Here is a 72089-nt window from a genome sequence, read left to right on the forward strand (position 1 = left end):
GACTTTGACCCGACCAAGTTGACTTTTAATCAAACTTAACCAAATACTTGTGCAATCGTTCTAACATGTTTTTATACTTGTACCTTGCATGAAACATGACAACTTGACTCACATGCTACATTATTGAGTCGTAACGAGCCATAGGACTAATTGAACATCTTTGACCTATCGTGTTTACCGTTATTGATACGACCTATTGTTTAGGTCAAGACTAGCATTGTTCTTTGCACACATTTACTTGTCGAAGTACTTTACTACTCGTACACTCAAGGTGAGATCATAGTCCCACTTTTACTCTTTTTGAACTTACATTTGGGATGAGAAAACATAAACATTTCTTTTACTAAGTGAACACAAGTACAGGAAAACAAACATTCTACATACGAGTTTAGAACAAAATCCTCAATTCGATTATCATTAGTTACACTTGCCGGGTGTAAGCGAGAACTTATGTTGTATGGATCCATATGGGTTTGACAAACCCTCATTCAAACGGTTCGCTACCGTTTACGAATGAAATATATTTTCGAGAAACAGTGTATGTTCTAGCACTAAGTGATGGGGTTCAATGGAAGGAAATGTTAAGCATTGATAATTGGGTGCTCGTGAAACAAACTTTTGGAATGTATTACTATTATTTCATTGATGCAAATCTTGTGGTTCACTTGTACTTACTTACTTAAACCTATGATTTCACCAACGTTTTCGTTGACAAATTTCTATGTTTTTCTCAGGTCCTTGAACGATACATGATACATGCTTCCGCTCATTATTTGATACTTGCATTGGATGTCGAGTATATGTGCATTTCATGGAGCGTCTTTTGACTTTACTTTAAACCATGTCGCCTAGATTTCATTCGTATTATAACGTTGTAACTTAACTATTGGTTGAACAATTTTTGTAAACTTTGGGAACAATCTTTATTATGAAATGAAGGCGACATATTTTGGTCAAACTTTGTCTTAAAGACTTATGACCACGTAACGGGACCTAAGTAGACGGCGCCGTCAAACATGATTTGGTCGGGTCGCTACAACCCCTAAGTGAAACTGACCTTCATAGTTTTCAACTAATTTTCTTCATATGTTTTCGAAACTGAAAAATGTTATCAAACGAACATGTTTTCAGACGATTTCAGTAATTTCTAGATATAAAAAGTTCTCATATATACATTGATTGATGCAACTAACAATTAGTTAATTTGCAGCAAGATATAATAAGAACGCCTACAATTTATTTATATACAGTAATACACCAAACAATTTAAGAGAATTGTCTACAGCTGAACTGACCCTAAATGTTCAAATGTTGAATTAGGGTTAAGACCAATAGGTTGCAAATTAGTACTAACTAGTTGTGGAGCCCTCGCTTCGCGCCGGGGGCTCCGTTTTGAATGGGAGTTAAAAAAAAGTCTTGATCTATTTTGTAAAAAAGAATTTTTTTCGACATAACATTGAAGGGTTGTTCCTTTTGTGAAAGTTGCTTCTTTTAGCGTTCGGGTTTTATTTTAAAAAGAAAAAGTTAGTAAAGTGGGGGTTCGATTTGTATTTTAATAAAAGTTAGTGGGTTAAGTTTGTGAAATTTGAAAAAACTTTACGTATAAAGTGGGGGTTCGATTTGTATTTTAATAAAAGTTAGGGGGTTAAGTTTGTGAAAATTGAATATTAGTAAAAAAAAAAAGTTAGTAAAGTGGGGGTTCGATTTGTATTTTAATAAAAGGTGGGGGGTTAAGCTTGTGAAATTTGGGGAAAAATAAACGTATAAAGTGGGGGGTTCGATTTGTATTTTAATTAAAAGTTAAGGGGTTAAGTTTGTTGAAAGTGGGAAAATGAATAGGACTATTCATTTACACTATACCATTTAGATATAGGTATAATCGGGTTTTATTTTAAAAAGAAAAAGTTAGTAAAGTGGGGGTTCGATTTGTATTTTAATAAAAGTTAGTGGGTTAAGTTTGTGAAATTTGAAAAAACTTTACGTATAAAGTGGGGGTTCGATTTGTATTTTAATAAAAGTTAGGGGGTTAAGTTTGTGAAAATTGAATATTAGTAAAAAAAAAAAAAGTTAGTAAAGTGGGGGTTCGATTTGTATTTTAATAAAAGGTGGGGGGTTAAGCTTGTAAAATTTGGGGAAAAATAAACGTATAAAGTGGAGGGTTCGATTTGTATTTTAATTAAAAGTTAAGGGGTTAAGTTTGTTGAAAGTGGGAAAATGAGTAGGACTATTCATTTACACTATACCATTTAGATATAGGTATAATATATATACATAACCGTGACCAATGATATAATCCTTTTTTTTTTTTTTTTTGAAAGGCAACATATTCATTAATATCAACAAAATCACAGATACAAGTGTTTGAGGAACCACACGTTGGACCTCAAAATATACTCAATATACAACACAAATGGACTCACTAGGGACTACTAACTAAGATGCTAAGTCAGTAACTTTGTAAATAGCCCCATATATAGGCTTACACGATAAGAGATTGTGGATTATGGAGCCAAACATGCCACTCGATTTTCTTATCTTTGCATCGTCTTCCGATCAACTCGAAGCTTTTGACTTGAATTTCATTCACCGCTACCGGTGGATTCCAACATACTTTTTTGAAAACCGTTTGGTTACGATTTTTCCATATGAGGTATCCACAAACCCAAATCACCGCTTGCCAAATCTTCGCACATAAATCTGATGTTTGTATAGAGGTTTTCCCACTAAATAACTCCTCAAGGGATGGATGAGGTGTATTATTAAAACCCAACCATTTAAGAACCTTAACCCAAATTTCATACGCGTTTTTGCAAGATAATAAAGAATGGTCGACCGTCTCGATATCGTTGTTGCATAGAGGGCAAAGGACGGTATGGAGATCGATTCCCCGCTTGTCGAGTTCCGATAACACGGGTAGCCTCTTACGTTTCGCCCTCCATACAAACACTTCAATTTTCTTTGAGACCATCTTATTCCTTTGGGTTAAGACCAAATTCGAAAATGGAGGAAAAAGTTTACCTCTAATTAAGTTTGAAAGGACAGAAGTGGCAAAACTATTGTTGCAGTTACCATCAATCATCCAACGCCAAGAATCGTCTTTCCCAGGAGTAATGATCACCGTATTCAGGAGCCTGCTGAGGTCCTCGAATTCAGCCTTTGTTCTACCCCGAAGTGTACATTTCCAAGACCAAGCACCGACGCATTTTGAGCCATCCCAGCCTGCACGTTCACTGACCTTTGCACTCGGATTCTGATTGCACCTAAACAACCTGCTGTACATCAGTTTTAGAGGGTCAGAAGAGATCCATTTGTCCTCCCAAAATGAAGTCCCACAGCCGCTGCCAATCACTTTCTCAAAGGAGTGCACAAAGTCGACACCCACATTATTTATATCAAATCCTGTTCTAACAATGTCAAGCCAAGAAGAATTATGAAAACGAGAATGAACATGCCCGCCCGAATCAAGTAAACCCGAAGACCCGTAAATGCTTTTTATGACATTAACCCACAAAGCGGTGGTTTCGGTATGGAACTTCCACCACCATTTTGTAGCGACCCCGACAAATCGTCAAGTGACGGCGTCGGCTACGTGGGTCCCATTACCTGATTATAAGTCTTTAAGATAACGTTTGACCAAAATATGTCGCCTTCATTTCAAAATAAAGATTATTTCAAAGTTTACAAGAATTGTTCAACCAAAAGTTAAGTTACAACGTTATAGATACGATTGAAATCTAGGCGACACGGTTTAAAGTAAAGTCAAAAGACGCTCCATGAAATGCATGTATACTCGACATCGGATGCAAGTATCAATTAGTAAGCGGAAGCATGTTTCACATATCGTGCAAGACCTGAGAAAAACATAGAAATCTGTCAACGAAAACGTTGGTGAAATCATAGGTTTAAGTAAGTAAGTACAAGTGAACCACAAGATTTGCATCAATGAAATAATAGTAATACATTCCAAAAGTTTGTTTCACGAGCACCCAATTATCAAAGCTTAACATTCCTTCAATTGTATACCCCATCACTTAGTGCTAGAACAAACACTGATTCTCGAAAATATATTTCATCCGTAGACGGTAGCGAACCGTCAAAGATGAGGGTTGTCAACCCATATGGCCATATAACATAAGTTCTCGCTTACACCCGGCAAGTGTAACTAATGATAATCGAATTGAGGATTTTGTTCTAAACTCGTATGTAGAATGTTTGTTTTCCCGTTCTTGTGTTCACTTAGTTCAAAAGAATCGTTTATGTTTTCTCATCCCAATATAAGTTCAAAAAGAGTAAAAGTGGGACTATGATCTCACCTTGAGTGCACGAGTAGTAAAGTACTTCAACAAGTAAACGTGTGCAAAGAACAATGCTAGTCTTGACCTAAACATTAGGTTGTATCAATAACGGTAAACACGATAGGTCAAAGATGTTCAATTAGTCCTATGGCTCGTTAAGACTCGATCATAATAGCATGTGAATCAAATTGTCATGTTTCATGCAAGGTACAAGTATAAAAACATGTTAGAACGATTGCACAAATATTTGGTTAAGTTTGATTAAAAGTCAAACTTTGGTCGGTCAAAGTCAACGAAAGTCAACACGTTCGGGTCGGGTTCCGAACTATTTTTCTGAGGTTTTTATTCATATATAATCATGTTGGGACAAGTTGCATGTGAATTGGAGGTCTAGAACGTGCCAAACATTTTTCATAAAACGGACACCGGAGACAGAAGCTGGGCACGGCTTATGCCGCGCTGCGGCCAGGCCTGTCGCGCCGCGACAATGGCCGTGGCCTGGTCCCAGGCCTGTTTCACTTGTTCAAGGCTTGGCCAATTTTCAAACAAACGCAAAACTCAAACCGTAAACAACTAGAAGACGTATCTTATACCGTTGGAAAGCTCTTTTGAAAAGGAACACAACTAAACATGTTTCACCAAACAAAAACATCATTTATAATAGCCGAAAACTCATCAAGTGATCATTAAACGTTCATTTTTAAGGTTTCAAGTTCTTCAAATGCAATTTGAGTTTCGGGAAACTAATTCACACATATAATATGCCGTTTTGAAGGTAATGAAACATACATTACAACTAAACACTAATAATTAACATTCCATGGCATTCAAGCATCCAAAAATTCATGTCAAGAACTATCAAACCCTAGTCAAACATCTCAAAATCAATAATCATGTTTTTGAAGTTTTCTTAATCAACCTACGCATCAAAACGAAGCTAGTGATACTAGTAACACAATTAAAACATGAACTTTAACAATCAAACAACATTTAATCTTCCAAAATGCAAGATTAAGCAAACCCATTTCAAATGTTCAAACTAGTTACTCAAAACAACAAATCGAGCAAGTAAATCATATATTCATGTTATACACGAGCCATAGACACTAATTAACACTTTTATAATTCAAAAACATCAAGAACACAAAATCTAGTAATTTTAGAAAGTTACCCAAATGAGATGAAATTGGTATCAAGTCGAAGAGGATGAAGAGAGGATTCCAAATATGTAATTTGTTTTGATGTTAGCCTCCAAATCCGAAATTAGATGATGAATCTTGGTTGAGTTCTTGAGAGGAAATGGAAGTATGAAAAGAGAGAAAGAGAGAAAATGAGAGGAGGAGGTTGAAGGTTTGACTAGTTGACCTAGTCAAATCTTTGGCCTCTTTGCAAGTTTAGTCCCTCTAGTTCGGGTGCGGGTGCGTGAATTAACCAAACGAATTATTTTGAATTACACGAGAGTACGAGAGATGTTAAAATCCAATAACGAAAATATTTTAAGAATGTAGCTAATGGAGGATACGAATCGAGATACTGAGGATATTAAATAATAAAATATATAAAAAAAAGACGGCGTTAAAAATAATTTAACGGAAAAAATGCGGGATGTTACATTATCCACACCTCAAAAGAAATTTCGTCCCGAAATTTAGTTGGAAGTAACAGTCGATATCTCTTACTCGAGACTTTACGTTGTCAATGCTATGAATAAGTGAAAGTACGTTCTTGAGGGTTCTCATGAATTTGGATAGTCAGGGTTTTACGTTGCATTAAGGTTCGGTTTTTACGATCCCCGGTTTCAACTGGTTTTCCTATGAAGAGAAGTTTGTCATCGATAGTTGATGTATCCAGCAGGATTGCACGTTCCTGTTCCGCAGGACACGTTTCTAAGTTTGTTACACGAAATGTAGGGTAAACGGAAACTTAATTGAGTCGGAAGTTCTAAACGGTAGGGAGCGGTTCCAATACGCCCCAAGGTTTCAAAAGAGTTAACATGTCGCGGGTTTAACTTTCCCTGATTCCCGAAACGGATTACACCCTTCCAAGGTGCGGGTTCTCAATATTACGCGGTTACACACTGGGATTTGTGAGGTTCTCCTCTAAGTTTGGTATAACCCTTCTGGTGACAATGGGTTGTCTCGAGCCCTTCTCGGACTTGAACGATCTCAATTGTTGTTTCTTGATGGAGTTCAGATTTCGGTGGTTGATGCTTTGGTTAAATGAACAGGGGTATGACATTAGCGGTCATATAAGGTTTCGAAAAGTGCGCGTGAACACACGAGTGGTAACTACTGTTGTAAGAGTGATCTACTAAAGGTGACAATTCGAGTTTGTGAGATGTCTTTCCAAGACGTAAATCGTTCGTTTGCTCGGTTCGTCAGTTTGTGGGTGGTACGCGGTACTCATGTCTAAGCGGGTTCCCAAGGTTTCTTGTAAAACTAGAAGTGAAACGAGTATTTCGATACAGAATAATTGACAAAGATACACCGTGTTGGAATAGAATCTCTCAAGATATGTTTGAACAAGTCAGTTAGGGTTCGAAAAATGTTCGTTAGGACTATTCACCCTCGTGGCGAATACTAATGTAATATGAAGAGTTTCTCTATCCATTGGGAAATGTTACAAGAAGTTTTCTTATACGGAAGTGCGAGCGATAAAGATAGGAGTGAAATGAGAACTTAGAGTAGAGTGAGTTTACACATCGAGGTTGCCATATCGTGCCTCTAGTTGTCAAAAGTTGAGGTTTGAAAGAGAAACGAGATAGTACACGTAGTTGTATAGTTCGGGGTTGAATAGTGGTTGGCCGATTATCAGAAACACAAGGACGTTAAATCAAAGAAGAGTGAAGTATCGTTGGGTTGTGTGTTATCTTAAATTCCAGTAATATCAGACGGTGACGGTGAAATAACAGAGGTACGTAGTGTGGTACGTGATGACGAGAAGTTTGATCGGATCCACAATTTAGTATTCGAATTCTTCGTGTAAAATAACGAATTTTAGTTATGTCGATTTTTTTTTTTTTTTTTTTTTTTGAGACGAGAGAGTATGCCTTTCGGCGTTCAAGTAGAAATATTTCCATGTTTGAGTTCCATCTAGTGCTATACGAATTTAGCTAGGAAGGTTGGTGTGAAGAATCACGTTCAAGGTTCGATCGCGGAGAGATTAAAGTCGTGTAATACGAGAAAAGTCAGAAATGAATCTTCGGTAAAAAAAAAATAGACGAGATCTAAGATTTTACGAATACAAGTCTGAGTTGGGAGAGTTTCCTGATTACATGTGGCTCGATTTCGAGATTGATTGTAATGCCTTGACCATTAACATCATGGTCTAGAAAATTGGACTTCGTTCAACAGAAATTCTCACTTGGAGAATTTGGTATAGAATTGCTCTTTTCTCAAAAGTTCGAGCGTAAGATGGTGATGTTGTTCGTTTTCCTTCTTTACTTGAATAAGTTAAGATGTCATCTATAAATACGATAAATCAAACGGTACTAAGAGAGATTTACAACTAACGTTGCGAGTTCGGAAATGGCTTAGGAGACATCGTCTCACTTAACCCCCAATTGATGATAACCGGAACGGAGGTCGATTTGGAACATACGGGATTCGTGCAAATAATCATGAGGTCATGGATGCGAGGGAGAGGGTATCGGTTTCCAACCGAAAATTTCTTAGTTCACAATAATCTATACAAAAATGTAGGGCAACAATTTCTCCTTAATGAATAGGTTTTGAGTTCCTTAGTTCTATTGGTGTCGAGTTCAATTTCTTAACGTATATTCTCCGATAATATTTATAGGCACACAATATTTTTCCGTTGGTCGCTTAAATTGCCTAAGTAGTGTCTAGGGAAAAAGTGGAGTGCAAAGAGCACGAGTCAAAGACTTGGTTATAAAACGTCTAACGGTAATGAAATCGAATAAGTATGAAGTATACGGTTTGTTGTGAAGAAACGTACCCGTGACTAGTCCATCGTCGTCTAGGGCATCCTAGGCGTTGATGTTGAAAGTTCAACGGAGTGCGTTGGGGTTGATTTTCTTATTTGGGCATTCATTCCTAAAATGACCCAGTTGGCCACATTCGAAGCAAGCACCCGTTCTGTGTGCGTTGGGCATCTTTCGAGCGACGGGTCCTTGGCGCCGGTGGCGAAACCTGCCACATCCTTCAAAGTGATGCTTGTGGCATTCGTCACAAAAAGGCAGTTTTCCGGCATAGCCTTTCTTGTCGTTGGAGGAAAAAGGCTTCTTGGCGGGGTTGTTGTTATTGTTGTGGTTGCTTGATTGAGAGGTTTCCCATGTTCTTTTGTTGTTACTCGGGTGGTTCTCGACCATTGGTGCCGGTGCTTCCATTTCATTCACCGTTTCTAAGGCTTGGCGGGCCATTGTTAAAGCCCCTTGTAGGTTAGTGGGTTGAGATGTCCTTACCTTGTGTTGAATGCTCTTAGGGAGGCCATCCATGTAAAGTTCGACTCTTAGGGATTCGGGAGTCATGAGAATTGGACACATCGAGACTAGTTCGGTAAACCGTTGATTATAAGCCTTGAGGTCATTTCCGGCCGTTTTTAAATTCCTTAGACCCTGTTCGAGCCTTCGAGTCTCGTCGCGCGGGAAGTATTCGGTGATCATTCTTTCTCTTAATTCGGTCCAAGAGAGTGTGTGGGCTTCATCGCTTCCCACTAATTGTACATACATGTTCCACCATGAGAGAGCAATACCGGTGAAAGTGAGGGTGGAAAACTTGACCTTATCTTGGTCTCGACAACCGCTTGTGTTAAAAACGGTCTCCATTTGTTCAAACCATCGGGTGAGAGTAACCGGTCCCCCGGTTCCATTGAAAGTGGGAGGATTGTACTTCATGAAGTTCTTGTAGGAGCAACCTTCGATTGAATTACCGGCTCCATGATTGTTGTTGTTAGAAAAGTGATCGGCCACGGCCGTACCCACGGCGGTGGTTATCATTCGTTGAAGAGCTTGTTCTAGAGTTTCGAGAGGAGTATTGTGTTGACCTTGGTGAGCCATTGTTCCTTCATGAGACAAGAATATCGTTGGTTAGTATTTTCAACAATACTAACCGGAGTATGGAAATGGGATAGAGAGGAAATTTTTCCTTGACTCGCCTTAAATTCTTTACGTCATAATGTCGGAACGTCCATGTGAATCACCGTAATATAATCCCGGAAATTATATTACCCTGATTCTCATGTGCATTTAACATTACTTCATAAAGTCAAGGTGGCGCACCAACAAAATTTATCAACGTAAGATCAAGATCGAATACGAGTTAGATATGATAGAAGAGTTCGAGTATAAATGCACAATTAGTCAAATAATTCCTACTTCAGTCTATATGCCGGTTGTAGTCTAGATTCACCTATGTACCCTATGACTCGGGGTGAACACAAATGAACTCTAAATCCCTACAACCAAGGCTCTGATACCACCTGTAGCGACAGATGGGGTAGAAACCCACCCAGTGCCTTTCCAGCTAACCGCTTGGTGACCACTGAGTGTACCTCAGACACTGATTTTACGGCCCGCATTTCTGCCAAACTGCCAACCCTCAAATTCCAAGGGATCGCAAGGGGTAAGAGCCAATGCTTCGTCACAGGTAACACTGTGAGAACCCCCTCTACGATTAACCCGCTAAAAAGCATAGTCCGTATGAGTGCCCGGCCTGACAGCCGGCGCGCGTGACTACCTTTACGGCTAAGGTTAAACTAGCTCTGATACCACCTGTAGCGACCCCGACAAATCGTAAAGTGACGGCGTCGGCTACGTGGGTCCCATTACCTGATTATAAGTCTTTAAGATAACGTTTGACCAAAATATGTCGCCTTCATTTCAAAATAAAGATTATTTCAAAGTTTACAAGAATTGTTCAACCAAAAGTTAAGTTACAACGTTATAGATACGATTGAAATCTAGGCGACACGGTTTAAAGTAAAGTCAAAAGACGCTCCATGAAATGCATGTATACTCGACATCGGATGCAAGTATCAATTAGTAAGCGGAAGCATGTTTCACATATCGTGCAAGACCTGAGAAAAACATAGAAATCTGTCAACGAAAACGTTGGTGAAATCATAGGTTTAAGTAAGTAAGTACAAGTGAACCACAAGATTTGCATCAATGAAATAATAGTAATACATTCCAAAAGTTTGTTTCACGAGCACCCAATTATCAAAGCTTAACATTCCTTCCATTGTATACCCCATCACTTAGTGCTAGAACAAACACTGATTCTCGAAAATATATTTCATCCGTAGACGGTAGCGAACCGTCAAAGATGAGGGTTGTCAACCCATATGGCCATATAACATAAGTTCTCGCTTACACCCGGCAAGTGTAACTAATGATAATCGAATTGAGGATTTTGTTCTAAACTCGTATGTAGAATGTTTGTTTTCCCGTTCTTGTGTTCACTTAGTTCAAAAGAATCGTTTATGTTTTCTCATCCCAATATAAGTTCAAAAAGAGTAAAAGTGGGACTATGATCTCACCTTGAGTGCACGAGTAGTAAAGTACTTCAACAAGTAAACGTGTGCAAAGAACAATGCTAGTCTTGACCTAAACATTAGGTTGTATCAATAACGGTAAACACGATAGGTCAAAGATGTTCAATTAGTCCTATGGCTCGTTAAGACTCGATCATAATAGCATGTGAATCAAATTGTCATGTTTCATGCAAGGTACAAGTATAAAAACATGTTAGAACGATTGCACAAATATTTGGTTAAGTTTGATTAAAAGTCAAACTTTGGTCGGTCAAAGTCAACGAAAGTCAACACGTTCGGGTCGGGTTCCGAACTATTTTTCTGAGGTTTTTATTCATATATAATCATGTTGGGACAAGTTGCATGTGAATTGGAGGTCTAGAACGTGCCAAACATTTTTCATAAAACGGACACCGGAGACAGAAGCTGGGCACGGCTTATGCCGCGCCGCGGCCAGGCCTGTCACGCCGCGACAATGGCCGTGGCCTGGTCCCAGGCCTGTTTCACTTGTTCAAGGCTTGGTCAATTTTCAAACAAACGCAAAACTCAAACCGTAAACAACTAGAAGACGTATCTTATACCGTTGGAAAGCTCTTTTGAAAAGGAACACAACTAAACATGTTTCACCAAACAAAAACATCATTTATAATAGCCGAAAACTCATCAAGTGATCATTAAACGTTCATTTTTAAGGTTTCAAGTTCTTCAAATGCAATTTGAGTTTCGGGAAACTAATTCACACATATAATATGCCGTTTTGAAGGTAATGAAACATACATTACAACTAAACACTAATAATTAACATTCCATGGCATTCAAGCATCCAAAAATTCATGTCAAGAACTATCAAACCCTAGTCAAACATCTCAAAATCAATAATCATGTTTTTGAAGTTTTCTTAATCAACCTACGCATCAAAACGAAGCTAGTGATACTAGTAACACAATTAAAACATGAACTTTAACAATCAAACAACATTTAATCTTCCAAAATGCAAGATTAAGCAAACCCATTTCAAATGTTCAAACTAGTTACTCAAAACAACAAATCGAGCAAGTAAATCATATATTCATGTTATACACGAGCCATAGACACTAATTAACACTTTTATAATTCAAAAACATCAAGAACACAAAATCTAGTAATTTTAGAAAGTTACCCAAATGAGATGAAATTGGTATCAAGTCGAAGAGGATGAAGAGAGGATTCCAAATATGTAATTTGTTTTGATGTTAGCCTCCAAATCCGAAATTAGATGATGAATCTTGGTTGAGTTCTTGAGAGGAAATGGAAGTATGAAAAGAGAGAAAGAGAGAAAATGAGAGGAGGAGGTTGAAGGTTTGACTAGTTGACCTAGTCAAATCTTTGGCCTCTTTGCAAGTTTAGTCCCTCTAGTTCGGGTGCGGGTGCGTGAATTAACCAAACGAATTATTTTGAATTACACGAGAGTACGAGAGATGTTAAAATCCAATAACGAAAATATTTTAAGAATGTAGCTAATGGAGGATACGAATCGAGATACTGAGGATATTAAATAATAAAATATATAAAAAAAAGACGGCGTTAAAAATAATTTAACGGAAAAAATGCGGGATGTTACACATTTGCCGATTAATGCCATGTTAATGCTTTTAAGTGAACCCACATTAAGTCCACCATCCTCAAAAGGACGAAGGACTTCCTCCCATTTGACCCAAGGTATTTTGTAATCCCCACCTGTGACGATCGCTCCAAATCCATATGGACGAACACGTCATTCATTGATTTCATTGCGAGGTATTTGACCTCTATGTGATACATTTTGTAACATTGTATTCGTTTGAAAAGGTATTTCATAAATGAATATATAAATTCCAGGTTTTTAACATCTGATGATTTCTACGTATAGACAATCACCAATTAAATGGTTTACAATAATACATCTGTTGACAATACAGTCAAAATAAGATACATGGTAATGGTTTGGTGAATGCAAGTTTCTTGTATATAGCATGTATGACTCCAAGCACATATCTTGTATCACGTATAAGCAAACAGCGGAAGACTTCTAGAATCCTGAGAATAAACATGCTTCAAGTGTCAACACAAAGGTTGGTGAGTTCATAGTTTTAATATTACACATAATCCGTATATCAATGTGGATTACAAAAGTTCAGTTGTTTTATTCAAAATGTTTATCATTATGTTTTAAATAAAAGGTGGATCACAAGATTTCAGTTGTTTCATCCGAAACGTTTATCAATCGATTCTACAAAGTTGAGCACCCTGGTAACTAAACTTTAACGTTTATAATAAGTACCCCTCGTTTAACATGCAACCAACATGTACAATACACGCAATCCAACGTGTACTAACTTCAAATAGCATACGTCTGTTTTATAGTTCAGGCTAGAGTTTCTTTCTATACCTGGAACAGACGGGGATGTCAAGCCCTATGGATCCATATACAACTACTCACGCCCACCAGTTCTTATAACTGGCAGTTATTAGTTACCAAAGCTAAGGGATTTTCGGTTCAAACTCAGTGTAGAATTTAGTATGTACTTGTATCCATTGCGTTTAAAATAAAGTGCATGTATTCTCAGCCCAAAAATATATATTGCAAAAGCAATTAAAAAGGGATCAATGAAACTCACAGTTAAATATTGATATACAATATTGTAGGAGAGCACGTAGACGCATTGGATATAATAAGCACGAGGTTTGATTCACAAAAATACCCCCGAATATTACCCATAACCTCCTTGGCAATAACCCATATTTTCCTTAGCTCTAGCTTGCTCGAAAACTTATTTTGAAAATTACTTGGACAGCACTCCGTCGTAATATTTTATGTACATTATTATTTTTGTATCGCAAAAATAATAACACTAATAATAAAAAAAAATAATAAGATTAATAATAATCTTATTAATAATAATAATAATAATAATAATAATAATAATAATAATAATATAAATAATAAATAAAATAAATACGGAGTAATATGTATGTGTGTGTTTTTTTTTCTTTTCTTTACTCGGCAGAAAATGTTGCAATTTATAGAACCTGGCCTGAAATCTGGAGTCATGCGACTCGCATGGAAATGGCCTTCTGGCCATGCGACTCGCATGAGGACCAGGGACAGCTCACATTGTTTTGGCTCCTAGCTTGTCGACATAATATAAAATAAATATAAATATATAAATAATTAATATAATTATTTATATATTATATTTTATTCTTGTGCATAGTAGACTAGATATTTTTGGTCCGTTGCGTCGGGCGTTTCTTCTTGACTCGGGTCCCGGTTCCGGATTTTCGAACGTATTTTCGTACGTTTAGAAAACTTGCATTTTACGTTTCGTGACACGTACCTTTGTCAAAATATAGACTTAAACTATCCATAAACTATGTCACTCAAAGTGTATCTTATACGTTTGAGTGTTTTGGTCATTTACTTCTATAAATTATCGTTTCACTATTTGTTAAAATACATTTTTAAAATAGTGGTTTACTGTAGCAAAGTCAATTTTACTGTAGCAAATAGTGATTTTCGAAAACACTGTAGCATTTTGGGTACTGTAGAAATTTGAAAATACTTTAGCAAATTAGTGTTTTACTGGTTCATCTTAAACGTTTTAGTTAACTTATCTAAATATCATTTGAATCAATAATCGAATGTTATTATCATTTACTAAATAACTTGAGATCATATATAAACGTTTTAAGGTGTTTTTCGTGTTTCCAGGTTTTAAATCATTAAGTTAGCATATCATATAGACATAGAATATGTGTTTAGTTGATTTTAAAAGTCAAGTTAGAAGGATTAACTTTTGTTTGCGAACAAGTTTAGAATTAACTAAACGATGTTCTAGTGATTACAAGTTTAAACCTTCGAATAAGATAGCTTTATATGTATGAATCGAATGATGTTATGAACATCATTACTACCTTAAGTTCCTTGGATAAACCTACTGGAAAAGAGAAAAATGGATCTAGCTTCAACGGATCCTTGGATGGCTCGAAGTTCTTGAAGCAGAATCATGACACGAAAACAAGTTCAAGTAAGATCATCACTTGAAATAAGATTGTTATAGTTATAGAAATTGAACCAAAGTTTGAATATGATTATTACCTTGTATTAGAATGATAACCTACTATAAGAAACAAAGATTTCTTGAGGTTGGATGATCACCTTACAAGATTGGAAGTGAGCTAGCAAACTTGAAAGTATTCTTGATTTTATGTAACTAGAACTTGTAGAATATATGAAGAACACTTAGAACTTGAAGATAGAACTTGAGAGAGATCAATTAGATGAAGAAAATTGAAGAATGAAAGTGTTTGTAGGTGTTTTTGGTCGTTGGTATATGGATTAGATATAAAGGATATGTAATTTTGTTTTCATGTAAATAAGTCATGAATGATTACTCATATTTTTGTAATTTTATGAGATATTTCATGCTAGTTGCCAAATGATGGTTCTCACATGTGTTAGGTGACTCACATGGGCTGCTAAGAGCTGATCATTGGAGTGTATATACCAATAGTACATACATCTAAAAGCTGTGTATTGTACGAGTACGAATACGGGTTCATACGAGTAGAATTGTTGATGAAACTGAACGAGGATGTAATTGTAAGCATTTTTGTTAAGTAGAAGTATTTTGATAAGTGTATTGAAGTCTTTCAAAAGTGTATAAATACATATTAAAACACTACATGTATATACATTTTAACTGAGTCGTTAAGTCATCGTTAGTCGTTAGATGTAAGTGTTGTTTTGAAACCTTTAGGTTAACGATCTTGTTAAATGTTGTTAACCCAATATTTATAATATCAAATGAGATTTTAAATTATTATATTATCATGATATTATCATGTATGAATATCTCTTAATATGATATATATACATTAAATGTCTTTACAACGATAATCGTTACATATATGTCTCGTTTAAAAATCATTAAGTTAGTAGTCTTGTTTTTACATATGTAGTTCATTGTTAATATACTTAATGATATGTTTACTTATCATAGTATCATGTTAACTATATATATATATCCATATATATGTCATCATATAGTTTTTACAAGTTTTAACGTTCGTGAATCACCGGTCAACTTGGGTAGTCAATTGTCTATATGAAACATATTTCAATTAATCAAGTCTTAACAAGTTTGATTGCTTAACATGTTAGAAACATTTAATCATGTAAATATCAATCTCAATTAATATATATAAACATGGAAAAGTTCGGGTCACTACAGTACCTACCCGTTAAATAAATTTCGTCCCGAAATTTTAAGCTGTTGAAGGTGTTGACGAATCTTCTGGAAATAGATGCGGGTATTTCTTCTTCATCTGATCTTCACGCTCCCAGGTGAACTCGGGTCCTCTACGAGCATTCCATCGAACCTTAACAATTGGTATCTTGTTTTGCTTAAGTCTTTTAACCTCACGATCCATTATTTCGACGGGTTCTTCGATGAATTGGAGTTTTTTGTTGATTTGGATTTCATCTAACGGAATAGTGAGATCTTCTTTAGCAAAACATTTCTTCAAATTCGAGACGTGGAAAGTGTTATGTACAGCCGCGAGTTGTTGAGGTAACTCAAGTCGGTAAGCTACTGGTCCGACACGATCAATAATCTTGAATGGTCCAATATACATTGGATTTAATTTCCCTCGTTTACCAAATCGAACGACACCTTTCCAAGGTGCAACTTTAAGCATGACCATCTCTCCAATTTTAAATTCTATATCTTTTCTTTTAATGTCAGCGTAGCTCTTTTGTCGACTTTGGGCGATTTTCAACCGTTGTTGAATTTGAATGATCTTCTCGGTAGTTTCTTGTATAATCTCCGGACCCGTAATCTGTCTATCCCCCACTTCACTCCAACAAATTGGAGACCTGCACTTTCTACCATAAAGTGCTTCAAACGGCGCCGTCTCAATGCTTGAATGGTAGCTGTTGTTGTAGGAAAATTCTGCTAACGGTAGATGTCGATCCCAACTGTTTCCGAAATCAATAACACATGCTCGTAGCATGTCTTCAAGCGTTTGTATCGTCCTTTCACTCTGCCCATCAGTTTGTGGATGATAGGCAGTACTCATGTCTAGACGAGTTCCTAATGCTTGCTGTAATGTCTGCCAGCATCTTGAAATAAATCTGCCATCCCTATCAGAGATAATAGAGATTGGTATTCCATGTCTGGAGACGACTTCCTTCAAATACAGTCGTGCTAACTTCTCCATCTTGTCATCTTCTCTTATTGGCAGGAAGTGTGCTGATTTGGTGAGACGATCAACTATTACCCAAATAGTATCAAAACCACTTGCAGTCCTTGGCAATTTAGTGATGAAATCCATGGTAATGTTTTCCCATTTCCATTCCGGGATTTCGCGTTGTTGAAGTAGACCTGATGGTTTCTGATGCTCAACTTTAACCTTAGAACACGTCAAACATTCTCCTACGTATTTAGCAATATCGGCTTTCATACCCAGCCACCAAAAATGTTTCTTGAGATCCTTGTACATCTTCCCCGTTCCAGGATGTATTGAGTATCTAGTTTTATGAGCTTCTCTAAGTACCATTTCTCTCATATCTCCAAATTTTGGTACCCAAATCCTTTCAGCCCTATACCGGGTTCCGTCTTCCCGAATATTAAGATGCTTCTCTGATCCTTTGGGTATTTCATCCTTTAAATTTCCCTTTTTTTAAAACTCCTTGTTGTGCCTCCTTTATTTGAGTAGTAAGGTTATTATGAATCATTATATTCATAGATTTTACTCGAATGGGTTCTCTGTCCTTCCTGCTCAAGGCATCGGCTACCACATTTGCCTTCCCCGGGTGGTAACGAATCTCAAAGTCGTAATCATTCAATAATTCAATCCACCTACGCTGCCTCATATTCAGTTGTTTCTGATTAAATATGTGTTGAAGACTTTTGTGGTCAGTATATATAATACTTTTGACCCCATATAAGTAGTGCCTCCAAGTCTTTAATGCAAAAACAACCGCGCCTAATTCCAAATCATGCGTCGTATAATTTTGTTCGTGAATCTTCAATTGTCTAGACGCATAATCAATCACCTTCATTCGTTGCATTAATACACAACCGAGACCTTGCTTTGATGCGTCACAATAAATCACAAAATCATCATTCCCTTCAGGCAATGACAATATAGGTGCCGTAGTTAGCTTTTTCTTCAATAACTGAAACGCTTTCTCTTGTTCATCATTCCATTCAAATTTCTTCCCTTTATGCGTTAATGCAGTCAAGGGTTTTGCTATTTTGGAAAAGTCTTGGATGAACCTTCTGTAGTAACCAGCTAGTCCTAAAAACTGGCGTATGTGTTTCGGAGTTTTCGGGATTTCCCACTTTTCAACAGTTTCTATCTTTGCCGGATCCACCTTAATACCTTCTTTGTTCACTATGTGACCGAGGAATTGAACTTCTTCCAACCAAAATGCACACTTTGAAAACTTAGCGTACAATTCTTCCTTCCTCAATACTTCTAACACCTTTCTCAAATGTTCACCGTGTTCTTGGTCATTCTTTGAGTAAATAAGTATGTCATCAATGAAAACAATGACAAACTTGTCAAGGTATGGTCCACACACTCGGTTCATAAGGTCCATGAACACAGCTGGTGCATTAGTTAAACCAAACGGCATGACCATAAACTCGTAATGACAGTAACGTGTTCTGAAAGCAGTCTTTGGAATATCATCTTCTTTCACCCGCATTTGATGATACCCGGAACGTAAGTCAATCTTTGAATAAACAGACGAGCCTTGTAGTTGATCAAATAAGTCGTCGATTCTCGGTAGTAGGTAGCGGTTCTTGATGGTAAGTTTGTTCAACTCTCGGTAGTCGATACACAACCTGAATGTACCATCTTTCTTCTTGACAAACAAAACAGGAGCTCCCCACGGTGATGTGCTTGGTCGAATGAAACCACGCTCTAAAAGTTCTTGTAATTGGCTTTGCAGCTCTTTCATCTCGCTGGGTGCGAGTCTGTAAGGAGCACGAGCTATTGGTGCAGCTCCTGGTATAAGATCTATTTGAAATTCAACGGATCGATGTGGGGGTAATCCCGGTAATTCTTTCGGAAATACATCGGGAAATTCTTTTGCAATGGGAACATCATTGATGCTCTTTTCTTCAGTTTGTACTTTCTCGACGTGTGCTAGAACAGCATAGCAACCTTTTCTTATTAGTTTTTGTGCCTTCAAATTAGTAATAAGATGTAGCTTCGTGTTGCCCTTTTCTCCGTACACCATTAAGAGTTTTCCTTTTTCTCGTATAATGCGAATTGCATTTTTGTAACAAACGATCTCTGATTTCACTTCTTTCAACCAGTCCATACCGATTATCACATCAAAACTCCCTAACTCTACTGGTATCAAATCAATCTTAAATGTTTCGCTAACCAGTTTAATTTCTCGATTCCGACATATATTATCTGCTGAAATTAATTTACCATTTGCTAATTCGAGTAAAAATTTACTATCCAAAGGCGTCAATGGACAACTTAATTTAGCACAAAAATCTCTACTCATATAGCTTCTATCCGCACCCGAATCAAATAAAACGTAAGCAGATTTATTGTCAATAAGAAACGTACCCGTAACAAGCTCCGGGTCTTCCTGTGCCTCTGCCGCATTAATATTGAAAACTCTTTCGCGGCCTTGTCCATTCGTGTTCTCCTGGTTTGGGCAATTTCTAATAATGTGGCCCGGTTTTCCACATTTATAACAAACTATATTGGCATAACTTGCTCCGACACTACTTGCTCCACCATTACTCGTTCCGACACCATTTGTTCCTTTCGTTCTATTAACCCCTGGTCCGTAGACCTCACACTTCGCCGCGCTATGACCATTTCTTTTACACTTGTTGCAAAATTTGGTGCAGAACCCCGAGTGATACTTTTCACACCTTTGGCATAGCTGCTTCTGATTGTTGTTGTTGTTGCGGTTATTATTGTTGTTGGGATGATTGTTGTAGTTGCTGTTGTTGTTGTTGTTGTTGTTGTTGTTGTTGTTGTTGTTGTTGTTGGGCCGTTTGTTGTAGTTGCGATTGATGTTGCGATTGTTGGGATAATTGTTACGATTATTGTTGTAATTGCTGTTGTTGTTGTATTGGTGATTCTTATCACCGTTTTCCTCCCACTTTCTTTTGACTTGCTTCACATTGGCCTCTTCAGCAGTCTGTTCTTTAATTCTTTCTTCAATCTGGTTCACTAGTTTGTGAGCCATTCTACATGCCTGTTGTATGGAGGCGGGCTCGTGTGAACTTATATCTTCTTGGATTCTTTCCGGTAATCCTTTCACAAACGCGTCGATCTTCTCTTCCTCATCTTCGAATGCTCCCGGACACAATAGGCACAATTCTGTGAATCGTCTTTCGTACGTGGTAATATCAAATCCTTGGGTTCGTAACCCTATAAGTTCTGTCTTGAGCTTATTGACCTCGGTTCTGGGACGGTACTTCTAGTTCATCAAGTGCTTGAATGCTGACCATGGTAGTGCGTACGCATCGTCTTGTCCCACTTGCTCTAGATAGGTATTCCACCATGTTAACGCAGAACCTGTGAAGGTATGCGTAGCGTACTTCACTTTGTACTCTTCAGTACACTTACTTATGGCAAACACCGATTCGACCTTCTCGGTCCACCGTTTCAATCCGATCGGTCCTTCGGTTCCATCAAATTCCAAAGGTTTGCAGGCAGTGAATTCTTTGTAGGTGCATCCTACACGATTTCCTGTACTGCTAGATCCAAGGTTATTGTTGGTATGTAGCGCAGCCTGTACTGCGGCTATGTTTGAAGCTAGAAAAGTACGGAATTCCTCTTCATTCATATTCACGGTGTGTCGAGTAGTCGGTGCCATTTCCTTCAAAATAGTCAAATGGAACAAGTTAATCATACATAATATTAAGAGTAGTTAATAGTATTTCGTAGCATAATATGAACTCATTTATAAAAGCTTTTTCTTCATATTAGCGTTTTATAAGTTTAAATTCGGGTAGTACCTACCCGTTAAGTTCATACTTAGTAGCTAATATACAATTCAACTACTACAATTCTATATGAAAAACTGATTATAATAATATTTCGCGTTCAAACTTTTACACAATATTTTACAAACTTACAATACCAATTATTTTACATATAGCATGAAATATAGCACACAATAAATTTGATACAAGATGGTTGTGAAAATAATTCTAGCTAGTACACAAGTCGTTCAGCAAAGGCAATAAAGACACGTAATTCATACGTCCAGAAACAAGTCATGCATTCTGGTTTTACTAGGATTACTTCCCATCCTTGGTCTTGTGGAACATAACCGTTATGGCCGTTGATAAGACAGCGTGTTGTAACGTCGTCAAAGGGACGAGGGTTACGTAATGTCCAACAGTCCCGTAACAATCTAAAAACCTCATTTCTTACCCCAATTACCGACTCCGTCACTTGTGGGAACGTTTTGTTTAATAGTTGTAGCCCGATGTTCTTGTTCTCACTTTGGTGAGAAGCGAACATTACTAATCTATAAGCATAACATGCTTCTTTATGTTGCATGTTAGCCGCTTTTTCTAAATCACGAAGTCCAATATTCGGATATATTGGGTCAAAATAATTTCTTAACCCATTGCGTAAAATAGCATTTGGGTTCCCCGCAATATATGCGTCAAAGTAAACACATCGTAACTTATGGATTTCCCAATGTGATATCCCCCATCTTTCGAACGAAAGCCTTTTATAAACCAAGGCATTCTTGGAACGTTCTTCGAATGTCTTACAAACTGATCTCGCCTTAAATAGTTGTGCCGAAGAATTCTGACCGACTCTAGACAAGATTTCATCAATCATGTCTCCGGGTAGGTCTCTTAAAATATTGGGTTGTCTATCCATTTTGTGTTTTTATACTGTAAAATAGACAAGAGTTAGATTCATAAAAAAAAATACTTATTAATACAAGCAATTTTTACATATATCATAAAGCATAAGCACACTATATTACATATATTACACAACACGAATACAACTATCTTATTCCGACTCGCTTGTTTCTTCTTCTTCGGTTTTGGTTCGTTTTGCCACGCTTCTAGGGATATACGATGTTCCCCTAATACGAGCCATCGTTTTCCACATTGGTTTAGAAAAACCTGGTGGTTTAGAGGTTCCCGGGTCATTGTTACAACTTAAGGACTTCGGGGGTTGACGATACATATAAAGTTCATCGGGGTTGGAATTAGATTTCTCTATTTTTATGCCCTTTCCCTTATTATTTTCTTTTGCCTTTTTAAATTCAGTTGGGGTAATTTCTATAACATCATCGGAATTCTCGTCGGAATCCGATTCATCGGAGAATTGGTAATCCTCCCAATATTTTGCTTCCTTGGCGGAAACACCATTGACCATAATTAACCTTGGTCGGTTGGTTGAGGATTTTCTTTTACTTAACCGTTTTATTATTTCCCCCACCGGTTCTATTTCTTCATCCGGTTCCGATTCTTCTTCCGGTTCCGATTCTTCTTCCGGTTCCGACTCTTCTTCCGGTTCCTCTTCGGGAACTTGTGAATCAGTCCACGAATCATTCCAATTTACATTTGACTCTTCATTATTATTAGGTGAGTCAATGGGACTTGTTCTAGAGGTAGACATCTATCACATAATATCAAACGCGTTAAGAGATTAATATATCACATAATATTCGCATGTTAAAAATATATAGTTTCCAACAAAATTTGTTAAGCAATCATTTTTCAAGTAAACACGGTCGAAGTCCAGACTCACTAATGCATCCTAACAAACTAGATAAGACACACTAATGCAAAATTCTGGTTCTCTAAGACCAACGCTCGGATACCAACTGAAATGTCCCGTTCTTATTGATTAAAAACGTTCCATATTAATTGATTTCGTTGCGAGGTTTTGACCTCTATATGAGACGTTTTTCAAAGACTGCATTCATTTTTAAAACAAACCATAACCTTTATTTCATAAATAAAGGTTTAAAAAGCTTTACGTAGATTATCAGATAATGATAATCTAAAATATCCTGTTTACACACGACCATTACATAATGGTTTACAATACAAACATGTTACATCGAAATCAGTTTCTTGAATGCAGTTTTTACACAATATCATACAAACATGGACTCCAAATCTTGTCCTTATTTTAGTATGCAACAGCGGAAGCTCTTAATATTCACCTGAGAATAAACATGCTTTAAACGTCAACAAAAATGTTGGTGAGTTATAGGTTTAACCTATATATCAAATCTTAACAATAGACCACAAGATTTCATATTTTAATACACATCCCATACATAGAGATAAAAATTCATTCATATGGTGAACACCTGGTAACCGACAATAACAAGATGCATATATAAGAATATCCCCATCATTCCGGGACACCCTTCGGATATGATATAAATTTCGAAGTACTAAAGCATCCGGTACTTTGGATGGGGTTTGTTAGGCCCAATAGATCTATCTTTAGGATTCACGTCAATTAGGGTGTCTGTTCCCTAATTCTTAGATTACCAGACTTAATAAAAAGGGGCATATTCGATTTCGATAATTCAACCATAGAATGTAGTTTCACGTACTTGTGTCTATTTTGTAAATCATTTATAAAACCTGCATGTATTCTCATCCCAAAAATATTAGATTTTAAAAGTGGGACTATAACTCACTTTCACAGATTTTTACTTCGTCGGGAAGTAAGACTTGGCCACTGGTTGATTCACGAACCTATAACAATATATACATATATATCAAAGTATGTTCAAAATATATTTACAACACTTTTAATATATTTTGATGTTTTAGTTTTATTAAGTCAGCTGTCCTCGTTAGTAACCTACAACTAGTTGTCCACAGTTAGATGTACATAAATAAATCGATAAATATTATCTTGAATCAATCCACGACCCAGTGTATACGTATCTCAGTATTGATCACAACTCAAACTATATATATTTTGGAATCAACCTCAACTCTGTATAGCTAACTCCAACATTCACATATAGAGTGTCTATGGTTGTTCCGAAATATATATAGATGTGTCGACATGATAGGTCGAAACATTGTATACGTGTCTATGGTATCTCAAGATTACATAATATACAATACAAGTTGATTAAGTTATGGTTGGAATAGATTTGTTACCAATTTTCACGTAGCTAAAATGAGAAAAATTATCCAATCTTGTTTTACCCATAACTTCTTCATTTTAAATCCGTTTTGAGTGAATCAAATTGCTATGGTTTCATATTGAACTCTATTTTATGAATCTAAACAGAAAATGTATAGGTTTATAGTCGTAAAAATAAGTTACAAGTCATTTTTGTAAAGGTAGTCATTTCAGTCGAAAGAACGACGTCTAGATGACCATTTTAGAAAACATACTTCCACTTTGAGTTTAACCATAATTTTTGGATATAGTTTCATGTTCATAATAAAAATCATTTTCTCAGAATAACAACTTTTAAATAAAAGTTTATCATAGTTTTTAATTAACTAACCCAAAACAGCCCGTAGTGTTACTACGACGGCGTAAATCCGGTTTTAAGGTGTTTTTCGTGTTTCCAGGTTTTAAATCATTAAGTTAGCATATCATATAGATATAGAACATGTGTTTAGTTGATTTTAAAAGTCAAGTTAGAAGGATTAACTTTTGTTTGCGAACAAGTTTAGAATTAACTAAACGATGTTCTAGTGATTACAAGTTTAAACCTTCGAATAAGATAGCTTTATATGTATGAATCGAATGATGTTATGAACATCATTACTACCTTAAGTTCCTTGGATAAACCTACTGGAAAAGAGAAAAATGGATCTAGCTTCAACGGATCCTTGGATGGCTCGAAGTTCTTGAAGCAGAATCATGACACGAAAACAAGTTCAAGTAAGATCATCACTTGAAATAAGATTGTTATAGTTATAGAAATTGAACCAAAGTTTGAATATGATTATTACCTTGTATTAGAATGATAACCTACTATAAGAAACAAAGATTTCTTGAGGTTGGATGATCACCTTACAAGATTGGAAGTGAGCTAGCAAACTTGAAAGTATTCTTGATTTTATGTAACTAGAACTTGTAGAATATATGAAGAACACTTAGAACTTGAAGATAGAACTTGAGAGAGATCAATTAGATGAAGAAAATTGAAGAATGAAAGTGTTTGTAGGTGTTTTTGGTCGTTGGTATATGGATTAGATATAAAGGATATGTAATTTTGTTTTCATGTAAATAAGTCATGAATGATTACTCATATTTTTGTAATTTTATGAGATATTTCATTCTAGTTGCCAAATGATGGTTCCCATATGTGTTAGGTGACTCACATGGGCTGCTAAGAGCTGATCATTGGAGTGTATATACCAATAGTACATACATCTAAAAGCTGTGTATTGTACGAGTACGAATACGGGTTCATACGAGTAGAATTGTTGATGAAACTGAACGAGGATGTAATTGTAAGCATTTTTGTTAAGTAGAAGTATTTTGATAAGTGTATTGAAGTCTTTCAAAAGTGTATAAATACATATTAAAACACTACATGTATATACATTTTAACTGAGTCGTTAAGTCATCGTTAGTCGTTAGATGTAAGTGTTGTTTTGAAACCTTTAGGTTAACGATCTTGTTAAATGTTGTTAACCCAATGTTTATAATATCAAATGAGATTTTAAATTATTATATTATCATGATATTATCATGTATGAATATCTCTTAATATGATATATATATACATTAAATGTCTTTACAACGATAATCGTTACATATATGTCTCGTTTAAAAATCATTAAGTTAGTAGTCTTGTTTTTACATATGTAGTTCATTGTTAATATACTTAATGATATGTTTACTTATCATAGTATCATGTTAACTATATATATATATCCATATATATGTCACCATATAGTTTTTACAAGTTTTAACGTTCGTGAATCACCGGTCAACTTGGGTAGTCAATTGTCTATATGAAACATATTTCAATTAATCAAGTCTTAACAAGTTTGATTGCTTAACATGTTAGAAACATTTAATCATGTAAATATCAATCTCAATTAATATATATATAAACATGGAAAAGTTCGGGTCACTACAGTCTCGAGCCGTCTCGACGCCCGTTGCGACGGTTTGGTGACTAGCCCGTCCCGTCTCGAAGAAAACCGTCTAATATGACAGTCAACGGTCAAAATTCGAGTCAAAGTTGACAAAAATCAGGTCAAAGTCTCTCAAAATTCGAAAAAGCCAGAAATTCGGTAAAATCGGTCAAATTTGTCGTATTTTAGTTTGAATTTTCTGTATTATATTAAAGGTGATAGTGATTATGAGTACAAATTAGGCAATTAAAGTTTTTGGCTTTAAACTATGTACACAAATACACATTTATATACTTATATATTTAAAAGTCAACTTTGGTCAACCTCCGTCTCGACCCCCGTCTCGACCCCGTCTCGAACGTCTCGACCTTTTTAGGACCCGACCGTCTCGACCCCGTCTCACGTCTTTTGCAACCTTGCCTAAAACACATCAAAACAACACTTGACATCCCAACCAAATTTACCCCTCAACTATCATCATATCTACAACTTATTGGGAGTATAACATGTAAATTTATTATTTTATTAAAAAACTTTAATCAAACTCCACCAAAACATTTAACGGTACCGTATCTTTCCTCTTAGCGCGAGTTAAATTTTTTCGACACCACCGTTCAACTCGAAATATTTTTACGAACACACCGCACCTAACTATACGCAAAACATACATTTTTTAAAAAACGCTATACATTTCATGCTATCATTCAAACAATATATATACAACTCATGGTTTCCTCCCCCTTTTTACGCGGTTTTCATGGCGTTAAAAACGTGCAGGTCATTAGGTACACTAGGTACTAACCACGTGTATCCAAACACATCTGCATCAACGCATTTTTAATTATGTAAATACATAACGCTGCATTAAATATGAATACGTAACCCGCCGCATCGCGCGGGCCTGCCTTTCTAGTTATATATAATAACGTTATAAAATTATTATTATTATTATTATTGTTATTATATTATTATTATTATTATTATTATTATTATTATTATTATTATTATTATTATTATTATTATTATTATTATTATTATTATTATAAAGTAAAGCGTCGATTTATTGGCTACTTAACTGACTCTTAGAGCCTAAATTAAATTTCAGACAGGATTAAAACCCATGAAAATTTGATTTTACCATTTTCACGGCGTATCAATTTTATTTATTTTTTTGAAAAAAAATTTCCTACGTATTGGCCGGAGGTCCACTTGGAAGCAATTTCTCTATCCGTCGAATATAGAAAGGGATGACTTTCTCTACTTTTGAGAGTGTTTACACTCTGGGTGAAGAAATAACTTGCCTTTATTCTCGAACAAGAAAAAAATTGTCTACATCTCACTTCTCATATACCTAATATGTGGTATTGGGTTTTGTTGTTGTTGTGTTGGTGTGTATAAAAAAGTTAAGCAATAACGTTATAATCATTTTAATTTTAACATTTCTACCTAGGACCTAAATATTTATTTATATAAATAACTTTTGGTCTTAAAAGTTGAACATTCAATATTTTGATTTGCTATCAATCATTACTAATTATTCTATTAATTAAAATGGTAAGTATCTTTTAATTAGCTTCATTAAAATAAATTATTTTTTAGTAAAATATACTAACTCCGTTCCACTTAAAGTGTCCACATTTTTATTTTGGGATGTCCCATTACAAGTGTCCACTTTGTATTTCAACCAATGAGAAGAGGTTATTCTGGAGAGAGAAAAATTCTGATTGGTGGAGAATGAAGTTAGTGGAATTTCCTAAAACTGTGTGCAAAAAGTAAGTGGACATTGCAGTGGGACGGAGGAAGTAGTTTAAAACTAGTAGTGACTTTATAAATTACTAGTATAAAAAAAGGAAAGAAAGAAATTAAGTTAAGCGGCATGTTTAAGATGTCTTTTTGGCTCACCAGTTTGTGATCCCTGACGCCATTCACAGCTTTTGCCCCCCATCTCCATCTTTTGGGTTTTGAGTTTTATTTCTTCTTATTTGAAATTTGAACAACAAAAATAAAAAAAAATAACAATTAAAAATGGCGAGTAATATAGGAATGATGGACAGTGCATATTTTGTTGGAAGAAATGAGCTTCTTTCATGGATCAATGCCAGGCTTCATCTTAGTCTTTCTCGTATTGAACAAGTAATTACCTTTTTTTTTTTTTTTTTAATTTACTTATGATGTTTAAAAGTAAGTAAAATTGATACTAATATGAATCTAATTAACAAGTTTGATCCTTGTTATTTGTGTAGGCTGCTTCAGGTGCTGTACAGTGTCAAATGATGGACATGACTTATCCAGGAATGGTTCCTATGCACAAGGTCCACAATTCTTTACCACTTTTATTTTTGAAGACATTTTTTTATTTTTTTATTTTTTTTAATTTAAACAGGTTTATGTAATTATGTTAATTGTTAAGCCCCCGAGTGCGAGTTGACTATGTGGTTTGACTACAGGTTAACTTTGATGCAAGGACAGAATATGATATGATCCAGAACTATAAAGTGCTGCAAGATGTATTTAACAAACTCAAGATCGATAAGGTAAACATTAACTACCTTTGGCATATAAAGCAATCAGTGGTGAAACCAGGAATTTTTCACCGGGTTGAATTTTTTTTATCATGGGCTTTTAAATTGGGGGTAAAATATATTGAGATTTTGGGCTCAGAATATTAAAGTTTATGAGTCAAAATATGAACATCCAAAATTTTAGGCTTGAAAATTTCATATGCACCGGGGCACTGGGGGATGCCCCCTGCCCCACTCTGTTTCCACCCATGAAAGCAATAGTATTAGTTTTGGGGTTGATGTTGATGTTGATTACTAACAAGTTTAAGGCTTTTGATTTTGTTACAGCATATTGAAGTAAATAAGCTAGTCAAGGGTCGACCGTTGGACAATTTGGAGTTTTTACAATGGTTGAAACGCTATTGTGACTCTGTTAATGGTGGCATCATGAATGAGTATGTTACGATCCTCAATTATGAAGCGGTTTTACTTTTTTAGCTATCGATCTTTTGGTAATATTTTTGGTTATTTTCTTGAAGGAATTATAACCCTCTTGATCGTAGAAGTAAGGTATGTAAAGAACGTCAATTCAAGACATCGCAGAAGAACTACAAGTCTTTGCAAACAAACAACTCTCAGAATTCGGGTACGGGAGACAGACAAAACATTCCTAAGACAACTGGTGAGCTAAAACAAACACAAAATATCAAATGTCACATTTATTATGTGTCAAATAAAGTTGCAGGCAGCAATATGGCCATTGATCTAGCAGTATCGAAGTAGCCCTTTTAATCATGAATTTGAGGTTTAATTCCTGAGATAGGACAAATTAGGTTAATTCATGGTAGTCAGTGTGTGAGTTGTTTTTTAAGATAGGAAATAAAAAAGTGAAGTCATAGAGAACATTTTGAAATATGTAGATTATGTATGTGAGTTGTTTAATTCCCCTTTTACTACAAATGGATAAAATTTTCTCTGTTCAGTTGACCTGGAAAAAAAGAATATTTTTTACACTGATATACGCAGTGTTGCAAAAGTCGGCTGACACATCGTTTTTTAGGCATGGCCGACCCGTCGGGCTAAAAAAACGGTCAACTGTAAAAACTCCGTCGAAGTCGGAAAAATTCGGTCAAATTCGGTCAAAGTCGGTCAAAGTAAAAAATATTATATTATTATTTTGTAATATTGTTAATAATTGTTCATGTTTATTGTAAATATAGTTTATATTTTAACATTTGATTTCTATATAATATTATATATAAATATAAATATAAATATATATATTTAATAAATTCGTTTTAAAAAGTCAACGTTGGTCAACGCTCGACGTGTCCCCTGTTGCGTCCCCGTCTCGACCGACTCTTCCCTCCAAGGTCCCGACCGACGCGTGCCCGACTCGCGTCTTTTACAACCTTGGATATACGTGACCGAACCCGCGTTGAATATACGCGACCGAACCCGAGTTATCCCGTAATGTAATTATTGGTGTGTATAGGGTTATTGATCTTAATTTTGATTATTTTAGGGACCATGCAAAAACCAAGTGCAGTAGCAGTTGAGTCTGATTGTTCAGATGAAATTCAAGATTTGTGCAATGAGGTAACCTTGACTGAATCTTCCACAAAACTATGCCTTTTTAATATTACTACAGAAGTAATTTGAAGGTTTTGATTTGATGTAATCATTCAGATCACTGAGCTGAAGTTATCTGTTGATCTTTTGGAGAAAGAAAGGGATTACTATTTTGCAAAATTACGAGATATCGAGATACTTTGCCAGTCTCCTGAATTGGAACATATCCCGGTAACCTGCTGCATACATATCTATAGTTTCTAAACAAATGCTCACACAAGTATTCAAACTGGATTATATTACTAATACGAATCTGTTGAACAGATGGTTGTGGCAGTTAAGAAGGTACTGTACGCAGCAGATGAGTCTGCACTTGCTGAAGCTCAAGAAATAGCTTCTGCCAGTTACGAAAGTTGAACAACAGTCAAACACAAAAATGCAGACGGCCTTCATTTCACTTCACTCGGTCTGTATCATTATCGCGAGCCCATCTTTGACCATGTTCGTGAACACGCTACAAAGTTGGGTCCCGGGGTTCGTGCACAAATGTTATACACTATTTTTCCCTTCCTAACTTGTGACCAATGTGTTGTACTCAAATGTTTGGTTTAAATACACAATTTTTTTTTTTTTTTTACTAATGTGTCTACTAATACTTAATTAGAAATCATTAATTAAGTTGAACAAATCTGTTAATGAAAACAGAACATAAATGATACCATTATTGAAACATATGTATGATGATTGATGAGTCCACTCGTTTACAAACCAACTTGAAGAAAATTAACACCGGACCAAAACACAAGTTCGATAGGGTACAACTACATCCTATATACATATTGGGTCTCTGATACCTCAATACACGTAGTCGTCTTCAGTGAAGAAACTGTTACCTCTATACTTGACTTCACCGTCGATATAAGACTGCAAAGCACAAGAAAATTGTCACACAACTATTAAATTAATTAATTATCTCAAAAATAGATACTTTATATAGGAGTATATGTTAGTGAAAGAGAGAGATGAGGTTGCATACAGGTAAAACGGTTTCCTGAAAAGCATCTGGAACATATTCATGAACGTATTTATCAGCAGAATGTAAGATATCATCATCATCATCGTGTGTAGGAGGGACGAAAATGTCTTTCTTTTTTGGGACGTAGATGTTAACAGTTTGGTTTCCAGCGTAGAAAGGTCGAACATAGTGCTGATATACATATGAAGCACCACTAAATTGTGGTATAACTAACCAACACGTTAGAATAAGCTTTGCGTATGACCAGAAGGGGATCCTGTCAAGTAAATGGTTGATTAGATGCGCGTATAAAACACGAAGATAACATATAAATTAAAAGCAGAAACATTATATAGTGAAGTTACAATATAGAGATAGTATGTACCATTCAATAAGTGGGTAACAGGTGAGCTCAAAAAGAGTGATCATAGAATATAAGACCCAGTATGTGAGCCATTGCTGATCATCAGCTGTATTTCTAGTCTCGATTGCTCTAATGGAGGCGTATCTAATAGAAAACGCAAACGAAAAAAACGTCGATATAAAGCGTTCAGAAAACATAAAATCTGTTTTATCCTTCACTATATTCACCAATAGAGAAGGAAACCACTTTTGGTATTTGATGTCTATTCTAATGTTCTTCCATATGTAAACTTCATATCCAATACGTTTTCGGTTAGTTTAAAACATATGGTAAGATGAAAGTCTATAGTCAAATACGTATAAAACAGGGGTCTCATTCTGAGTGAAATACCCTTACATTGTACATTACCTGAAGTGGCCACCAAATTTAAGGGTTTTTTTTTAGTTACTTGCATAAAGAAAATAAGGTATCCAATACTACGATAAATAGATCAGCAGAACTGTAAACTGCAACATATGACTATATGAGAAACTAGTTCAACATATTGAAACCAAACAATATATCGAAACACGTTTATCTCACAACTAAAAATTAGTTAACACGCGTTTCTATTTATATCTGAACAGCAAACTCATACACAGCCTGCTACTACATAGAGTTATGTCACGAGACTTGAATATGAGCATGAATATAAACATGAACACCATATCAATTCCAAAATAGCATGATTATTTTCTACTTCTATCATCCATATCTGTGATGAAGGAGATTTCAATTATTTTCAAGATATGTTACTACTGTGTTAATTATGTGATGAAAATGTTCAAGTAGCATGAACATTAAAAATTGAAGTGAACTTACAGAGGGTAAGCCAAACTAACAAGAGGCCTGCAAATGAAAACACGGAATTATTGATTTTATGGTAGGTATATAATGCATGACTAATAAATCTGGAAACTTTATTACGAATAATAATAAATGTTTAGTTTGCATATCGAATTAATAACAGAATTACCCAGCAAGAACATCAATGTTTTGAGCAATGAGTAGCAACAAATCTCCAGCGGCAGCTCCAGATCTCCCCATTTTATAACTATTACTATTGGTATATTATTTCCTACCCACAAAGTTTATATAAATACAGTACTAAATATAGATCTAACAACAAGAATTATGGAACTAGTTCAGTTCTTGGTTTTCAGCAGGATATTAGTTGATTAATGTGAGGGGATCAGGTGGAGAGAGAAGATAGGAGCAAGGGACAGGTGTTGATTGGGATATTATTATTTGTCACAAACCTACCAATACCTTCTGCACACTCATCATCCCAACACAAATTTTAATTCAATTTAATAGCATATTTTACGAGGTAGTGGCTCTATTGAGTCGACATCGATAGTCGATTTATTGGCGACTTAACTGACTCTTAGAGTCTAAATTAAATTTCAGGCAGGATTTCAAACCCATGGAAATTTGATTATACCATTTTCATGGCGTCTATTATTATTTTTATTTTAGTATTTTTATTTTTTATTTTTTTAAAACTTTTTCCTACTTAAAGGTCGGAGGTCCTCTCGAAAGCAATCTCTTTATCCGTCGAATAAAGAGAGAGATGACTTTCTCTACTCTTGAGAGTGTTTCACTCTGGGTGGAGAAAAGACTTGTCTTTATTCTCGGATATGGGAATGATTGTCTACATCTCACCTCCCCTACACCACTCATGTGGTATTGGGTTTTGTTGTTTTGTTGTTGTATTTTACGAGGTGATCCGCACACACCACTTTTTGATCCATGTACACCTAATTACCTATTTTACCTTTAATTATACTTACAATAATAATAATAATAATAATAATAATATAAGTTCAACTTACTAGATTAATTTAGGGACACTGGAAGTTTATGAGACAAAAGTGTACATAGATCAATAAGTGGTGTGTGAGTTCGACCCCCATTGGCTACATATTAACTCACAATTTCATCAATGCCATGAGATTCCACCCATGACGCATTTCCCACATCGCGTTGGGGGTAAAAGAGAGGGGATTTTACCGTCCATGCCGCGTATGGGATTGGTGCCGATTTCCTTCTGGACACGCAGTTGGGGACGGTATAACTGTGTAGGAGATGAACGCGTGAGTGATTAAGTCCCCTGAGTGATCCTAACATCTGTACCAAAAAAAAAAGGGAAAATGAAATAAAATGCCCATAACTTAAATTTAAAAAACGAAACTATCAAGTACGGATAACAACAAGCAACTAGAGGGGTTTTAAGTATTAAACGAATATGAAGACTTCAACTGTAAACAACTAGCCTAGTGTTCTCTTCCAAGCCCAATAATTAACTTCATTAACACTAACAAAACATATATGGTATTAAAATTAACATTTAAGTAGTTAACCGTTGGTTTCTTCAGGAACAAAACATATTACAGTGCAGGAGAGTACTAATATGAACTACTACAACGCTATATACAAATTACAAGTGTTACACGCGTTTACATCATTGTTCCTCTTGAGACGTTTTTTCAAGGAGTTGTAAAGGCCAGGAATCGGATGGAGTGGGATACCGAGGGTTTGGTTTACTCACATTTGACTTGGGTATGGACCTGAGAACCGAACCAGAATCAGGTTGTGGGTGAGTTCGAACATTGTGACATGCCGGGATAATTAGAATCGGATCACCAGAAGTTAAGTGTATCATTTCGTGATGAAAATACTGAGGTAATTGTGGTTCTTGAGATTCTACTGCAGGTGCATTCAAGTCCAGGTTTTTTTGGACAGTTGTTTCGTTTATCATGCTCTTTAGCTCACCGATTTGGTTCTGTAAAATACAAGTCTCATCTTTAAGTTCATTCTTTTCAACTGTCACCTGCTCATGAAAAAGAGTTCGATCACTAAGATGTAAGTGGGAAATATGCGACTCATACATTATTTGTGATATGGGCGCATTAATAATCAGTTATATATGGTCGAATCTGTGAATGAATTTACATTTATTCGTTTAATAGGCTTACATATTGTGATTCAGATAGTAAAGCAGCATTCTCCTTTTTAACGGACTTGATCTGATCAAGCATGTCCTTTACAACTCGAGTAGTTTCACCTAATATTGAGGCTTTGCCACTGTTTTGATCTGCCAGTTCTGCAAGGCAACAAGTAGTACATTAGATAACCATTCTTTAATTAACATTTCTGCTTTTTATTGACGTAATGTTTTCCAGGATATCGAAACATACATAAATTATATGGCAATACAGAAGTTAAAACTTATTTATCCCATAGTTGCAATAGTTTTATATGCTTCCCATGGCAATCATTCATTAAAAAGTGGTTTGTTTATGTTTATCTAAGACACCAACTTTCACTCAACGTGTGTTGGGACGGGGATAATGATTGCAAATTTAATTAAGGTCTTTCTTCAGTTGAATATCAGATGAAAAACAAACACAAATAATAAACACAGTTAAAAAATTACCCAGTGCATCAGCCAGTTCAAGAAAGAGTTCATTCAAATGCTCACGCTTTAGTTTCTCCCTTTCAGCCTTATGAATTCGTTTAGGAAGTTTATTGCTAATCTTCTGGCTAGGCTGCAAGCTGCATCAAGAGCACTTACTCTTATTAGAAAAAGAAATACCATATCGGGTTCTAAATCAGATAAAGCTTCATAACTATAGCTTAAGTGACATATAGTGCAGGGTGAATGACTAGTACAATTGCGATAATAATCATAATCCGCTGGGAAAGTGGGAAAGTTCAGGGTTATTAAAACAACGCAGAAGGAGGATGAAGCTAAAATCTGTTACATGTTATAACTTTCTTCTTAAAAATGTTCATTTTGACAAAAATACAAATCCTGGAAATTATACCATTTTGTGATTGACCATAGCCTGGGCCATTGAGTAAATCTGTCGTTTGTTTTTCCGTCTGCAGACCATATTATGACTTATGTCTGCGAGCTCGCGCGCAAACGTTTTTACTGTAAACTGTTTGTTTTTCTGAAGACATAAGATAAATTAATGTCTTATTCTGTCAGCAATCTCGCAGACTTAGAAATGTGCTTCGAAGTGCTGCAAACAGGATCAAGTTATTTTGCAGACATACAAACAAACAGTCTTCAGTATTCTGACCTTTAAGGCCACATCTTCTTTAGAGACATGGTCCATAGATCTTCAGACAAAAGAATCTTAAAAAACAAACAGCACCTAAAACAACACCTAAAACAACACAGAAGGAGGAAGAGAAGCTAAGACAATTTAAAAAGATCCAGGTTTGGATACTTAAATACCACACCATGTACAGGGTTAGACCCTGTTCCTATGTTATCTATTCAAGCAACTTGTAAAGATGCAAGATACCGAAAGTTAATCTTATAATGACATACCAAGTTGGTGACTTTTCTGATCCCATGATGATCTTGCTAAATGTCTACAATGCGAATCTACAAAACCTATGTTCAGGTTTGTACTGGTTATCTATTCACAGCAGCATTCTTGTCTGCATAAAAAAACAACAAAAAACCAAATTCAGGAACTTTATGTTAAAAATTACACAAACATAGCATTCTATAGCTTGAAAAGAATGCATTACTACCAGAAACAGACCAGAATATGCAATACGTCCCTGCACCCATATCGAGTGCATTGACATAATATAACACAGTTAACAGAATCAAATAGAACCACCTAATGTTGTCGTTTTTAACATTCACAAGAAAACACACACCTGAATATAATGAATAAACGAATCAAGTAGAAGAAAACTTCTAATATGTTATGAAGATGGCAAAGAACCTTAGTCATCTACAACTCTATAAATCTATCTATAACTAATTATAATTCAATGGATAATCATAATCATGATCATAATTACACAATAATAATCATCATAACTATAATTATAATTATAATTATAATTATTATAATTATAATAATCATGATAATAATAAAGAAATTCATTCTTTTCTTTTTTCAGTAGCTGTTCCAATCAAAATTGCATATGACCTTATATTTCAGGTTGTAAAAACTGAAAACCTAACATAGATGTACAAGCTCAATCCGAAAACTATAAAAGCTCGATTCTTCAAAAACAAACCAAACTCACAATTAGCAGATGAAAAATCGTAACTCAATTCACATATAAAACAAACATAAACCCTAAATATCATTAAAAAAAAATTAATCGAAACACATAATCAACCTAAAATTGATCAAAACCTATTAAAAACTTACAAACACACATCATCAGATGAAGAATTGTAGCTTCTCAACAACAGATTAAGGTTCATAAACACAATATGCAGAAATTGTTAGTCCACCGATCTACAAGTAAGGGGATATAAATTATAAAAACACAACGCAAAAGACATACAAATACGTATAGATATGCATATATATACATACACGCTTTTGGACAATAATTGAGAGAAATATACCGTGACGCGCCGTCGTGAAGAAAGGGAGGCGTGTGGCGAGCAAAAGAATGATTTTTATATGGGAAAAGTGGAGCGTGGCAGCAACAGCCAGTAAGATGCATGCATCACTAAAATTGCCACGTAGATTTTACACAGCAGATAACACTGAGTAGTATATAGTATAGCTAAGAAAAAAAAGATGGCAATGAATATTAGATCTATCGAATATTAATCCGATCCGATACATATAAATATCTTCTTTAGGTATGTTTTATTCATTTTTTTTATTGGTTAAAATACAAAGTAAACATTTGAAACGAGACATCCAAAGTTCCAAACTAATATTATGAACGGTTAAACTGGGGTGGGGGAATAACAACGGCATAACTATCGTAACAAACTATTCAGATACTGTATTAATTTTAAAATACAGACCCCTAATCTAAATGTACAAGCGGTCCATCCTCTCCCGTTGTTTAAGGGTAAAAGGTTCTCCTAGATGCACGAATGAGGAGAGAAAGAAGCAAACGAGCCGGTGAAAGAAAGGAGAGAGAGAACTCGCTAGTTGCCATTAGTTCAATCCTTCAATCCAACCATCGGACAGAAGTTAGCTAGTGCACTTCGAGAGCTAATCCCGCAAAGACAGAATTGCCGTAAGGGACAGAACTTCGGTAGTGCACTTCGACAGCTATGCTTGAGTTTAGCGGAACCAAATCTTAGTCTCGTAGTCTTGAAACTCAGCCGTACTTCCTTTGGCTGGCCTTTCGATCCTCTCGTTCACAAAGGGGCGCAACTCTACTGAAGCAGCTCCCTCTGCTTTTGGAACTGTAAAAGGGTTGGGGGCAATCACTTTTTAGATCATGGCTTGTATTCGACGTCGCGGTTGGAAGGATTGCTTTCTGCCGTCTGTCTTTTCACTCTCTCTTCTCTTAGCAAAGTTGACTCAAGTCAAACTTTTGGCTTGCTACAAGCTGGGCTCCTGGACTGCAAGGTGAACCAAGTGTATTCCATTTTGTGATGACGTGATGTGACTTGTGAAGTTCACTTAAACTTTAATACCCTTAAGCGCATTAGGTAACCTCTTTTGATGGTAATTTGAATTTGAATAATACCCTTATGACGATCCCTTTATGAAAGGGTAGTTCTACATTTTAAAGAAACCTCTTCGATTTGAGGGGGAAGTTCGCTTAAATTCGAAGCGTACAACTGGGACAGGGCATCTTATGAAAGGCATCTTATGAAAATCACTTTCAGTTAAAAAGTTCTACATATACATATCCGATCTATTTACATCTATTGTAGTTGCACCATCCTTTTAAGCACTGCAATCTCAATATAAATCCTTCTCAAAAGTTCAAAATCGATCAATATATGGCCACAGCGTTCAGACGACAGTTTATCTCTTAACATTCTCTAAACAACTCTTATGACAACAAGTTATCTAGTGGAAAATCTTCATATGTTGATATGTAGTATGAAGTATTAACTAACTCGAGGTATAAGTTTAAACTTTAAACAGAGTTGAACTAATTAACTCGTGGTATAAGATAAAATACTAAATACTAATACGATTAGGCTTTAACTAACTCGTGGTATTAGATCTAATACATCTGGCTAGAACGATACTTCAGAACCAAGGCTACTGCAAATACATAATGGTGGGGACTGCGTTTCTTAAACCTTCAGGCTTCCGAACATCCAAATTTGAAACGCCGTATTTTCATTTTTCCATCTAGTGCCAAAGCCAAGACATCATACTCTTCCACGTACAACAGTTCAGAAATTGTAGCCTGAAACAGGGGGGAGTATCTTTATCTCAATCCATGCACAAATTATTAACAAAAAAAGAAAAAGACAAAAATTCAAAGTGTGGGAAAACCAAAAAAACAATAAATCAAACTTTAAGTACATACATCAAAGGAAGAATTGTCATTACACAAATGACCAAACTGAGATATGAATTGACAAAAGAATACCTTAATTCCACGGATGCGACTGTTCAGATGAGCGACTAGTTCATGAAAATGTTTCAGTTCTGAAGCACTGTCTGATATCTAAATGGTGACGATATAAGTCAAAGGGTTAGACTCGGATCAAAGACACTTAACGATTACAATATCAGAACTAGCATACCGACCTTAGACGAATTTTTTGGATGACCAAGAATCCTTGCAAATGATGTATGAAGTATGGCAGGAGCATACTACAGTATAAAATCAACAGTGGTCAATAAAATTGAAGGTAACACATTAAAAACATGTGACTAGACACAATAAAAACCACGTGTATAAGAACTGTTATACTATATAAGAATAAGGGTCCGATTCTTCTATAGCAATTGGAGAAAATATCAATGATAATTTCATAAGTTTGAATGTGAAACTATAAGGTTCTTACAAGTTGCTTTTTTGGTGCACGCGGAAGAGCATTTCTTAATTTAGAACGGATAATAACAGGATCAGTTCCCGAGATCACCTAAGTATGATAAAGATACATGAAAGAAACTTATAAGAAAATGAAATAAGTAATTAAGTCACCTAAGTAAAAGGTTGAAAAAGACGTGAAACGGGTTTGAGACGGTCGGGACCTTAAAATGTCGAAATGGGGTCTAAACGGTCAAGACGGACGTTGACCCTCGTTGACCAGTTTGTACCTATAATTGCTATTATCGTTAATATAATACAAAAAAGTAAACCGAAAGTACGTCAATTTTGATCGATTTTAACGACTTTTGACCGATTTTACCCGCATTTTTGACTTTTGACCGCATTTGACCCGACTTTTAACCGTTGACTGACTTATTAGACGACGGGACGGGGTCGAGACGGGTTAGTTACCAACACGTCGCAAGAGACGCAACGGACGTCGTTTACAACACTGCCTAAGCATACTAAATGCTAGGTCGTACCTGCCAGCAACCCAGAAGTACGCCGGTTGAAGTCAAAACGGCTCTATCCAATACGATTTTCATTGGGCAGAGTGTGTCTGTAACTAATTTTACCGCATTTGCTTCAGCTTCGATCTGCAAAAATTTAGGTTTAGTACTAACGGAAAATTATTGATCTCACGAATGATGGCTCTAACAAAAAGATGCTTACTTCATCTTTTGAGGCAGGAACAGCTACAATGTGGTGTGAAGCATGAAACATACTAAAATGGTAGAGCTCAGAATTCTGAAACCAAGTTACTAACCCAAGAATGATCATGTATTACCAAGGTTGTAAAACTCGCGACTCGGGGAGTACTCGGCCGGAGGTTTTTGAGGAGTAATCGGCGACTCGGGGAGTACTCGGAGGAGTACTCGGATGTTGACTTTTCTAATATAACTAAATATTTTCAATATATTATAGATATATAATATATAATATATATATTAGCTATAAACAAACATTTTTATGAATATATATATGTTAAATATATAAAATTTATAAATATATATGTTAAATATGTAAAGTTTAGTTACATACAAATATTTATTTTAATTGGAGGGGTTAGATTTGTATATATTTAATAATGAAGTTGAAAGAAAAACTAAACTTGAGGTGTTAAAATAAATAACAGTTAAACTTTAGGGGGTTTGAATGTAAGTTAAAAAATAATAAAATGACTCAGAAACCCTACCAAGTAGCAGTCACGCTACCCACTTCTTCTTCTTCAACCGCTCAGTCACCAAACCCTAAATTGTTTGTTCTCTTCATGGATGGAAATCGAGACATTACAGGTATGTTCCTTCAATTTGTTCTATCTAAACAAACAAACACATCAAATCGATTCAGAACTCTTAATTTCAATTCTGAAAAAAGTTGGACGAGAAAGTTGTTGGAGAAATTAGGGAGTTGGACGTCGATCAAAACCTTATTGAACTCAGATTAATCGTCTCCTGTTTTCCTTCATCTTTTCACTGAGTTTTCCAACTCCGTTGACCGGCGTTGACCGGCGTTGACCGAGTAAATGGACGAGTTAGACACCGATTACTCGTTTTGTTCTTCCAGAGGAGTAATCGCCGATTACTCGGCCGAGTTAGCCGAGTTTTGCAACCATGTGTATTACAAAAGAGACGAATCCAAACAAAATAAAAAATGGAAATTATTTGCAGATTGTAGAAGACTCTTAAAATGTGTTCCATAAGGCATTCGACTTACCTTCACTGAGGGTTGGAGAGAATATTTCCTCTACTGCTTTCCTGAAGTAAGAAACAATACGCATAAATGCACAAAAACATGAAAAAAATGGAAATTATTTGCAGTTTCCTTACGATATAGGAAGTGAGTACTCAGTACTCATATGCAATACATTAGCTCGAACAGGAGGATTAGCCGCCTGCAGTGGTAACAAATAAGAGTATTAACAACTAACGAACAAGGATATCATTAGCAGATGTAAATACCATATCGATAACTTGTATTCACATTATTACCTTATAAGTGGGAGTCACAGATCCATTTTTAACATCGAACAAATCCGAAAGCAACAACGACTGCGATGTCTCTCCTTGTTTAAGAAATAATGCACCATGCTCATCTAAATCCTTACTCATTTTGTCATACATTTTCAACCTCTCTATATTCGAAATTGGAATACCTGATAACACTCTAATCACTGAATCTACAAAATCTAAAGTATTGCTAATATATCTACTTAACAATTATGAATTTTACCTACATGTAATATTACAATAAACCACTATTTAAACTGTCAATAAATTAGGGCTCATTAATTAGTCTGTTTAAACGAAATACAGCAAAATTAAGCATAAAATTGATAAAATTACCTTTTGAAGGAGGTGATAGTTTAGAAACGGTGTGGAAGATAGTGTAGAAGATGATTAATGACACGAACCAAATCAAAGCAGCAAATTTTGACTGATTATACCAATTCCTAACCCTAGCCATGCTAATTAGCAACTATTTGGTTAAAAATTGAGATTAATTAATGACGTAATTAGATCTCCGAGTTGAGATTGAAGAATCTCGTAACATTTAGAGTTAAAATTTGGTAATTTTGGTACCAAATAGTAGGTTCGGTGAAGTGGAATGGTACATTGTTCATAGGTAGGTCACGATAGAACCATAGCATAGCAATTCTATTTTATTTTATTTTTTTATATATTCACAGAAATTTACAAAAAAAAAAAAAAAAAAAAAAAAAAAAAGTACAACAATATACGATTAGTGCGTTACTCGTACTTCTATTTTTTAGAATGCATCTAACTAATTAATTATTTAGCTATATCTGGATTGGCCCGCGCGATGCAGCGGAGGCCTTTCGGGTTGGATGCTCATATTTAACGTAGCGTTGTATTTACAGATTTAAAAACGCTTTGTTGTGGGTATACTTGGATACACGTGGGTAGTACCTAGTATGCTAATGATATGCGCGTTTTTTACGCCTGGAGAATCGTGTAAAAACGTGTGGACGGAACTATCGATATGATGTAATTAGTTTGAGTTGTTTATTATACGTGTATATATATGTATGAAAATAGCCCGAAATATTTAATGTTTTTAAAAAGTGTCCGTTTCGCGTATAGGTGGTTGCGCTGTGTTCGTAAAATTATTTCGAGTTGAACGGTGACGTCATAAGAATTTAACTGGCAGCGAGTGAGAAGATGTGATCCGTTAAAAACGTTGGTGGAGTTTGTGTAAGTGTTTTTAATAAATTAATAAAGTTACACTTTTAACCCCTGAGAAGTTGTCACATGGAAAATTGTTTGAGGGGGAGTTTTGTAATATTGGTGTTTTTTTGTCCTTTGGAAAATGTGTATGTTGTAAAACGACATAATTTTGCAGCTCTTTTAACATGGAGGGTTAATTAATTCTTCATTACTACTCCGTAATACATATATTTACTACGTATTTATTTATGACCAAACCTTCAAATATTTTTTCTGTATAAAAACATGAAACACAGCGTATAACAAAATTAAGCTACTATACGTTTTTCTAAGTGCAATTTGGCCATTTAATCGGGATATAACTACGTCGTCACACACTAACACTACGATATGTTTTAAGTTTAACTTACACCACTTTCGGGGGTACTGCCCTCATGAAATGTGCCCGAGGGCTTCATTGACATATCATGCCCTCACTCCGCCCTCAAGCTTGTCCTTCAACTTCGCCCTGCAGTTTTTCTTGAGAAAGTATAATTCATCACGAGTCTCTCTCCTGCTTTGTCCAGTGTTAACAACTTATAAATAATTTATTTTATTAAATTTGGTTGGGTATGAGATGGTGAGTAAGTATGTTATGGTAAAACGTCCTTCTGCGGCACGAAAACTCACCCTCAAAAAGGCGTATTCTCTCTAGTGTCAGAGGTGATTATATAATTAATTAATTAATTACCTATTGTGATGAAAAACGGTGTGTGACAAATGTATGTATGTTTTATATTGATGTTTTAGGTTTTATTATAGTACGTTATTACCTTAATTACTATCGTACGTATAATAAGCAAATTTGAATGGTACCTAACGAGTGGGTGGGCCTTTTACAAAAGAACGACTTGATATATACCACATGACATTCACAGATACGGAGTAGATCTTAAACTCTTTCATATCTATAAATCAAATTATTGGTATAGTGTAAACGTCATCACGTACGCTCGGTGTGAAAATAACAAAGTAAACAGTAATTCTGCTTCGCTTTTTGATTATAAGGGTTAATGCATCATATATCTAATGTTCGAGACTCAATTTATTAAGTTTATGCGCGTTAAAATAATTGGAAGTACGTACGATCAATTTGTATTAAGTCACATTTTATGTGGTTTTTAATTCCATTTACGGTGATCAGGGCCATGCATATGTCTTTTCCTAGGTTGCCTAACAAGCAGGTTACGTCCATGAACGTCGGAAGTACATAACAATATTGATTAAAATATAATATATCTTATGTGTCAAGGACATGTAAAATAGTACTAATGATTAGGTACATATTCTTTGGGTCAATATCACTTACCTGCATGACTTATTTCTAAAGAAATCTAAACATAGGACTTGAATGCTACCTGCTATAATTATCGACCAACAAACTTCAACCGAGAAACAAAATATTGAACTAAATCTAAAAAAATCATTTAATTAGAAAAAAAAAAACAGTCAAGGATTTATCTTTGAACTTGTAATACGTTAGGCAATAAACAATGCATATGCATATGCATATGCATATGCATATGCCTTTATAACTAGTTAAGCGGTTAACAGGTATGAATAGACAACTCCTATATACATACAGTAATATATATAATACATATACATAACCAGTGACCAATGATATAATCCTTTTATATATGTAGCATTTTTTCTAATTCTAGTAGTACTATTCATAGAGACTATTAGGCCATAGATAATGGTGATTGTGAGGTGGAGTGAATACGGTGTACTCTTTAGGTATTGTCGTTGACATGACCATGACAGGATAATAAGAGAGTTGTAATAGGAGACTTTTGTAAGAAGTTTGACGATGATGTGGTAAAATTTAATTGATATTTAAGGTGTAAATAATTAAAAGTGAGAAAGAGAAAATACTCAATTGCATGCTACCATGTCACCAACACCTTCCTTTTGCAAATTTTTGTTGACAAACCCTCTACAAATGACCACAAACGCTCCATTCCAGACGTTTGTTGGGCGTTTCTCGTGACATGTAGACGACGATGAGGGAAGAAACGATGCGATATCCTTGTTCTTAGTGCTAATCCTTTTACTCTGTATATATCCTTTTATATTACAGTATTTCGAATAGCATTTTTCATAAAGGGTATTAGTGCAAACTTTTTATATTATTACTAATAGTACTATTCATAATGGTTATTAGTGCTAATTATGATTATGATTGCTAACCAACCACTAACTAAGCATAATATTTTTTATAATATCGTTAAGTTTAGGTTATATATCAACTTGAGCCCTATTTTAATGGAAGTAGCACGGGTTAAGTGTTGCGAAGGTATCTCAAGTTCAATTCCAAACTCCTATATTTCCTTTTAATTATTCCATGTGCTCAACGTGATCGATATAAATGTCTTTTTACTTATCCCTCTTCTATCATTCATTTTTTCTTTTTAAGTCAACCAAATAAAATTAAATAGTTTTTAATCCAAACTTATGTTTCGTTCTTCCATTTAGTTTCTTATTTTTAATGCTTTTGGTATGTTTCCAAATTTTTTCATTTATGCTAACGTTAACCCTTAGAATTGTCGTTAACGTATATAAAAGTATTGTACAATTGATCAGTAACCACTACTAAAAAGTTAATATATAATTTCTACGTATAATCATTTTATGCACGTTAATGACACCCATTAAAATTGTCGTTAACAAATTAATAGAAAGTATTAAATACATTGGTCAAACCGATTTCACCACTAAAAAGAATAAATCAAAACAAAATGCGAAAAAGACATCACTAATTCAACAAGATAACCGCAAGAACGGCGGCTGCTACAATACTTAGTTTATATTAGACCTGGCAAAATGGACCCAAAGTTTTAAAAATGGGTCCATTGGGTTTACTTGAAGACCCAAATGGGTCCAAGCACATAATATAACAAATATCTTAAATACCCAAATGGGTCCAATCACAATACAAAAATTACTTGAAGACCCAAATGGGTTCAAATGGGTTCACTTCAAAAGATTTGTTTTTCGGCGGCCGTTTTCGGCGCGCGATTTCGGGGCGCGTTTCGGCGGGCGTTTCTGCGCGCGTTTTTCGGCGCGCGTTTTCGCGGTCGGTTTTCGTGGCGCGATTTCGGGGCGCGTTTTCGGGGCGCGGTTTCGGCGCGCGTTTTCGGCCCTCGTTTTCGGCGCGCGATTTCGGGGCGCGTTTTTCGGCGCGCGATTCCGTCGCGCGATTCCGTCGCCCGTTTTCGGGGAGCGGTTTCGGCGCGCGATTCGGCTCGCTTTTTCGGCGCGCGTTTCGGCGCGCGGTTTCGGCGAGCGGTTTCGGCGCGCGATTTCGGGGCGCGATTTCGGCGCGCGTTTCCTTCGCGCGTTTCCGTCGCGCGATTTCGGGGCCCATTTTCGGGACACGTTTTCGGGGCGCGGTTTCGGCGAGCGATTTCGGGGCCCGTTTTCGGCGCGTCTTTTCGGCGCGCGTTTTTCGGCGCGCGGTTCCATCGCGCGTTTCCGGCGCGCATTTTCGGCATCCCATTTCGGCTCTCGTTTTCGGCGGGCATTTTTGGAGCCCGTTTTCGGGGCTCGTGTTCGGAAGAGATACATCAAAAAATACAAACAAGAAACTTTTTACTAGCCCGACCCAACCGACCCGGGTCTTGACCCAACCCGACCCGGGTCTCGACCCAACCCGTTCGACCCATTTTAATTCTGACCCGTTTCGACCCATGACCCATTTCAACCCGAACCCATTTGATCTTTGACCCATCCCGACCCATCTCAACCCGTTTGCCAGATATAGTTTATATCAATATCATTACTTTAATAAATTCACTAAAAAATGTGCATGTGCAATACCTAATTACCACGTGGATCTATAAAAATCGTATATAATAGAATCATCATTGGTCATTATACATCATTAAATAATTCTGAATACAAATTAACCTTTACCTTTACAATGAACAACAAAGATCGAAGCTTTTCTTTTATTGTAATTTATTTTTATTATTTATAAAAAGCAAAATCAAAATAAACTAATCATCATGTGAAATTATTAAAAGATAATGACACCTAGTTTAGTTAGCTTGAAATGCAGATCCCATAACAACTGACCACTTGATTAGATTTAGTTACCCCAACCACCCTTAATTATAGCATGGGTTTCCCTATAGGACACACGTTAACGTTCTCATACATCCACACATTATCTTTAACAAGGGGTCAAATACATATCTTACATTAAGTGGGCAAGTTCTGTCGAGTTTAACGCCCGCGTTAAATAAAATAAATAGTTAAATAAAAAATGAAAAAAAATAAAATACAATATTTTAATATTATTATTATTATACGGCGTATTACTTTTATTTAAACATTAACATTATTAAAGGTTCAAACGAGATTCACAAAAAGAGCGAAACCGCGAGAACTTTTTAATTTTATAGTTTTTATGCATTTAAATTCAACAAATTACATGCAAATGTTAATTAATGTTCATATCGTCAACAAACATATGTTCATTACCACAAATTACATGTTAAATTGTTAATTATTTGATTTTTGTTCACATGTTCAAAAACAAATATGCACATGTAAGCGAAAAACTATATATTTAATTATATAGGTAAAGTATAAGTTATTCCAAACTATTTTATGTTCATTTCTTCCTATCCATCAACATTTGTGGGTGATTCAATTTACCCATTTGCGAAAATCTTTGTAAATTAAAAGTTCTAGCAGTTATCGCCTCTTTTATGGTTCTCGTTTGAACTTTTGACTATATATATATATATATATATATATATATATATATATATATATATATATATATGTGTGCGCGCGCGCGCGTCTGCGCGCGTGTAATAATAAAATCGATAGTATTGTATTTTATTAACTCTCAGTGAGATATTTTAAGACAAAATTGCATAAGTTGTCCACGTGTTAAGACATTTTAGCAGTTTTCATTCCTCCCAATTCAAAATTGCAGTAACAGTCTTTAAAGTAGGATTTAATTTCAAACTCATCATTTGCTCCAACAACTGTTAACTATCCCGTTAAATCATAAACTTATGCAGGTCACATGATTTCACCTCTTTTCACATAATTTTAAGATTTCATTTCTCATACCTTATATCATTTTCAATTCAAAAAAACATTAGAACCCACACCTTGATTATACACAGCTGCATATTTGTCCTCCTTATAATAATCTAAATTGAGGTATTACTGAGCTTTTATTATTATCAAGCGCATGTGTAGTTTGCGAAAAAAAACTCATAACTTTTGTCATTTTCCCCTTTTAACAGTTTCAGCTACTCTGCTAAATGCATATACACGCGTATAAAGTTAACAGCTATCAGCTACCGGCTACCGGCCACCACTTATCAACTACCAACCGATTGTGAATAAAAGATATAAAGATAAAACGATATGCTCGAAAGTTATTTAAGGCATACCAAATGCTAACAGGTTAATGGTTGATTTTCCGACTACCCTTGTGGGATTGATCTTATCAAAAAGAAAACTATAATGATAAAAGCTACGTGAAGTGCACACTAATAAAATTTAGCGAGATAGTTAATAATTGTTACGGAAAAAATGAGTTTAAGATTAAAATATCACTTTAAGGACTGTTACTGCATTTTTTAATTAGGAGAGATGAAAATAGTTAAAATGTCTTAACATATGGACGATTTAAGCAATTTTGTCTTATTTTAATGAATTCATTTTATAACATAGTTAACATAGATTTTCAAATCAATATTTTCATGTACTATATTAGTTAAGACAATCAACTCACTAAATCACCTACAATTAAGGAATGAATTAGAACACTAAAAAAAGCGTAATGAACACTTTTCATCATTAAAACAACACCTTCTCCCCAAGCGCCCTTTGAAAATTTCCATTATATTAATCACACCAATAATATAATATAAATAAAAAATAAGATTTTAACAAAAATCATAACAATTTCAATAGTAATAACAGTAAATCATAAAATTCTCAAAAAAATGGAGAAAATCAAACCTCACGTGTGTTTTAGTTTCATGTTTCACACATCAAATTTAACACCACCATAAATCATACTCCATTGACCTACGAGTTATGACTACTCGTATCATGTCGATCATCACCACCACCACCGCCACCACCGTCACCACGGTGGTGCGACTGTGACCCACTGGCCGGAGAATCACATGATCCCGGTCCAAATATTGGCCTATACGAATTCAACCCACCAAACATATTCAATTGTCCTTCACCATATCCACCACCACCACCACCACTTCCTGACCCTAGTTGCTGACCTGGCACCACCGCAACCGGTGTCTGAAAATTCATAAAATGTAAACCACTCGAAACCGTCCCTCTATACACCGTTGCACCACTATTATTTACATTTGGAAACGTCCATATTGGATCACCATTCATAACTTGATGTTGATTTGAATTTGCTAGCATCCAAAAATTGGCCGGAATTGATGCATGATTACTACTCATTGATCCTGTACTTGATTGCATCAAATAACTCCCCATGTTTTGTTGATGTAATTCGAGTCTTTTTCTTGTTATACTCTCTTCGGTTTCTTGTAATTCAACTGAATTGTCTCTCATTTCTTGTTTAGTTTGTAACATACTGTTTAAACTCCCAAAATTTAAGTAATTAGAAGATGATGAATTATTGTTATTTTCTGAAGATGGAAAAAGATTCCTTCTTTGTGGGAGACTGAAATTAGGGTTGAAGTAAGTGGACCGGAGTTGAGATGGAATCGACATGCTTGAACCGGAGCTCCGAAGTGAGATGTTAAGTGAAGTAAAGTTGGCCGGGATTGTACCGGTTCCTGTGGCGGCTATGACGGCCGGTTCAGCTTGTTGGAGTAGCCATTCGATGGTTTCACCGTCGGATTTGTGTCCGAGTTCGCGGGTTAGTTGGAAAACCCTAGCGGCACATAAGGCCGGCATACGGATGCGACGGCCACGGCCGTCGACTTTTGTATGCCGGTCTTTTGTTGAAGTTCTTTTAGCTGGTTGTTTCTTTGATGGATCACTTGATGATGTTGTGGTTGTTGTTGTTGTTGCGGTTATTTGCATGTTAGGGTTGTTGGATCTGACAAGATTAGTGTCGGTAGATATCGATAAGGAAGGGTAAGTAGTGGTGGTCGTGGCGGAGCAACTGACAGTTTCATCGTCTTTTTTTTCGAGTAATTGAAAAGGAAAATTCGGCCGGTGGCTGTGGTTGTGGTTGTGGTCGTGATGGTGGTGATGGAAGTGATTATCCCCACCATCCATAATTGCATGAAATTATGATAATAATGTATGCACCAGAACAATAAAAGAAATACACATGTAATGTTTTTGTCACTCTCTTCACTTATTATATTGCCTAGACTAATATGAAGGGATTTAGGGTTTTGTAGTAGTGTGGAAATAGATTTATTTTTCTTCAAGAACATGTGAAATAGCTTTTCTCATGAAATGCAATTTGTTCACATTTGAGATGTGTGGGAAGATAAGGAATGAAGGCAGGCTTTAAGCAACAAAGGTAATGAGTGGGAATTATATGGGTAAGCTTTAAAAAGCAAAAATAAAAACAAAACAAAAATAAAAAATGAAATAAAATAAAATAAAATAAGAAATAATTATAGAAGGTTAATTAAAGTATGTGTTTGGTGTATAAAGTATTGGTCAACCGACATTTTTAGTCCTTAGACTTGAAAACGATTGACGTTAGCAATATAGATACTAAATGGACGCGTACATTTTTGTAGCCGACATCCACTTGTGCTACATTTCTGTTTTCGCAAAAACTTTTTTTGTGAAATTTTATCATCGTACTATTTAGATGATTATGTATTATGTATGCTTTCATTCGTTACACATGTATAGGGTCCACAATGTGTAACTTATTACGATCTATGAAAATCAAAATGAGATGAACTATGTACCATTTGAAAGTTGTTGTAATTCATGACAATGTTACATTAATGATACTTTTTGAAGGGTTAGGATTCTCTATTGTAATTTGATCAATCAAGTTACTATGACACATTATATATAACAAAAAAAAAAAAAAAAAAATTTTAATAATTAATGGCTCCCAATTTTCTCCTCACAAACTCTATAATATGACTAGTCGTGTTAAAACACAATAATAGAGAATTCTTACCCCTTTTTAATCTATACAAGAAGGTTAGCATTAAACATTGTTCTCTCACTTGTATAGCCACAACTACATTATTAGATCCAAATCCTAAATCAAATAGTTTCATAAAGCGTACCTTAATTTAAAAAACTTAGTTAGTATGTCTTGATTCGAAGGTTATGATGATTTGGAGGCTTCGAAAAAGTACTATCTTCAATGTTTCTCCAATAAAAAAGAACATTCTTTTTTATTCTATATGCAATTGTTAATTTTTTATCTTGATATAGAGGTAAATTAATTTAATTGCTCTTCGAACTCTTGGCTAATAAGCTATTATAATTGTTTTGGTGTGTCTTTTATCAGGGCGTTTTTTAATATATATATAATCATAATAGTGACACTTTAAAGTAAAGGGATCATTATGTAACTTGCATAAAAGTTGATGGGGGAAGTTGTAAAAGTAGAACAGACTTTGTTGACATCTTTGCTGGTATCTTTGAACTTGATTGAAATGTATCAAAAAAGGAATTTCTTTTCCAGATATTGTTATCATTTTTGTTGTAACCTTTTTATTATAATAATCCAAAAGTAATTAAATATTTAAATTAAAGTTAATCAAAGATAGGTGCCCGTTTATGTTTTAATATACCATCTTGATTGGATCAGTCTTATTGTAATCTATATACTTAACAATATTAATTATTAAGTTGTTGAAATATTTGTTTTTTTTCCCGATTAAAATTGTAAAATTAAATGAAAAATAAAATAAATAAGAGGGGAGTTGGTTTCTTTAATTGTGGTTGGACAGAAGGCTTTGGTTCAGAGTCCACGTGAGGTGCTCTTTTTTATCATTCAATCCATAAATCAGTGGCGGGTCCCACTGTCCATTGTTTCGGCCCCACCCTTGACTGACTCAGCAATTCCAGAAACACTGATTGCGTCTTTCAATTGCCGTAAATTCATAAACAAACGTTGTTTCAGTAAAAATAAACTACTACAATGCTGTAGCATGTAACCAACGTTTCAAGTAAAAATAATTGATTGTGGATAATTAATAATTAATAATTAATAATTAATGATTAATAATGAAAGTAAAAGCTTCTTAATTGACCTGTTAAATGAAGTTTTCTTCTATGCAATTACAAATGGGCTGAAAGTACTAAACATGTGGAGAATTAATGTTTATTTTGGTCATTAAATACAGTTATATCATATATCATATATATAGATATAGATAGATAGATAGAAAAGCCTTTTTTACTTGGGTACTTACACCACCAAGTTTTTACCATTCACCACTAAAATAATTCATTAGACCTTTTTACCCTTTCCCGTATCACACTAACGTAAAAATAGAAAATGTACTGAAACACAAATTGAATAAGCATCAAATCAACACATATGATAATTTATGAAATACAAAAAGCTACAAAAAATTGACGGAGCAACCCCTATATTGAAAATAAATTAGACGATGAATTGAATATTTATCAAATCCAGTTACATATACCTTCCACCGTTCAATTCTTAGTTCTAACTGTTTTTCATCATAAAGAAAATAATATGGAGTATTGCTGTTGAATTGGATGAATACCAAATCCAATTACCAAGTTACCTGTACGCATATTTGGGCCTTAAATATCCTGATTTACCCAAATGATTGTAACTAGTGAATAACCCGTGAAATCACGGGTTCGTTTAAATGAAACAGTTTAACGATGTGTTTTATGTATTAAGTGAACGTAAATGCTAAAGTCATTTAGTTTAATGACCCGTGGAACCACATATTTCGACTAAGAAACTTGTCATTGTTTTTACAAACGTATTGATATACTTAACTTAGTCAAAATAAATGAACTACATTTATTCTCTCACCACTTACTTTCAATTTTGATCACAATTATTATTTTTCTTATCATAAAATTTACATTACAACATTTTATTGAGACATATTTCGCATACATATGTAACGTAATTAATCCTGTAAAGAAAACCTATATTTGAATAATAATAATAATAATAATATAATAATAATAATACTCCCTCCGTCCGACTACAAGTATCCAGTTACTTTTTGCACAAAGTTTTAGAAAATTTCACTAAATTCATTTTCCACCAATCAGAAATTTTCCCTCTCCAGAATAACCTCTTCTGATTGATTGAAATCTATAGTTTCTATTAAAATCCTATAATGATGATGTCATTATTAGGCTATTTTCTTTGTTAAAAAAAATCAAAAATAAAAAGAAAAACAATAACGTTGTATATGTATGTAAATCAGTATTGTTATCTCATCATATTGTTGGTCAAAACAATTACTGAAGTGCTACTGGCGATGTGAGCAAAAGAAGTAAACAATTGTAATTAGTTAGATATGCATATCAATTTTTTGACGAAACGTGATTTATAGTATCCATAGCCTATCAATTAAGAGCAATTAACAACAATAAAAAAATTCCAGTCAGCTAAAGATATATAAAGATAACTAATAGTGATCACATTATGTATTCTCACCTTATATTAAATTTATACCGTTGAGGAGAATTAGATGATTAGCATGTATCGATTATGGAAGTTAATATCATAGTACATAGCTCGGAGAAGAAAAAAAAGCAAACATGAATAATTGCCGCTAAAAAAATTAGGGCATAAAGACGTATCACATTAAGAGTGAATAAATGAGTAAAAATGATGAGTTTGTATGTTTAAAATGGGCTCATATGATATTATCATATTTAAGTGGGTAAATATGTTATTATTAAATTTAAAAAGGGTATATATGATAAAAATCTTAAATAAATAATAAAATATTTAATTAATGTTAATGACATCATGAAGATGGGTTAGATTTTTTTCTTTTTCTTTTTGATTTTTTCTTAACAAAGAAAATAACTTAATAATGACATCATCATTATAGGATTTTAATAGAAACTATAGATGCTCTTTTCAAAACTAGTTTATGTTGATCAATTATATTAGTTCTTGATGATGGAACTCTAGAGGAAATTGAACACCATCTAATTTTTACACAATATTGGGTGAGTTTTGTTTGTTTTGATAATACGGAGTAAATTTTATAAAGTTCTTGATTTTGGTAATGAATTAGGTTGAATTTGTTTTATTGTTTATTAAAGAATATCAATGATTATGTTTTGATGATGATACAATTGTTGATTTTGGTAATGAATTAGGTTAAATTTGTTAACGGTTTATTAAAGAATATCAATGATTGTGTTTTGTCGATGATACAATTGTTAAGAAATTTATTCAGTACTTTTAGTAAACAAAAGGAAAGGATAAAAGTGTCAAAAGTACTCAATTGGTGGTGTATGTCAAAAAGAAAGTGGTGGAAGGATCACTACCCTATTTACTTGGTCTATATAGATTAGGGTTTTGAAGTAAAAACGAAGTGTGACATTTTGGTAGGTCAAAGATGCGTTTTTGATACATAAATTGTACTATGTTATAGAGCTCGTGCGTTGTAGCAGTGAAAAAAAATCGTGCAAAATTAATTGAGTTTATGAAACAAATATTGTTGTGAACTATAAATAAAATAGTCTAAATAAAATGCGATATGAAATGTACTAATGAATAGCCAACATTCCTACTAATGCCAAAATCAAAAAGGAAAACATTCTTGTCTAAATATGATTGAAATTATAAAAAGAAAAAAAGTGAATCGAGCCTGAAATGCTTGATATGATGACACGTTCATAACCCAACCAACATGTTACACTTTACGTTTGAACGCTTCACACATAGAGTGAAGTGATGACTGAATATCGACCTAGTTTATCATACCAATGAATAGCTGCTCCAGAAGTACACAATGCCTGTTTAATGATCTAATGTGACACTATGAAACCTGTAAAAGTCATTTGATCCAACCGTATAACATATCTCTCTTTTTTTTTATATACACACATTTGACAAAAGAATAAGATAGATAAGATTTAGCTAAACATATGTTCATTATTGTGAATGAATATTATAAAGAAATATATAATTAATGTAGACATAGAACGATGTTACCTCATCTACACTTGACAGTCATAAAAAACAAAAATTATCTGTCATAATTTACGTAGTTATTAGATCAATAGTACTTTAGCTAACTTGTAACTGTAATGACTGCATATGTAATTTGTAACTAAGTATAGTAGCATGTAAGATATATTGTGGTTACATCATATCTGTGGATTTTGAAAGGAGCTCTAAGATCTCATCGGATTTCGAAGTTCGGAGAGACAGCCCAAGGAGTTTGGTCAAAAAATAACAACACAAGCAATGTATAATTCATAAAAAGAAACAGGAGTGCTTTTATTGTTTCATAGGAACAGGAGTAATAATCTTCGTTCATGTTCGTTTTCTCATTTGATTGAGCTACTGTACCATGCCACTTGTGGGCTTCTACATGTAGTCCTCATTCATTAAATAAATAGCTTTGCATAAAAATAAAATTAAATAAACAACTATATGGCTCAGGAGTGGCAAGATTATAGAATTGAAATGATACATGAGTTCTTGAGAATGCATGATGAAATTGGAAGCCTTGTGATAAAAGTGAGACGTGAAGTAAATAGGTTGTACAAAGTGTCTCTAAAATGGGCAAATGACCCGAAAATATAACATAAGTTAGCCAATTTGACAATAAAGGTAACCCCCAATTTGCTTAAGCCCGAAAAGGATTTCAATTTTATTTTTGCTCAAGAAAAGGATTACGATTTCAAAATTTTTAAAATTGAGGTAATCTTCGTCAAATTCATTAACGATCGTTAGTAAAAAATACACGATTAGTCCCTAAAGTTTGTTAAAAATTTTACCAATCATCCTCTTCATCATCTTCATTCAAACCTGCATCATCATGGCCACCATGTTCATCATGTGACGACCCGGAAATTTTCGACCAAATTTAAACTTAATCTTTATATGATTTCGACACGATAAGCAAAGTGTGTTATGTTGAATTTCAAAATAATTGAATTTGTTTCATGAAACCATTAGACCTTTGACTATGCCCGACGATTCACGAACATCGGTGTGTAAATAAATATGTAAATATATATGAATTCTATACATATGTAATATTGTAATATATATATATATATATATACACACACATATATAATTAATAAATATTATGGATTTAATAAATTATAGATATTATATAATAAATGGTAATATATTAGACTTAATTACAAGTTTGAATATAATTGTTATATTAATATTATTATCATTACTAGTATTCTTATTATGTAGTATAATTAATAATATTATTAAATAGATTAATATTATTACTAGTACATATATATATATGCACACACACACACACACACACACACACACACACACATATATATATATATATATATATATATATATATATATATATATATATATATATATATATATATATATATATATGCACACACACACACACATATATATATATATATATATATATATATATATATATATATATATTAAATATATGTTATTATATACATATTATATAACTATTAAATATTACAAAATTGTAAATGTAATTACAAGTTTAATTATAGTTGTTATATTCATTATTATTATTAATATTAGTATTATTGGTATCATTAAATATGTAATGTGTAATTTGTTATATTATCATTATTTGGTATTAATATAATTATCAAAATTGTTATTATTATCATTATTAATATGATTAATAAAAATTATTATTAGCATTATTACTTCTAATATTAATATTAGTATTATTAAATTTTTTTATTTATTAATAATATTAGTATTTCTATTATTATTATTGGTATTATTATTATTAATATAATTATTATTAACATTATTGGAATTAATATTTATATATGTTATTTAATTATTTGTAGTAATTGAATATATAATCTATATAACAGAAAGAAAAATGCGTACAAGTTGTTTTACATCACGATCAAACTTTTCAGATTTTTGTTTCATGTCTCTTAAATCATTATACATCACAATCGATCGTACTAATTGGTTGAAATTTTTCAATTTGGTTTTTAGTTATTTAATCTGATCGAATTAGCTATCAAATCAGTTGGACTATAAAATCAAACGAATTATCAATAATATTAGTTAACTCACTCAGTTCGTTCAACACCATTATCATTTATCAATTACACCGACTTCATTTAATCGAATTTAACCTGAAAATATGAAGAACGCAGCACCGTCCCCTGTTCTTGTTTTCAATTTTCAATTAGAACGATTAAGAAATCAATTTCAAAATCTAATATTGCGGTTTTGTTAGGAATCTTTTAAACGTACTAACTGTAAATTTTCAGCTTTCAATTCCTTAAATTGAGTTCCAATTTTGAAGTCAAAGATTTCGAACAAAAAGTCAAACTATTTGTTTATCACGAAATTTGTATTCATTTTGATGTTTCTGGTAAAATCAATGATTCATAAAGTTTATATGTACGATGTACAGTCTGTTTCATATTGAACGTATGATCTAAAACAGCCTACATTTCAAAATCAATGGTGGAGTACACAAGTGTTCTTCTTGAGCTGTTACTGTAACATCCCGTCTTTTTTCGTTTACTTTCCGTTTATTCATTTTAAAGTCCGTTATATATTTATAACATCTCCCGTTGATACGCGTTTTAAATTATCTCGTTTAGGTAATTCACGCACCCGAATGAAACTTGAGGGACTAAACTTGCCAAAATGCCAAAATGGTGACTAGGTCAAAGGAGTCAAACTCCTCTCATCCATTCACTTCATCTTCTTCTTCTTTGTTACTTCCTCCATTTTCTCTCAACACCCAAATACAAAGATTCATCATCTATTTTCATTCTAGCAAGTGTCCATCAAAACAAATTGCATTTTTGGAATCCTTGCAACTTCCTCTTCGATTCCATACCGATTTCATTACATTTGGGTAACTTTCTAAAATCACTAGATTTTGTGTTCTTGATGTTTTTAACTTATAAAGTTGTTAATTAGTGTCTATGGCTCAAATCTAACATGAATATATGATTTATATGATCGATCTCGTTGTTTTAGTGTAACTAGCATGAACATGACAAGTGTGTGTTTGATTTTGAGTTTTAGATGATTTAATATTGTTGTTATGATAAAGTACAAGTATTAAATGTGTTCATAGTATCACTAGCTTCAATTTGATGTGTAGGTTGCTTTAGAAAACTTCATAAACTTGATTATTGATTTTGGTGGATTTAGGTTAGGGTTTGATGAACTTTAAATGAACCTTTGATGCTTTGAATGACATGAGATGTTATTAGTAAGTGTTTAGTTGTATTGTATGTTTAATTATCTTCGAAACGGCATATCATTCGTGTAAATTGGTTGCCCGAATCATTGAATTGCATTTATGAACTTGAATGCATTAAATGATGAGCATTGAATGTAATTTGGGTTGTTGCAAGTATTGAATTGTTTGTTGAAATGTGTTTAGTTATTTTCCTCGTCAAAATACCTTCCCGATGATATAAGATACATGTTTTGATTGTTTGAGGGTCATAAATTGGGATTGTTTGAGTTTTGGTTCGTGCATTTCTTTGTTGCAGCAAAACAGGATCTAGCTACAGATCTAGACACCATTTAGATTATTGAACGCCGTCCAGTCCTTCAATGCTGGACGTCGTCCAGCAAATCTGGACGCCGTCCAGATGCACTACCAGATTCTGTTTGGTTTGGTCATTTTACGAAAAATGTTTGCCATGCTATGGACCTCCAATTCACATGTAACTTGCTCTAACATGCTCATATATGATTAAACACCTCAGAAAAATAGTTCGAGACCCGACCCGAACGTGTTGACTTTTCGTTGACTTTGACCCGACCAAAGTTGACTTTTAATCAAACTTAACCAAATGTTTGTGCAATCGTTCCAACATGCTTTTATACTTATATCTTGCATGAAACGTGACAACTTGACTCACATGCTATAGTAATCGAGTCGTAACGAGCCATAGGACTAATTGAACACTTTGACCGATCGTGTTTATTGATATTGATACAAACTTACTTGTTTAGGTCAAGACTAGCATTCGTTCTTGCACACGTTTACTTGTTAAAGTACTATATTACTCGTGCACTCAAGGTGAGATCATAGTCCCACTTTTACTCTTTTGAACTTACATTGGGATGAGAAAACATAAACATTTCTTTTTACTAAGTGAACACAAGTACAGGAAAACAAACATTCTACATACGAGTTTAGAACAAAATCCTCAATTCGATTATCATTAGTTACACTTGCCGGGTGTAAGCGAGAACTTATGTTGTATGGATCCATATGGGTTTGACAAATCCTCATTCAGACGGTTCGCTACCGTTTACGAATGGAATATATTTTCGAGAAACAGTGTATGTTCTAACACTATTGTGATGGGGTTCTATGGAAGGAATGTTAAGCATTGATAATTGGGTGCTCGTTAATATTAACTTTTAGAATGTATTACTATTATATCAATGTTACAAATCTTGTGGTTCACTTGTACTTACTTACTTAAACCTATGATTTCACCAACGTTTTCGTTGACAGATTTCTATGTTTTTCTCAGATCCTTGAACGTTTTGTGATACATGCTTCCGCTCATTACTTTTGATACTTGCTTGGATGTCGAGTATACATGCATACATGGAGCATCTTTTGCCTACTTTTAAATTGTGTCGCATATGTTTCAATTGTACTTTAAACTTTGTTATGTAACTAGTTGTCGAACTACTTTGTAAACCTTGAAACATCTTTACTTTTGAAATGAATGCGACATACTTTTGGTCAAACGTTGTTTTAAAGACTTATGACCACGTAACGGGACCTAAGTAGACGGCGCCGTCAATGACGATTTTGTCGGGTCGCTACAAATGGTATCAGAGCGTTGGTTGTAGGGATTTAGAGTTCATTGGTGTCAACCTCGAGTCATAGGGTACATTAGTGAGTCTAGACTACAACCGGCATATAAACTTGAAGTAGGAATTACTTGACTACTTGTGCATTTATACTCGAACGTTTCTACTCATATCTACTCTTATTTCATCTTAATCTCACGATGTTTAATTTGATTGACGCGCCACCTTGACTTAGTGAAATAATGTCGAATGCACATATGAATTAGGGTAATATAATTTTCGGGATTATATTACGGTGACTCATATGAACGTTCTGACATTATGACACAAAGAATTTAAGGCGAGTCAAGGAAAATTTTTCTCTCTATCCTTATTCCATATCATGATTAGTATTATTGAAAATACTAATCAACGGTATTCTTGTGTTTTGAAGGAACAATGCCTCCTCGCCGTGTGCCACGCCATGAGACTCCCGAACAAGCCCTTCAACAGATGATAGCCACCGCCGTGGATGCGGCCATGGCTGGTTACTCCTCCAACAACAATAATAATAACAACAACAACAACAACAACAACAACAACAACAACAACAACAACAATCAAGGGGCCGGTAACTCAAGCGAAGGGTGCTCCTACAAAGCCTTCATGGGGTGCAAACCTCATACTTTTGATGGGACCGGGGGACCGGTTACTCTCACTCGATGGTTCAAACAAACGGAGGCCGTTTTTAGCATAAGCGGTTGTCGGGACCAAGATAAGGTCAAATACTCCACTCACACTTTCGCCGGTGTCGCCCTCACATGGTGAAACACCTATGTACAATCGGTGGGTACCGATAAAGCTCACGCCCTCTCTTGGGCCGACTTAAAGGAAAAGATTATCGTCGAATATTTCCCTCGTGAAGAAACCCGAAGGCTCGAACAAGAGCTAGGAACTTTGAAAGCGGTCGGAAACGATCTCAAGGCTTATAATCAACGATTTTCCGAACTAGCCTTGATGTGCCCAAACCTTGTGAACCCCGAATCTTTAAGGGTTGAACTTTACATGGATGGTCTTCCAAAGAGCATCAAACACGGGGTAATGTCATCCAAACCCACTAATCATCAAGAAGCTTTAAACATGGCCCGCAAGTTGATAGAAACGGTGGACGAAATCGTAGTGTCGGCACCTAAAGCTGAGGATAAGTCGGGTAACAACAAAAGAAAATGGGAAGCCCCCCAATCAAGCAACAACAACTTTGCCAAGAAGCCTTTCACCTCCGACGGCAAGAAGGGTTATGCCGGAAACCTACCTCTTTGCAATAAATGCAACAAACATCACTTTGGTGAATGTGACAAGCTAATTTGTGATCGGTGCCAAGGAGTTGGTCATAAGGCCAATGAGTGTAAAAGCGTCGCCCCCGTCGCTTGAAAGGGGCCCAATGCACCAAAGACGGGCACTTGTTACGAATGTGGCCAAACGGGCCATTATAGAAATGCATGCCCGAAGAAGAAAGATAACCCCAATACGCGCGGCCGAGCTTTCAAAATCAACACCGAGGAAACCCGAGATGACAATGAATTAGTCACGGGTACGTTTCTTCTCAACAACACTTATGTTACTTGTTTATTCGATTCGGGTGTCGATAAGAGTTTTGTATCCAAGACTTTGCTCATTCTTTTAGCACTCCACCACTTCCATTAGATGCCACTTATACCATTGAAGTGGCCAACGGGAAACTATTGAGTGCCGACACATATTACCGGGGGTGTACGTTAAACATTTTGGGTAATGAGTTTGAAATTGACTTGATACCCATGGAACTAGGAAGCTTCGATGTAATAATCGGTATGAATTGGTTAGCAAAAACGAAATACCACATCCTTTGTGATCTTAACGCAATCTAAATTCCTATCGAGAATGGTGAACCCTTGATTGTTTATGGCGATAAGAGTTGCACCGGACTCAACCTCGTTAGAAAACTACTCCGTAAAGTTAGAAACTACTCCGTAAGGGTTGTTTTGTGATCCTTGCCCACGTTAAGAAAGTCCAGTCCGATGAGAAGCACATCGATGATGTGCCAATTGTTAGTGACTTTTCCAAAGTATTTCCCGACGAAATGTCGGGTCTTCCACCTCATCGACCGGTAGAATTCCAAATCGATCTTATTCCGGGAGCCGCACCCGTAGCACGTGCACCATATAGACTTGCTCCATCAGAAATGCAAGAATTAAAAAGTCTAATCCAATAACTACTTGACCGTGGCTTTATCCAACCTAGCCATTCACCATGGGGCGCTCCGATTTTGTTTGTTAAAAAGAAAGATGGATCCCTATGAATGTGCTTTGATTATAGTGAACTAAACAAATTGACGGTTAGGAACCGATATCCTCTTCCTCACATCGATGACCTCTTTGATCAACTACAAGGATCTTGTGTATATTCAAAAATCGATCTCCGCTCGGGTTATCATCAATTAAGGGTTAAGGGGGAAGATGTCTCCAAAACCGCTTTCTGGACTCGTTATGGTAGTTATGAATTTCTTTTTATGCCATTTGGTTTCACTAACACACCAGCGGTGTTCATGGATCTTATGAACCGCGTGTGCAAACCGTATCTCGATAAATTCGTTATTGTGTTCATCGATGACATCTTGGTCTATTCTAAAAGCGAAGAAGAGCACGAACAACATCTCTGACTTGTGCTTGAACTCTTGAGACAAGAACGACTCTATGCCAAATTCTCCAAGTGTGAATTTTGGTTGAAGGAAGTTCAATTTCTTGGTCATGTTGTAAGTGATCAAGGTATTAAAGTCGATCCTGATGTGTATGCTAGGTGTATATAAAATACTATTAAATTTTACAAGAAAATACTATTAAATACGATACAATTTTACACAAGATATTTATTTATTTAGAGAATGGATATACTTAAACCTTGCTACAACACTTATAGGCAGTGTACCTAATCGTACAGTAGTGTAGTTTTTAGTAAGTCCGGTTCGTTCCACAGGGAATCTTTTTAAACAAAGCTTAACGCTATATTAGTTTAATTTTATAAAAATACAAATATATATATAAGTAATATTATTATTATAAAGGGGGGTTTTTACCGTTTAATGACCGGTTTGTCGATTTTAAAACTTTAGTCGCAGTTAAAACCAAATGTAAAATAATAAATACAAGACTTAATTTAAAGCGTAAAGTAAATAACGATAATGAAATTGCGAATAATAAAAGTGCGATAAAATAAACTTGCGATAATTAAAAAGTACGATAATTAAAAATGCAATTAAATACAATAACAATAAAAATGCGATAATTAGAATTGCAATTAAATATAAAATAAAGGAAATTAAATATGAAATAAAAGAATTATGCTTATTTAAACTTCCGTAATCATGATGTTTGACGTGTTGATTTTAGTTTTATTCCCATGCGTTAATTGTCCTTTGTCCTGGATTATTTAATATGTCCGTCTGGTTTTTGTCCATAACAGTCCATCAGTCATAAATATAAAATGCGAGTGTCCTCGTCAAATTATCCTTATACCCGAAGTTAAATATTCCAACTAATTGGGGACTTAAACTGTAACAAGATTTTAATACTTTGTTTAATAATTACACAAGGATGTCGACTGAGTGTAACCCAAGGTTTTAATATTTTGTTATCAATTATGCCAAGTGTCCTTTTACATAATTTCACCCCTGTTTTAATTATTCTAGTGGCTATTAATCCATTCCCGTGTTCGGTTAAATGAACGATTATTCGTACATATAAATACCCCGCCCATCGTGTCCGATCGAGTGTATATGGTAATTTATAGGGATGCCCAATTGTAAATCTTTATATTAACATTAACAAACTATCATTTAGTTAAACAAATATAAAGCCCATTAATAGCCCATAGTCTAATTTCCACAAGTGTCGTTCTTTTGTCCAAACCCCAATTATGGTACAAAGCCCAATTACCCAATTTTAGTAATTAGCCCAACATCATGATTACTTCGGATTAAATAAGCATAATAATAACTTAGCTACGAGACATTAAATTAAAAAGGTTGAACATAACTTACAATGATTAAAAATAGCGTAGCGTTACACGGACAGAATTTCGACTTACACCCTTACAATATTCGCTAACATACCCTTATTATTAGGATTAAAATTAAAATTAAAATTAAAATATAAATTATAAATATAAATATTACGATATAGATAGAGAGATGGATATATGAGTGTGTAAAAAATGATCAGAATTCGGTTGGCTTTATAGGGAATTGAGTTCAGGGATACTCCGCGACTCGCGGCATTTTTTGCCTTCAAACTCCGCGAGTCGCGGAGTTTGAAAATACAGCTCACTCCAAATTGGATCTTAGTTTGCCGACGGTTTTAAATATTAATATAATATATATATATAATTTTTAAGAATTATTTATATATTATATTATATTCATGTGCATAGTTGACTTGTAATTTTTAGTCCGTTGCGTCGAGCGTTGAGAGTTGACTCTGGTCCCGGTTCCGGATTTTCGAACGTCCTTGCGTACAATTTTATATTTTGTACTTTGCGTTTTGAATCTTGTACTCTTGTAATTTCGAGACATTTCTTATCAATAATTGGAACCTCTTTGATTGTCTTTTGTACTTTTGAGCTTTTTGGTCGTTTGCGTCTTCAATTCGTCAAATCTGTCTTTTGTCTTCACCTTTTATTATTTAAACGAATATCACTTGTAAATAGGACAATTGCAACTAAAAGCTTGTCTTTCTTGAGGAATAATGCTATGAAATATATGTTCGTTTTTAGCATTATCAAATATTCCCACACTTAAACGTTGCTTGTCCTCAAGCAATATCGTCTTGAAATACTAGAATCACTTCTTTATTCTTCACACTTTGTACATCAGTGATTTCTATACGGCGGTATAAACAATGGTAGTAACGATATGGTTTACAGTACCACATGACTATAAAAATTTAGATCCATTAAGGAAATTGGATCTTTATGAAAATATTTGATCTTTTGAAAATTAAATCTAGTTTTTACCCTAGATAAGTTTTCTGGAATAACCCTTTACCGGTGTTTGCAAAATATTTTTGTGGGTTTGGTGGGTTTCAGATTTGAAAATTTTAGATCAAAACTTGCATTTTTGTGTCACCCACTTGCTAACCTTGTATTTGGAAAGCAACACGTCCAGTTTACTTGTCCCGTATATTACCTTTTGGTAAACTACCGTCCGGTTGTAAAGGAAAGCGTTGAACAAGCAACTGTTAAGGCAATGTCCCATGACATGCTTTTAATTATGGTCTATAACGTGTCGGACGCAATTACTATCCTTTGTAGGAGCAATAGTAAAGATCATCCTATAATTTTTTCAGTCTGGCACAAGGTCCTGTCTTTGACCATGCTATGCAACCACCGTTCTTACGGTTGACACCCGATTTAGTTCAGGTGACCTAATGAATTCCAGGTGAATTCCTAGGATTTTACGTTCAATGGTAATGAACGCATTGAAAATAGGGTTTTCAGAAAACAAATCGGTTTGTAATTTTGATCAAAATATTTTCTCGTTCAAGCTCGAGTTTAGATATCATTGAATTCCATGAGTTTGAATTCTCAATCTTTAAGGTCAATCTCAAGGATTGAGTAATATCAGGCTTAAAAGCTGATTTTTGATCTTTTAAGGAGATTATCCTTTCTGGGGATCTGATTCATTAGTCTTATCCAGCTAATTTGCATGGTGCCCCCCCATTGTACGAGATAAATCCTTCTCATGGTTAGGATAAATCTGACCACTTGGCGACCCTGTTTAATGCTGAGGTCCGTGGATTTCCTGCTGATTTTAGTGATGACTTTTCTAGATTTTTCGTCAACCTACAGCTGGTCTGGACGACAACTTCTTGACCTAAATCAAGAAGCGCGTGTCTTTTTCGGAAGACTTTACTTCCTTTTAATGATAGAATTGATTCATCGTGTAGATCCATCTCTTCTTTTCTTTCATCGGGTAAAACAGTTTAGTTTAGTCCAAAGCAAAAGTATTTTCAGTTATTTGTTACAGATATATGTGACATATGTTTAAGATAACTTGGTAAATTTTCCCACACTTGGCTTTTATTTTCCTTTTTATCGTCCTCTATTCCATTTTAAATGAATTTTAACATTTTGGTTTGTTTCTCAATTTATGTCCTTTCTGAGGTAACAATAATTTCGGTGTTAAAACCTAGTTTTATCGTTCATAAATATGTATAAACATGATTTTGAGTTCATTTAATTGAAAATTTTGAAAATTTTTACTAGAATTGGGTAGTCAGTATATAAGACTAGGGCTGTTATTTATTATCAGAGAGCACTAGATTCTAATACAACTACTGCTTTACTAGTATTTTTAATGGTAACCCAGTGTTTAAGATAAAAATTTTAAAATCCGAAAGAATTTAACCCCTTTCCACACTTAAGATCTTGCAATGTCCTCATTTGCAAGAAATCAGTAACAATTTAAATTATTGAGGGTGATTTGTGTGAAAATGATTAAATTTTTACCAAAGTTTCCAAATATATTGGCGTTTGTTTGCTGAATGATAAATGGTGCACATCATTTGTTCATTCCGTCTTGTTGTTATTTCACATATATTTTGCATCTTGTCGTCAAAATTAGTTGCTTTTGCTGAACTTAATGCCAGTCTTTGAAAATGCGTTATTTTACCCTGTTGTGTACATAAGATAAACTGCAAACATATATACATATTTTTGAAGTTTGGTATATTACCCCACATTCAAAAATTATTAAAATCTAAGAATAAAAGTTAGAAAATTATAAAAACCATTACAATATTAACATAAGTATTAAACGTATCAACATTACAAATTACAAAATAAATAAAACTAAGTAGACTAGGGATGATACTGATACCAATAGGGGTTCCAAGCATAACCATAGGTGCTATAAAATGCTTCGGCAGGGTTATACGTAGGATACGGTGGTTGCATCTCTATAGACCAGGGAGGGAATATGGGTTTCGAAGTAGGAATATAGTTTCTACCTATATGTTGGCAATGAGCTATGATTTGGTTTTGATGAACTTTCCAATCTTCAAATGCTCTCTGTCTAGCATTTTCGTACTCCTGTGAAGCTATAAACCTTTGCATTTCTTGCATTTCATTTCCCCCTCCTACATTACCTTGCTGTTGGTTTCTCTCAACCTGTGGATGTCTACCATGGTATTGTACTGCGGCGTTATTTCGCCTCTTCAAAACTTTCGCACCATGGTATACATTTAAACCTATTGTATCGCGGGGTTCTGGTTCTTCAACTAATAATCCCCCCCGACTTATATCCACACCGAGATATTCAGCAATCAAAGTAATAAAAATACCACCTCCTATTATGCTATGCGGTCTCATCCCCCTAACCATAGCTGATAAATAATAACCCACACAATAAGGTATACTTACAGCGCTTTGTGGGTCTCGAATACACATATGGTAAAACAAATCCTGTTCATTTACCTTTTCCTTGTTCTTACCTCTTTGTGTAATCGAATTAGCTAAAAACCTATGAATCACTCTTAATTCAGCTCTATCTATATCCAAATAAGAGTAATTTCCCCCTTTGAATCGGTGATGGCTTGTCATTTGACTCCATACACCATGTGTATCAAAATTTTCATCTATCTTTCTACCATTTAGTATCAATCCTCTACAATCGGCAGATGCTAACTCCTCAGGCGTATATATACGTAAAGCCTGAGCCATGTCTAGTAAAGACATGTGGCGCATCGAACCTCCTAACAAAAATCTAATAAAAGATCGATCGGTTAAACTAGCTACCCGATCATTTAATTCTATACTACACAACAATTCTTCACACCATACTTTATATACAGGTCTACGCATGGTGAATAAACGTACCCAGTCGTTAAAAGTAGAATTACCATACCTCTGTGCAAGTAATTCCCTAATTGGCCCGGCCAATTCTACAGCTTCTAATGGTCCCCATTCTATGACCCTCGGTACCTCAACAACTTTAGAATGAAGAGTATGCAAACCCCTTTGGTATTTTGGATAATCTATCCAAAGTCTGTCAAATCTCAGGTTCGGGTGCAAATCTTCCAAGTGCATATCAGAAAATGTCATGACTGGATGAGGTATATCTTGCTTGTAGTAGTTATCCACCTCCTGTTGTTCCGCATTCTCAGCAGGAGCATTGCGAGCTTGGGATGAAGATTCACCCCTTTCAGTCTGCAAAACACATCAAACACAATTTTTGTGCATCCAAATATGCATTAGTGTCAGCAAAATCATCAATCAAAATAATTACAATGACATGATCAATTTATATCAAACTTAAGCTCATTTTCATATTTTCATCAAATCTACACTTTTTCAAATAAGCATATACGAAAATGTTCGCCAAGTTCATAAGCATTCAACTCAAATAACATGTCAAAATAATCATTACTAGCAATTAAACAAGTTTCAAATGGCATTATCTCTCAAAAATCAAGTTCATGAATTTTTAGACTTGAAAAAGTCCACTTTAATTCTCAAAATCATGTTTAGGCCCAAAGTTTGGATCATTTAACTACCTAAACATGTTACACTACTTAATTTAGCAACAATTCATGACAAAAATCGGCCATAACCTGTTTATATCAAAAAGCCCCAAATTTGCTCAAGAACACAAACCCTAGATTACTCAAAATTTGAAGTTTAAGGCTTCTAATCATGTTAAATAGCATCAATATAGGTTATACAAGCATAATACATAAACAATTTAAGCATAATTACACTAAAAAGCATCAAAATCAAATTGGGGAAAAAATTGCTCAAGAACACTAATTTTCGGATTAAATGTTGTTTAGGTGTAGAAATTTACCGTTTTTCTTGAGTAATTCCTTGATAGCATCCTTCTCAACATAATTTTAGTAAAAGATTTGATGATTAACGGTTAAAAATTGTGATTTTGGGGGTGTTTTCTCGTGTATTTTCGGTAGTATTTTCGCTGTATGTGTTTTTGTGGTGTGTGGACTGAAGATACTGATCAGTTCGTCCAGCCTTTATTTTTTTTTTCTGGATTTTGCAAGCTCCGCGAGTCACGGGGTTTAAACCCTTCAAACTCCGCGAGTCGCGGAGTTTTTTTTTTTTTTTTTTTTTTTTAACATCTTATACTAATTAAAATAATTAAGTAATTAATTTTAAAATTTTGTTTCCCTTGTTATTTAGGACGAGGTCATTTCGGATCGATGTCCTAGTCCGTCCTTCGACAAAATTTTAAAATTTGTCTTTTTGTAGCGATTGTTTTAAAAGCTAAGATTTTTGGGTTTTTTTTTTATAATATTTTTGGCATACTTTAATTCAATAAGATTAAAAATAATGATAATAAAAGTTCTTGTCCCTCCCTTGGGTAAAGCAATTTCGGTTCAACGACCTAGTCTTCAACTTACGACGAATTTTAAAAATCATATTTTTAACTTAATGAGATAAAGTAAATTTTTGTTTTTAAATTCACACAATTTAAATATTAAATTCAAAGTTAATATTAAAAATTCACACCAAACTTTAAAATTTCAAATGCAAAAAATTCATATTTTAAAAATTAAACATTCACACCAAACTTAATTTAAAAATTCATATTATAAATTCACACCAAACTTATATTAATTTTTCAAATATTCACAATTTTAAATATATTGTTTTTATAAAGTTTACAATATTAATCTAAGATTTATATATTAATTTTAAAAACATGGTAAAAATAAAATTAAAAATCTTTTTGGCTTTTTATCCCACTTTAATCAATCAAATATTATCAAAAATATGCGCCCCTCTTTTCGGTAAAGTAATTTCGGTTCCATGACCTAATTTAACTCATGACGAATTTTTGAAATATTTTGGGTTGATTGATTAAAGATATTTATACCTTAAGAATAAACGTTAAATTTCGCAGTGATGTAATAAATTTTTGAATGATATCAATAATTTCGATCGCCAAACCTAATTTTATTTAATACCAATTTAATACTTTATAGCGAACAAATTAGCGTTTATTATCAAAAGGTTTAAAAATAAAAATAAATAAAAAAATAAAAACTGTACAAACATACCTGTGAAATAGATTTCTTAGTTATATGATCTATCCCATTCATAAGATAGTCGGTTTAATTGGTTTTCCATGGCTACATAGGCGTAACCTCGAGCATTCAGTGTCTTTTCTTCTAAACATATGGACGGTCCGTCTCTGCATAAAGTAACAAATTCGGTGTTTGAATAGGTTTGATTATTTGAACATTTACCTCCATGTGACCATTTTCCGCATTTGTGACATCTTTCTAGGTGTCGTGCTCTTCTTTTCACTGCGGATTTTGATTTTCCTTTACCAAATTGTAACTTATTATCTTCGCATCTGGATTCTTTTCTAACTCCGTCCAATCTTTCTCTGATTACTGATACTATTTCACTCGGAAGTGTGTCATTATTACGTTTAGTGATTAAAGCGTGTAGCATTAGACCATGGTTTAGTTCACAGGCAGTCTTCATTTTGTAAAAACCTAAAAAAAATAAAAATTCAGAATGGGGGGAGAAGACTAGTTCTTTAGGGTCTGCTAGGGAAAGACCATTCGGGTTCCATTTTCGAGAACTACACGAAAACAGACAATCTAACTCTAACAGAAATACATATTATCCTTTAAAGACTTGATTCTCCCCACACTTAGTTAGCTGTGGTGTCGAAATTGTGATTAACTTCGTTGTCGATTTCCATCGGACTATCTATGTAGTGTTTAACTCTGTGACCATTAACTTTAAATTCAATCCCATTTGAATTTATCAATTCTATTGTTCTGTATGGGAAAACTCTTTTGACTATGAATGGTCCAGACCATCTTGATTTCAATTTTCCAGGAAATAGCTTGAATCGTGAATTGAAAAGAAGAACTCTGTCTCCTTCTTTAAATTCTTTTGAACTTCTGATTCTTTTATCATGCCATTTCTTTGTTCTTTCTTTATAGATTAACGAATTTTCGTATGCTTCATGTCTTAATTCTTCTAATTCATTTAGTTGACTTAATCGTAGACGTCCGGCTTCATGTAAATCAAGATTACATGTCTTCAAAGCCCAAAATGCTTTGTGTTCAATTTCTACTGGAAGATGACATGCTTTTCCATAAACAAGTCTAAAAGGTGTGGTTCCAATTGGAGTTTTGTAGGCTGTTCTAAAAGCCCAGAGTGCATCCTCCAATTTAATGGACCATTCCTTCGGATTTGATCCTACGGTTTTCTCTAGAATACGTTTTAAAGCTCGGTTGGTATTTTCAACTTGTCCACTTGTTTGTGGATGATATGCGGTGGAGATTTTATGAGTTACTCCATATCTTTTAAGAACTTTCTCAAGTTGATTATTACATAAATGAGTACCCCGATCACTTATTAAAGCTTTCGGTGTTCCAAACCTTGCAAAAAGACGTTTTAAAAAGTTGACTACAACTCGTGCATCGTTAGTTGGGAGAGCTTGTGCTTCCGCCCATTTAGATACATAATCAATGGCTACGAGTATATATAGATTATTATGAGATTTTGGAAATGGACCCATAAAGTCAATACCCCAAATGTCAAATACTTCACATACTTGGATGACATTTTGTGGCATTTCATCACGTTCGCTTATTTTTTCCGGCCCTTTGACAAGCATCACAGGATTTGCAAAGAAGGTGTGCGTCTTTGTAAATTGTAGGTTAATAGAATCCAGCATCATAAACTTTTCTTGCTTTTAGTTGAGGCCCATAATGCCCTCCTGTTGGTCCTGTGTGACAATGGTTTAATATTTTACTAGCTTCATCTCCAAATACACATCGGCGTATTATTCCACCGGGACAACTTTTAAACAGATGTGGATCTTCCCAAAAATAGTGTTTTATATCACTGAAGAATTTCTTTCGTCTTTGGTACGATAATCCTTTTTCAAGGAATCCACAAACTAAGTAGTTTGCATAGTCTGCAAACCATGGAATTTCTTTATAATCTATCTTCAATAGATATTCATCAGGAAAGTTGTCTTGTATGGCCGATTCATTTAGAACTTCTAATTCGGGATTTTCAAGACGAGAAAGATGATCAGCGGCGAGATTTTTTGCTCCTCTTTTATCTCGGATTTCAATATCAAACTCTTGTAAGAGTAAGATCCAACGGATTAATCTTGGTTTAGCATCTTGTTTTGAAAATAGGTATCTAAGAGCAGAATGGTCGGTATAAACCACCGTTTTTGCTAGAACGAGATATGATCGAAATTTGTCAAAAGCAAAGACAATAGCAAGGAGTTCTTTTTTAGTAGTTGTATAGTTCGTTTGTGCTCCTTGTAACGTCTTACTAGCATAATATATAGGTTGAAATCGTTTTTCAATCCTTTGTCCTAAAACGGCTCCCATTGCAAAATCACTTGCATCGCACATTAGTTCAAGTGGTAGATTCCAATTTGGTGTTATCATGATTGGCGCATTAGTGAGTTTCTCTTTAAGAATATTAAAAGATTTGATACATTCATCTGAAAAGATGAATGGAGCATCCTTTTCTAGGAGTTTATTCATAGGAGTGGCAATTTTAGAAAAATCTTTTATGAAACGTCGGTAAAAACCGGCATGCCCTAGAAAACTCCTAACTCCTCTAACATTGGTGGGATGTGGAAGTTTAGCAATTACATCTACTTTAGCTCTATCCACTTCAATTCCT

At 34.6% G+C, this 72089-nt stretch overlaps 6 protein-coding genes across 7 annotated transcripts; 1 reads left to right on the top strand and 5 right to left on the bottom strand.

Annotated features, from left to right (window-relative positions):
* Positions 1 to 2479: 2479 nt before the first annotated feature.
* Positions 2480 to 3280, bottom strand: LOC139859069 (uncharacterized). Its single transcript, XM_071847886.1, has one exon. The coding sequence runs from the start codon at positions 3278 to 3280 to the stop codon at positions 2480 to 2482; it is 801 nt and encodes a 266-aa protein (XP_071703987.1).
* A 24657-nt stretch (positions 3281 to 27937) lies between these two features.
* LOC139858395 (microtubule-associated protein RP/EB family member 1A-like) lies at positions 27938 to 30611 on the top strand. The gene is made up of 8 exons (XM_071847248.1): positions 27938 to 28045; positions 28156 to 28224; positions 28360 to 28446; positions 28762 to 28868; positions 28953 to 29095; positions 29939 to 30012; positions 30103 to 30216; positions 30310 to 30611. Exons 1-8 carry the CDS (start codon positions 27938 to 27940, stop codon positions 30400 to 30402), a joined length of 795 nt encoding a protein of 264 aa, XP_071703349.1. The 3' UTR covers positions 30403 to 30611.
* Positions 30612 to 30677: 66 nt separating this feature from the next.
* LOC139858396 (HVA22-like protein a) lies at positions 30678 to 32669 on the bottom strand. 2 transcript variants are annotated; one of them, XM_071847249.1, is made up of 5 exons: positions 32380 to 32669; positions 32226 to 32252; positions 31386 to 31508; positions 31022 to 31277; positions 30678 to 30909 (listed from the first exon to the last, which is right to left on the bottom strand). In XM_071847249.1, exons 1-5 carry the CDS (start codon positions 32448 to 32450, stop codon positions 30841 to 30843), a joined length of 546 nt encoding a protein of 181 aa, XP_071703350.1. In that variant the 5' UTR covers positions 32451 to 32669; the 3' UTR covers positions 30678 to 30840. The 2 variants fall into 2 exon arrangements, with proteins under 2 accessions (XP_071703350.1, XP_071703351.1); XM_071847250.1 differs by having other exon boundaries at positions 31386 to 32118; positions 32380 to 32478.
* Positions 32670 to 33714: 1045 nt separating this feature from the next.
* LOC139858145 (transcription factor bHLH47-like) lies at positions 33715 to 36733 on the bottom strand. The gene is made up of 5 exons (XM_071846997.1): positions 36596 to 36733; positions 35749 to 35861; positions 34843 to 34961; positions 34382 to 34509; positions 33715 to 34236 (listed from the first exon to the last, which is right to left on the bottom strand). Exons 2-5 carry the CDS (start codon positions 35772 to 35774, stop codon positions 33868 to 33870), a joined length of 642 nt encoding a protein of 213 aa, XP_071703098.1. The 5' UTR covers positions 35775 to 35861; positions 36596 to 36733; the 3' UTR covers positions 33715 to 33867.
* A 1608-nt stretch (positions 36734 to 38341) lies between these two features.
* On the bottom strand, positions 38342 to 41829 carry LOC139857994 (uncharacterized). Its single transcript, XM_071846845.1, has 10 exons — positions 41549 to 41829; positions 41195 to 41358; positions 41033 to 41097; positions 40920 to 40960; positions 39876 to 39964; positions 39686 to 39799; positions 39175 to 39252; positions 38915 to 38980; positions 38754 to 38831; positions 38342 to 38567 (listed from the first exon to the last, which is right to left on the bottom strand). The coding sequence occupies exons 1-10, from the start codon at positions 41667 to 41669 to the stop codon at positions 38460 to 38462; spliced, it is 924 nt and encodes a 307-aa protein (XP_071702946.1). The 5' UTR covers positions 41670 to 41829; the 3' UTR covers positions 38342 to 38459.
* Positions 41830 to 48274: 6445 nt separating this feature from the next.
* Positions 48275 to 49906, bottom strand: LOC139857426 (transcription factor TCP15-like). Its single transcript, XM_071846178.1, has one exon. It carries the CDS (start codon positions 49685 to 49687, stop codon positions 48494 to 48496), a length of 1194 nt encoding a protein of 397 aa, XP_071702279.1. The 5' UTR covers positions 49688 to 49906; the 3' UTR covers positions 48275 to 48493.
* Positions 49907 to 72089: the final 22183 nt, after the last annotated feature.

This window comes from Rutidosis leptorrhynchoides, chromosome 7, assembly GCF_046630445.1.
Source record: "Rutidosis leptorrhynchoides isolate AG116_Rl617_1_P2 chromosome 7, CSIRO_AGI_Rlap_v1, whole genome shotgun sequence".
Taxonomy (NCBI): domain Eukaryota; kingdom Viridiplantae; phylum Streptophyta; class Magnoliopsida; order Asterales; family Asteraceae; genus Rutidosis; species Rutidosis leptorrhynchoides.

Bases quoted from the DNA above. Each gene is read 5' to 3' on its own strand.
- LOC139858145 (XM_071846997.1), bottom strand. From the start codon at position 35,774: ATGGGATCAGAAAAGTCACCAACTTG. The intron at 34,962-35,748 runs GTATGTCATTAT...CTCTTGATGCAG, and splicing joins TCAGAAAAGTCACCAACTTG to CTTGCAGCCTAGCCAGAAGA. The intron at 34,237-34,381 runs GTAAGCCTATTA...TTTCATGAGCAG, and splicing joins TACTATCTGAATCACAATAT to GTGACAGTTGAAAAGAATGA.
- LOC139857426 (XM_071846178.1), bottom strand. From the start codon at position 49,687: ATGGATGGTGGGGATAATCACTTCCATCACCACCATCACGACCACAAC.
- LOC139857994 (XM_071846845.1), bottom strand. From the start codon at position 41,669: ATGGCTAGGGTTAGGAATTGGTATAATCAGTCAAAATTTGCTGCTTTG. The intron at 41,098-41,194 runs GTAATAATGTGA...TTACCACTGCAG, and splicing joins CTGTGACTCCCACTTATAAG to GCGGCTAATCCTCCTGTTCG. The intron at 39,253-39,685 runs GTACGACCTAGC...TATCATACTTAG, and splicing joins TACTTCTGGGTTGCTGGCAG to GTGATCTCGGGAACTGATCC.
- LOC139858396 (XM_071847249.1), bottom strand. From the start codon at position 32,450: ATGGGGAGATCTGGAGCTGCCGCTGGAGATTTGTTGCTACTCATTGCT. The intron at 31,509-32,225 runs GTAAGTTCACTT...GTTTTCTATTAG, and splicing joins GTTAGTTTGGCTTACCCTCT to ATACGCCTCCATTAGAGCAA. The intron at 31,278-31,385 runs GTACATACTATC...TTTACTTGACAG, and splicing joins TGTTACCCACTTATTGAATG to GATCCCCTTCTGGTCATACG.
- LOC139858395 (XM_071847248.1), top strand. From the start codon at position 27,938: ATGGCGAGTAATATAGGAATGATGGACAGTGCATATTTTGTTGGAAGA. The intron at 28,046-28,155 runs GTAATTACCTTT...TTATTTGTGTAG, and splicing joins GTCTTTCTCGTATTGAACAA to GCTGCTTCAGGTGCTGTACA. The intron at 28,869-28,952 runs GTATGTTACGAT...ATTTTCTTGAAG, and splicing joins AATGGTGGCATCATGAATGA to GAATTATAACCCTCTTGATC.
- LOC139859069 (XM_071847886.1), bottom strand. From the start codon at position 3,280: ATGTACAGCAGGTTGTTTAGGTGCAATCAGAATCCGAGTGCAAAGGTC.